At 35.2% G+C, this 72,089-nt stretch overlaps 2 protein-coding genes across 5 annotated transcripts; one reads left to right on the forward strand and one right to left on the reverse strand.

Moving 5' to 3' along the window:
• Positions 1–2,371: 2,371 nt before the first annotated feature.
• LOC145688839 (uncharacterized) lies at positions 2,372–13,849 on the forward strand. Of its 3 annotated transcripts, none has more exons than XM_081763009.1 (5): positions 2,372–2,458; positions 7,634–8,074; positions 9,820–9,979; positions 11,335–11,442; positions 13,193–13,849. In XM_081763009.1, the coding sequence occupies exons 3-5, from the start codon at positions 9,877–9,879 to the stop codon at positions 13,231–13,233; spliced, it is 252 nt and encodes an 83-aa protein (XP_081619135.1). In that variant the 5' UTR covers positions 2,372–2,458; positions 7,634–8,074; positions 9,820–9,876; the 3' UTR covers positions 13,234–13,849. The 3 variants fall into 2 exon arrangements, 2 of the variants coding, with proteins under 2 accessions (XP_081619135.1, XP_081619134.1); XM_081763008.1 differs by lacking the exons at positions 9,820–9,979; positions 11,335–11,442; positions 13,193–13,849 and having other exon boundaries at positions 7,634–8,736.
• Positions 13,850–32,416: 18,567 nt separating this feature from the next.
• Positions 32,417–59,074, reverse strand: LOC145689951 (uncharacterized). 2 transcript variants are annotated; one of them, XM_081764328.1, is made up of 2 exons: positions 58,382–59,074; positions 32,417–32,936 (listed from the first exon to the last, which is right to left on the reverse strand). In XM_081764328.1, exons 1-2 carry the CDS (start codon positions 58,741–58,743, stop codon positions 32,876–32,878), a joined length of 423 nt encoding a protein of 140 aa, XP_081620454.1. In that variant the 5' UTR covers positions 58,744–59,074; the 3' UTR covers positions 32,417–32,875. The 2 variants fall into 2 exon arrangements, with proteins under 2 accessions (XP_081620454.1, XP_081620453.1); XM_081764327.1 differs by lacking the exon at positions 32,417–32,936 and adding an exon at positions 34,721–44,746.
• Between the last annotated feature and the right edge of the window lie 13,015 nt (positions 59,075–72,089).

The raw sequence follows: 72,089 nt of genomic DNA on the forward strand, positions 1-72,089 counted from the left end.
TCCATCATAAACCACAAGTGGCAAAGCTCAATTCTTCATACGTAAGTATATATATATGGTAAGTATTATAGGTTAATTAATTCTATAAGTTAATTAGTTTTAAAATTCAATAACAATAATGCGCGTTTGCAATTATATAAATATATCATGTAAAGCAATACGTAATTCCCGCATATATATGCGCCACGTCGTGTAATTCCAAGTCCATAAAGCCATCCAAAACGGGTATGGCTATAAGTAATCACGTAATCATACAAAACAATTACTAATGTATAAAAAAAAAATCTATAACAAAACCACGCAGTAATGGCGCCAGCGGAAACATCTTACACGCGTCATAAGGTAAATAAAAAACAAACAGTGCTTTCTGAGCACTGTTAAAATAAACAGAGCTTTCTAATGCGCAATAAAAATAAACATTGGTCGCGGATAAAAATAACAGGGCTTTCTGTGGACTAATAAAAAATAAACATAGCCTTCTAAGGGTTGCTAAAAAATGAACAGGGCTTTCTGAGAACTAATAAAAAATGAACAAAGCCTTCTAAGGTTGCTAAAAAACAAACAGTGCTTCTGAGCACTGTTAAAAAATGAACAGGGCTTTCTAAGGTTGCTAAAAAACAAACAGTGCTTCTGAGCACTGTTAAAAAATGAACAGGGCCTTCTAAGGGTTGCTAAAAAATGAACAGGGCCTTCTAAGGGTTGCTAAAAAAATGAATAGGGGTTTCTGTGGCCTAATAAAAAATAAATAGGGGTTTCTAATGCCTAATAAAAAATGTATTGTGTTTGTTTAATGGAAAATCAGGTAAATTATGGGTAAAATTACGTCATTAACGGTCCACAAACAGGTAAAAAGTCCCTCTAGCCATATAAAAAACTATCGTAAGCCCGTATATACCTGTATACCTATCCTAAGGATTAAACGTCCGCCATCTTGTTTTCGTGACGGAAGGACATGTTGCTACTAAGTCCCTCTAGCCATATAAAAAACTATCGTAAGCCCGTATATACCTGTATACCTATCCTAAGGATTAAACGTCCGCCATCTTGTTTTCGTGACGGAAGGACATGTTGCTACTATACTCTTCCGTTACTGGAGAAAACATATTCCTTGTTATATCTTAGAAGTATCCCAAATATATGCCGGAACTATTTTTTAAAATGTGTTTGGAGAACATTTAATGAACTACCGGAAGCAGTGGCGTTAAATAAGCTTTCCGGGCTTAAGCCTCCCCCCGAAATTGTTTTACTATATTAAAGTAAATGAAATATCCTGCACAATTTTCACATTTTCAGGAATAAAGTTAGCAAAGATTCCCTCCACGAAACAATCGTAAATATGCCATTGAACAGGATGTGCATTTTTAGGACGTTAGTAGGAAAATGATGTATGGAAAATTTTCACAAATTGTAATAGAAATATTGTGTTGAATGTAATGTAATATGTTTTCAATGTTGAGTGCAGGGGTAAAAGTGGATCTGAAAAGGTTGTGGGACGGTAGGTAGCGGATGACGTCACGCCGTTCCCCCTGCCTATCTTTGCCCATTGTAATTTTTTTTAGGAACTGGGTAGAGTTTTTAGGAACGGTATATATTTTCTCGAGGTGGAGGCGGCGTCCCCCCGTACTTTTACCCCTAGTTGAGAGAGAAAATGTTTTCGAAGTAACACAAAAAATGTTTTACATACATGATAAAGAAAACAGAATAGGCCTATAAACAGAATAAAATGTTTTCCAACATGTCATTTACATTTTTTCTATTGTTACAAGAAAACATATGAAATATAATTTTAAAAATATTTCGAATATTTTAAAAATAAATTCGTTTGTAATATAAGAAATATTTTTAAAACTATTAATTTTGTATGGATTTTTCTTTTTTGTTATCTTGTCCCGTAACTTAAATGAAATATTTTCATGCAATATTTTAGAATTATTTCCAGAATATTTTATCGAATGTTGAATAAATTCTTTCACGAGAGTATCGTAGTAGCGTTATTACCAATCATTATATTAATTCCCTAATAGCACAAGTAGTCCACGGGACGTCCCATTATGATCCCGTACGACCCACAACGATCCTAAAAAATCCAGGATATAAATAGGTAATCCCAGGGAAGTCCCGCTTGGGACAGGCATGGGTCTATATGCATGGGAATCCCACGGTTGTCCCGCAGGATGGCCACTAGCAACGGGAAATAGAAAATCATAAAATTATACGTATTTCTCTCATAATAAAAGAATATGTTTAAAAATCTGCAGAAAAGAAAATATAAACCATAAAATTTCGCCTGGTCCTCAGTGCTGTGCTGCGCGTTCGGAACCGTCATTTGTTTATCACAATTGCATTGTGGTTTGTGGTATTGGAGGGAATACGTGAGGTTCAGCGGTGACGCAGTGGTAGATGTTAGTGAAATATTTTGTGTTCCAACAGATTTTAGTCTGCAGCATAATTGATTTCGGTAAGTGTGTGAAATGAAAATTTTAGTGATTTAAAAAAAAAAGAGTTGTTATTATTCTAGTTGTAAAAAAAAAAAAATGATGAAATGGTGATCGTACAGCCGTAGTACTCAATGTTTAAAGTTCAACAGAGCAGGAATGCTATGAACAATGGATTAATATGGGCAGATTTACAATAGGTCGGAATCTTTTAAAATATTTTTCACTTTTTATGTTTCAAATAATTATCTAAAACCTTCTTACTCTTATTTCACACTGTTATTTCATGCTGAAATTATGGCGTTCAGTTTAAGAATAAGCACGCAAACTGATTTACCATAAAACCTGCATTGTACCTGATGTACCTAACTGATAAGCAGCCATTCAGTGTCCAGCACCAGCCTCTGGGATTTTGTTAAGATATGTGTGGTAAAGCGAAGATGAGCAGATATTGTCTAGTTATTTTTTACTAGATTTGGAGCACTAGTGTTACAAAACGCTCCTCAAAACTTATAGCTGATCGACTGAAGGGGCTTAGAAGCCCCGCAGGGCAAGTTGTTTTCTACCTTTGAAGTGACACATGATTCGCATGGGGAAGGTTCTAGATTACTGGTCCCCGATGTGGATTAGTAGATGGGTAGATTTCTTTCTGTACTAAAGTTTATACATTTAACTTATACAGTATTGCGGAGCGAGCGTTAGCGAGTGAAGGAGGGTTTCTATATTTGTTGGAGGGTTTCTAAATACACTGCAAGTAATAATTGCTAAGTTTATTTTTAACAATGATGTCATGTAAAATGTATAGTGTAATAAGATGTAAGAAGTAAGGCTTAATTACTAACCTAGTGTGTGTAATTTTCAATATTATTGTTTCTTTTACTTTTGTATTCATATATAAATGACGTGTCCGCTTCATATGCATTGTATTACAGTGCTAAATGTATGAAAAAAGGACGAAATAAATACAATACAATACAAGGCGGGTTAGAGCCCCGCAGGGCACGTTGTTTTCTGTCTATTACTGCTCAATGGGAAGGGGGACCAGTAATCTAGAACCTTGCCTTTGCACTACAACCATTGTTTCTAACCATTTCCCAAATCTTCAGATACAACACTTACCATCTCGTTCCTAACTTGTATTCAGCCGCCTTCTGCCTTAGCAAATAGTTCCACCATAACATACTTTCCTATGTTACTTACTCCCATATATGGTTTATGAAATTGAATGAAATTAAATATCTAGTTTAACGTCTCACGATTGTGCACCGAGGCTAAGGGAAAAGGTGATGATCAGAAATGAATGAAATGGTGGAATGGAAGAAAGTGGGAGGAGACGGGAGAACCCGAGAAAACCCACGCACACGGTGTTTGTCCACCACAGAGTTCACTTGGCGCGAGCTGGGATCGAACCTGGGACCCCAAGCACCAGAGATAAACGCTCTACCTCTGAGCCAACGCGGCCCCATATGGTTTATGAGTTTAAACAATTATATTACCGTTTCACTATTTTACTACTAATATTTTTCGACCTATAAATTTTTCTTTTGGTAGAGCCGTCTGCTAAAGTTAACCCGCCAAGGTGTTAGTTAGCGAAATTGATGAACATTGATTATTTTCAATTAAAACTGCTTTCATCATATGTTTTGTGTTTCTTTTCTGTTGTGAAGTGACTTAAGCAAACACAACAGTGTTGCACTTAAAAGCAGCGCAGCAGAATCTGCCTTTTTACAAATTTTAACCTGACGTATCTCATGCAAATTTCATCATAGTGTTGAAACTTGCAAAGACGATGCAATGAAACCGTTTAAAGGGTACGGTGGAGGCTTTTTTTTTTTTTTTACGTAGCTTGAGTTACATCTCTCCACTATATTAATGTTTCAATTAAAAGTGGTTTATTTACTTTACGAAATGTAGGTCTACCTGAGCGAGCGAACGGTGTTAGAAGCCCCCCGAACATATTTACGAATTACAACTACAAATAATAGTCGAACCCCTTCAAAACGTAACGGAGGTTGAAAGGTTGGAATTTCCAAATATCGAGACTGTGAAGCGTGATACGGGTTATCAGGCACCAGTGACGAAAGATTTTATGCGAAGAACTAAAGTCTTAATGAAATTCAATTAGGGGGTTGCTTTTTGTTTCTCCTCCAGTCTTTTACGGTAGTGATATTGATTTTTAAAAAAAAGCAGGGTTGGCTGGTTTAAACCAGCTGTTTTTTTCATTCATTACTCAAAAAGATTATACTACAAAAGCAACTCTTTTTATGTAAGTTTATAAATGTTTGTTTTGTGATTTTTTGTTTGTAGTTATTATTGTTATGTAATTGCAATCAAAGAAACATTATAAATCTTGTTTTGTTTCAATGTTTACTATTGATAAAATGCATCAAAATTCCGTACTTTGTGTTTGGGGGGGGGAGGGTCATACAGACCCCACGAGAGGCATTTAGTGAAATGAGAAGTATCTTCGATATCTATTTATGTATAAATGAGTCTGAGCCAAAGTGGACCCAAAAATTCGTATCTTTGTGATATGCAAATTAAGTCGTTGTATTTCTTTAATTTGGACCAATATAAGTCGTTGTTAACTAACTTGAATTAAATTAGTTCTTCTGTACTCCGTAGTACTTAGAAATTGTCCATATGTAATTCAGTATAATGTTTTCACTTGTGCAACTGTTTATCTTTTTGTCCTTCTGAAATGACTCTTGAGAGCTATATTAAGAAGCATGTAAAGATCAGTACAACGTATTTTTATCAGGATTCCTTCGTGAGTGACTCGGCAGACGTATCGCATTTGTGGCCAATTAGTCCTGGTTCCGAGTTCAAATGGAGGACAATTTCTCTCGGATGTAACTCGAGAAGCAGTTTTTATTCCGCTTTAAGCTTATGTGACCTTTTCCAGCAAAACCCGACTGTTGCATAATAACATCAAGGCGAAACAAACTTATTTCTGTCCTTATATGATATGAATATATAGAGCAAATAATTTTAACCAAATAAACCTGGTTTAAACCCCAAAAAAACGGTTTTTATAGTTTTTTCAATAAAAACCATGGTTTTTGCCTACCCTGAAAAACAGTGACTTAGTTGCGTTACGAAATATAGCTGAAAGAGCGAAAGGGGTGAGAAACCCCGCAGTTTTTTTCTTTCATTAGCACAATAGTTCACTGAGCTGCAGTACCAGTTTGGAAGTCATGGATCGAGTTGGGGGAGATATTAAATGCCATCCCAGTTAGGCAACTGCACTCTTCACGCACTTTATTGTATTTTATTCGCAAAATACGCAAACCTAATTTAATGCTAATATATTAAAATATACTAGTTTAGATTTTTTTATGACAACGATTTGTAATATAAGAAAAGATAAAAGTACTGCAGTAACTCAAATTGTAAAAGCTGAGCGAGGGTTGTATTCTGAAAAGAGGAGGAAAATAGAAAAACAATATTTGTGAAGGGTAATATTGGATGGAACAGGTTACCTTATTCTTAATCTGCACGGTGTGATTTACGTAAAAGTGGTAATTCGCAAATATAATCGAAAAATATGGATGACTATCCCAGTCATATGTTTCTTTTATTTATATGTTTAGGCATCTTAGACAAAAAGTCTAGTGAGCTTTTGTCCTTCACCGGCCAGTGAGTGATGGAAGGCGGTGTTGGATGTAAAAGTAATGGAAAGCTACAACGTATTGTGCTTACTGTTCATAAATCCTTCTTATTGCCAGGGTTGGCAGAAACCATGTTTTGTCGAAAGAAAAGGATTTGATTAAACCATATTTTTTTTACATTGTTACTTTTTGTTCAAATTAATTTCTTTATTCATTTAAGTTACATATAACTAAGTTTGTGTAGCGTTAATATCCTTATGCAACAGGAGGTTAATGAGCCCTTTCACAACATAAAAGGCTGTTCCGAAAGTAGACATCGATAAAAATGGCGTAATGAAGATAAGTCATGCGCTTAAAATACAAGTTTTCGTAAAAAGCACCTTGTTCGGTTTGGTGCAATCAGTACATTAGCATAATTACAATCTGATTTTTTACTAGGGAACAACAGAATTTGGGCTTCGCCCACTTCACTTTATTCTAATGCGGATAGTATTCTGTGAATCGGGATTGTGCAGTTTCAGTACAGAGCTGAGCGGTATATATACATTTTACATCGTAAAGCTCCCGCTTTAATCGTGCCGGTGTGATTTTTCATAAGCAGATATTTTGCATACTAATTTTCCTACGGTTATGCCCTAGGCTAAAGGAGACTGATGATAATAATAAGTTAAATGGTGAAATGAAAGAAATGTAAGGAAATGGGAAAACCCCGAGGAAATTAACGCACATGGTGTTAAAATTTATTTTATTGTCACTGTATAATAGCCAGTTCGCTAAAAGCGACGTTTATTTCTTTAAAAAGTCTGGAACTTTAAAATTAAAACTGAAAAGTCCAATTGATAAGATGTGGATGTAGCCAATAAGGTTTCGCAACTTCTAGTTCTGAAACTTAGTCGGCTATGATCCTGCCAAGTTCGGTCACCAAATACCTGGGACTAGTTCTGTTAAAAAAAAAAAAGGCTCGCTCACCTCAATAATCTGTACAGTGATTTCACTTGTGCAGTTGTCTTTCTAAAATAACTTAAAATATTCACAAGTACGCAAGATCAATATAACACATTTCTTTCAGGTCTCCTTTGTACATGAGTCTACAGAGGGTCGAGCTAGGTCTTGGGTTCGGGGCCAGGCGGAGGACAGTTTTTCTTGGGTGAAACTGGGGAAGTGATTTGATCCCACTTTAAGCTTTAGGTTCCATCCTTCATAAGGTCTCCGCTGTTACATAAAGATGTTAAGGACAATCTGGGCTTGGAGTGTAGGGTCTCTCAGTAGCATGGCTATATGAGACGTGGAACTACAGCTTAACGTGGAATCTGAGTCACATGAGCACCCATCGTGAATCCGAGTCTCCCGCATCAAAGGCGCGTACGCTAACCATACAGCCATGAGGGAGCTTGCTAAGGTCAAACGAAATTAGTTCTATTCACATGTAATCTAAATAATTAAAGCAAATCAATTTAAACCAAAAAACCTGGTTTAAACACTAACAAAAAAAGTCTGGTTTTAAACTCAAAGCTGTTTCTGTTTTCAAACATGGCTTTTGCGAGCCTTGCTGAAATTTCAAGCTTTGATTTTTTTCACTAATTCTAGGAAATGGAAAGAAAGAGAAAATCCGCAGATTGCATATCTTCGAGGCATTTACGAAGACGGATAAAAGAAGTGACATATGAATTAATGTTAACTATCTGTAAGAAGACTGTATCATCAGATAAGGAAGTTAATATTGAATCAAACAATGGAACGTCCCCGATCACTGGTTACGTGTCAGCAAATGTTCGAGGTAATACTTTAGATGTGGAGGAACCCCTATATTCTTCACAGAGGCTAACATATGATGAAGGCATATCGGGAAGTGGATTGTCTTCAGAAGAAAAGTTAGACGCTATTGGAACGTTCAAGACGAATGATAACCAACCAGTAGAGGAATATAACGGAAGATAACCGCTGGAGAATTTTCCTCTTCAAACGCTGGACGACTTCTATGAGTGTGAGAGGAGGATTGCAAATGATCCAGCATTTAGGAGACGTTTGGTATGTTTAGCTCCGTATTTGTTGAATATATTTAGTTACGAGAAGAAAATGTATGTTTTCTTACAAACGACAAATATAGGGTTGCCACCTACCGCGAAAAGCCAGTGAATTTGAAGATTCTGGAAAAGTCAGGGATTTCTTTTTTAAAAAACGGGAAATTTGAGCTTAACTGAAAACATAAGAATCACTGCCAAACCAGTTTGTTTCTGTATGTCTTATTGTAAAGGAACCCATACTGTTCTTATGGGTGAGACAGATAGTATCCCCATTTCTGTTGGCTGAGCACTAAAAGAAGTAAACTATTACGTGATTAAAAGAAGAGCGGTAGTTCGGTTCTCCTATGTTATACATATAAATTATAGGTAACAGGACATGTGCGAGTCATGTACATTTGTCAAATCGAAGTATTTTAACTTACAATTGTGCAGTTTTTTACTACTCGTTTTTGTTATGCTGGTGATCACTTTTAAATGTATAAGGAACGTTTGTGGCGTAACTTGCTTGCAGTTTTAGGTCCCATGCTGTGAAATTTTAAATTTAAATTAGAGTAGTAACAATCAGTTTTTCAGTTCTTGTTGTTGATCATCATCTTGAAATTTACGTTTTCCTTTTAGTTTAGGTTTCTTGTAATGTAAACGTGCATACAGAGGTAGACTACTGTATTTTTGTGGTGCACTAATGGTAATGTAAATTATGCTAAGCTTCAGACTGAAAGTTGCCAAATAGAGATACATATTTATAACTTCTGTAACATTTAAAATATTCTTATGCTTCTACAATTCCTTACTTAGCTCTTCTTATCCACTATAGTATAGCTGAAGTGTGTTATTTATTTTCAAAATTCGAAAGTACCCATTTGAGTAACTTAGTGTAAAATTTTGTGAGAAAACTTGGAGTAAGGGAGTTTTGAAATCCCAAAAGAGTAGCCAGCCTCAAATATGTTTCTAATTCAGTTTTATTAACGATATGTGTATGTTTAAGATGTAGCAGGCCCGTTGCCACAGGAGACTACGAAGAGCTAAGACCCTTCTAGAACATTTTTAAAAACGTTGATCATGGTTACATATGTGCTCAGCCAATATGTTCTTAAAAAAAAACCTACATACGGAAAAAAATCATCAATAAAAGAGGCATTTACCATACCTACAACAGACAAATCAATCAACATTTTTCAAAAAACAAACCACAAGAGACACCAAATTAAACTAATAAATCTACACAACCAGACAACCGGCTTGAATATGTCAGATACACCTTGAGTGTCTAAAAAATTTGCTTTATTTCTTTCTTTTTTATCTTGATTTAATTTCTTTTTTTTTTCTTGTCCACACCGTCGGAGACAAGCATTTAGCCGAAGCCCAGTCTTCGAAAATTTTTTGTTGTGCGATAAAGCTTAGTATGTATCGTGAATATAATGGTATATGTTCTCGCTATGTGTACAATATATTGAGTATTTTTTGGTGTTTCTTAATGTCCGAGAAATATTTTTAACTGAAACATTGAAAACAACCAACTTCGATAAGAATGAAGTATACTTTAATGTGTTAGTATCGCTATTGTAATTTAAATACTTTTTTCAAAAATAATTACAAAGAATACCTCTAAAAAAATTTTATGAAGTTCATAACGTTTAAAGTGCTAAGACCTGATAATTCCTGAAATTACCAAGTTTGCAATCAATAGAATTTTATATTTGTACTCTGATAAATTTGGTGCGTAATTTAATGTTAAATGTTATATTTCAGATTGCAGAGCTCCGTAAGATAGGGGGTACTAATATTGACAGTATTATTACGAATATAATGAAGCGAATTATAACCAACATGTTAGCAGCGGAAATAAGTTGGACAGGCGGAAAGACGAAGACATCATTCTCAGCCCTTGCAGTTTGTGATGTTCTTACAGGTAATATATTATGATTTATTATATATTTTCTTTTATTATTATTTAATACGATTAACTAGAATTTGTATGGTTTCCACTCGATTCGACCATCCACCACAAAAATTATCCAGAGGTTAGTATTGTAAGACAATTCTCCGAAGTAATTTGTTCACAGAGCTCAGTTTTTCCAAAGAATTTGTATGAGAAAATAAATGTCGATATGTTTCGAGAATTTAAATTGAGGATTGTGAATTTAGTATTTTATACCAGCTTACATAAAATTGTTCTCTTAGTTTCTTGATACTCACTACTTGTTTAATATCATAATTGACTTTTCTTAAAATTTAATGATCGTGTACTGTTGTTTCATTCTATTTTAAAATTTATTTTTGAGAAAGAAGAATGGATGGTAGATTTTTTTATAATGTTGAGCAGATTGCGTTATCCAGGAGATTTTTTTTTAATCATGGTATAGTACACAAATATTTCTCATGTTTTGAAAAACCTCTAAACTTAGTTATAAGGTAGAATTACAAGCTACCACGTGTCTGAAATGCTTCGTGATTTTAAATAAAATTAGGATGTTGTTTTTGAAATACACTAAAGTCCTACAAGTTATGGGATAGCGGTACAGAACCACTTCATGTGTTGCGGAAAACAAATATAAATGCACATAGCACTCGACTTCTGTTACTTGAACTTCTGTAAAAGGTCATTGACCGTGATGTTGCTTCTACGACGAAAACTATCAATGTGTGTGTTGCTCTTGATAACTGCCAATATGCCGGATAGCCATACTGATCATGATCCCAGTTGATACGAACTGATGGTAGAGTGTGTATGTGGCGGAGACTCTAGACGCCGTAGACTCAAGTTGTCAACAAGGCAGTTACAAGCTTGTGGCCTGTAATTATGTGGTGCGTGTTTATATGGCATTATTGGATCCTCGAGTCCGATTGACCTAGAAAATATCAGGAAGCCAAAATTATTTGCGATTGATTTGCAGAGCATTCTAAACAATGAATCGGCCAAATATACTGCTAGACATAAAGTTAATAGAAACATGTACGATATCATCGTACGAACCATTTGTGCACACGTTTTACTTGCAACAATCACGTCATAATAGCCAACAACCAAGACTTTATGAAGGATTTCCACCGACTTGTCGAGTCCATGCCATTCCAAGTTGCTACACTCGCCATGCTCGAGAAGGCATAGCACGATAGACCTATTATCTTTGTATCCCATAACTTTTGGAACCTCATTTCACCTATTGAAATGCATGTCGAATATTTCATATTCCTTCTTGTTATCACACATATCTATTGCAGAAATTTGCCAGTTTTTCTCATTCAGAAATATTATATTTCCAGAGACAGTGAGGCAACACGCGTCCAGCAAATTTGCTACAGATGCTGAGATCAAAAGACCAGTTCAAAGCTGGTTTCGTCACGCAACGGAAAGAATGAAAAGAGAGAAACGTAAGTAACATTTTGACACTTTTAGGTTTGTAAATTGCTTGCTCTTGCTTAGTCGACGTGGTGAACGGAAGCTTCAAGCAATCAATTATAATACAGAAAATTATTCTGTATTATAATGTATTGTTGATGTCGCACCAAAGACACCATTGTGCGACCCTACTTAATAGTTCAGAAAAGTCGTTGTAAAATTAATAATACACTCTCTTTGCATGTGTAACGCACCCGCGATAGGCATGGAAACCCATTTACGAAGTGGGATGTGTCTACTAAATACGTTTTATGACTTTTAACGCGCGCCAGTGTAGATGGCTATTGTAATTATTATAGTTCTGTATTTTTATATCCATACAGGTCAGGCAGTCTTCGTTTTTAATGTTGTTTTGCCATGTCCCAAGAAATCCTACACGATATACTTTCACATAAACTATAAACATGCCAAAAGACTGCTTGGGGGCGATCGTCCTTCGGGATTCTACAGGGTGTTTACTGGAGTTGACGTCTAGACTTACAAATTTTCAAAACACCAACCTGGATTAAAAAAAAAAAGAGGTCATACTATGATATTCAAGAAGCTCTAAAATGTGTTGATAAAGCTAGTTCTTCAATATTCTGATGGAAAGAATGCATAGAAACTAGTGGGTAAAAAAAAAAGGAAACACTATTGATTTTCTTTCTCGACTTACCAAGTTCTTTCAATGTTTGACCAATTAATTTTATCATCACCTACACCCAGATAATGGGACTGCCATCTTGAAGGGTCTCAAAGGAAATCTTTACATTTCTCCAGTATTAGACAATAATTTCCAGTACATTCCAATATTTCCAGTAAGAAAATCAAATACCAGTAGATTACCAGTATTTCAAGTACCAGTAGACACCCTGTTCTACACCACAGTTGATTCACATTATCTTCATTGTGTGTGTGTGTGTGTGTGTGTGTATGTGTGTGTGTGTGTCCAGCGGAAATCTTGTTCTTTTTTGTACGGTTCGGGTAATTTTTGGTCATCCCATTGCAAATACTTGTATCAATATTGTATTTTGTTTATTACTTAGTTGCTCCTTTCTAACTTCTATCTCAAGGTTTGTAACAAAGTAATGCTAGTAATTTGGCTTCATATGTTCCGTTTTCCACTTTTTACATGACATCTGATACAAAAGAAAGTAAATGAATTCAATGGATAGAGTTTTTTTTTCTTTCATTGAAACAATTTTTTACTTACGTCAAGGGATAGTAATGTTCAACAATGAATAAAAGAGACAAACGTCATTATCCAAAGCTCGAACTGGAATGTGTGTGTGCCTCGATTGGCCTGGACAGTTAGCTATGTTGCTTGTCTTTGCCTTTTGGTTTGATTACTGATTTAAAGGCTAACTTTATATATTCATCGCTATGCGAACTAAATCCAAACTTGGTGTGCTTTCTCTGCTTTTTAAAGTTCGTTGTTGGTTTATAATTAATTCTTAGTATTATATTCACTTCTTGTCAGAAGCGCGACTGATTCGCAGCATCACATGTACTTACATATTTCTAGCGAAAAGATTTTTCAATTCAAGCAAAACAGGTCTCATTGTCTTATGACTGGATCATAATAATAAAGCGAGTAATTCCAACAAATGTCATCTCCCTACTACTTTCCATACATCCATACGTATTTAACGTAATTATTAGATTTTTCTGTGGCTATTTTTTTATGAATATTTGCACTCACTTCGTCTTTTAACAGAATTTTTTTCCTTTTCCATTTTGTAGGGAAAGGGGATGAACAAAGCGCGATGTTGACAGGCAAATGAACACACATAAAGTGCGATGTGACTGAAGCCGGGATGAACATGCAAATGCTCACATTATAAAACCCTAGATGTATATTTTGAAAGGGTGAAAAAATCCCTTCATGTATGATAGCAGTGTACGTATGTAACCCATTTGTTTTATTAATCATATCTTTCTTTGCTACACAGATGGTAGATAATTACGATCCAAACGTGACCTTCGGTTATTAATGATTAATTAGGTTCATGTTTCAGAAAAGGCAGTTTTTTTTTCCTAGTTGAATCATGTTCCATTCTTATTTTCTTTCTATCCCTTGAGGAGAAATTTACAGCTGAACAACACTAAGTTAGTTATTATTACAAGTAAAATGGAAAAATACTATATGCAGATAACTTATATATTGTAAATAGCTACATCTTCGCTCTTATTTCGCATAGTCCCATATATGACTATGTTGAATCGTACAGATCACTTTGTCACAAGGAAGACGTCTGAAGGATTTGATGATGATACAATGTGGCGTCAAGCATCCACTGGCTACATTTTGCAGTTTATCCCGCCAACAAGGAGATTGTCCAAAGGCACCAATTGATATATTTTCTCACGAAATTTAAATTTACCTAACCATAGCTAATATCATTGGAAATGTTACTGCGGTAATAGAGAGTGCAAGTCAACGAGTCAAACATTTGCTTTTGAAATGTTTACCTAGCCTATAAATATGTAGCTGACGGGACTCACTGGTACTTTGAAGCGGAAGTTCATGTACAGGCCACCATGTGGTATTGCACGATAGGTCTATCGGTAATTACAGAGTGAAGCTATTGGTTATTTTTAGGCTCTGGCTTTTCAAAGGCGCCTCTCAAGTAGCTACACGTGAAATAACACATATTCCGTTTGATTTGCACTGTACATTGTGTTTGCAAATCTGAAACCAGAGCCTGAAAACAGTCAATAGATTCACATCGTCTTTTCTGGTGCAATGCTACACGGTTACACATGAGCTTCCGTTTGAAGTCCCGTAGGATTCTCATCAGGATTTCACGAATGTCCCAGGAGTCCAACGGGATCGTCCCGGGATTATTCCATTCGCGTACGTGGTTCTGCCTGAGGATATACTCTGGTTTCCTACGGGATTCTTCCTGCATGACTCCCGCTGGAGTCCCACGGGTCGTCCCGTTTCCCGGGACAAACGCGGACATCTGGAATTCGCGTGTCAGTCCCATGGATGTCGCAGGAGTCCTATGGGAGCGTCCCGGGATAGTCACGTTTTCCCGGGCGGGAGGGCCATGGGACATCCTAGGGAAGATTTTGTGCTATTAGGGTTATAGCAGCACCAAAGAAATATATTTGTTAAAAATTTGAAATTTATGATATCCAGTGTGTGAGATTGCTAATTAGCATCGCTACATCAACCGTCATTTGTTTGTCAAAGGTACCAGCATTCCTTGCGCGCTATGTTGAATTCACAAGTCAAGACAAGAAGGAATATTTAAAAAATAAATAAATAAAATAAAATAAATCTAAGTATATCCAATCATGTTGAAGAAGATATCTTTATATAGAAAAAGTAATATTTAAGACGATGATTATGTATATTGTTCGCAATATTCCTTTAACTGAAGAAGATATATGGGAACTTACGGAAATAATCAGCTGAGTTTAACTACCAAACACAACACTTATAGCCTAAAAGAAGACTTTTCCGAAGTCGGAGGCACACCTCAACACTGTTAATAGTGAAGAAGAAAGAAAGAAAGACAAGAAAAGTCGGTAAGTATAACGATTACATAAAATAATTTATTGTCCGTATAAGTGATTGAGTGTCTGTATAGTATACATGAAGCTGCATCAGTTCCCGAATAAGCAGGACGCTCATACTTTTAGGGGTTATTCATTGAGTATCTACGAACTTACAAAGGGGTAACAAAGCGACTTTTATTTACTTATCGACTGATACGAAAATAAAAAAAGAACGTACCTGTACTTTATATCTGCATGTGTAGTGCCCTTGTACTTTATATAAGACTATGTGTGTGTGGAGGGGGGATTTAACGCATATCGCATGTCTTGTGCACATGGATACTTCTTACTATTGCACTACGTAGAAAATTTATGGTATTTCATGTGGAAGTGGTAATAGAACACAGAAGAAACGCAGATCAGAGAGTTCTCATGTATACTATGTATTATCGAGAAATTTATGTTTACAAATTAATAAAGGTATGGGATGCTAGATTTCTATTTTTCATCTCTATACATAAAATACCGTGAAGGTTTACTTTTGGCTCACCAGTCGAAATAATTGCTGAAAAATAGATTCTTTTAATAATTTTCTTTTTATTGTCGGGTTGAGTATAGCCCGCTCCCCCCAGTGATTTTTAACGAATCATAGTGATTCTAACGATTCATGCTAGTTCATAATGAATCAGAATCGCATGTTATAAAGATTTAAGATGTAAATCTTGCGGTAAGGATGCTTTAGTATAAGTTGTAGTAGTAGCTTTAGTAGCAGTAGTAGTAGTAGTTAGTAGCAATAGTAGTAGTAATAGTGGTAGTTAGTAGCAATAGTAGTAGGAACGGGTTAGAAGCCCCGCAGGGGTTGGTTGGGTTCTGTTCTCGATATAAGTAGTAGTAGTAGTGACTCTTCCAGTTCCGGTGACAAAGAACTGGGGGGAGCAGGCTATACACAAGCCTTATTGTCTCCTAAATGATTTTGCGCTAGGCGATTTGAAATACGTCACATGGAATAGATAAAATTCAAAAGGAGCGTCAGAAGTAATTGTCGAAAAAGTATAGTTATTCTTTTATGATTTGCGTATATATATCCGTTGCCGGATGTATGACGTAAAAACTACAGTGCAAAAAATATAAATCAGCCTGTACTACGTGGCCACTAAAAAGCACCAATAGGCAGGGTTGTAGAACACAGGTGTTCGTCTTCCCATTTATCTGTAATAAAGACAGAAATCAACGTGCCCTGCGGGGCTCTAACCCGCCTTCACTTGCTATCGCTCGCTCGGCAATACTATGTGAATTAAATATTTTACTTTGGTATAGAAAAGAAACATCTATTAACCTATATGGGGGACCTGTGTTCTAGAAGCTTCCCGCACCAATACTGTCTGAGTCAGAGCATTGCGAAGTTGGAGGTCAGCAGGAGCGAGGGGGTGCTTCCAAAGGGAAAATATGCGGGCAAGTCTTTACTTTAGGCAAGGCAGTGACAATGACCAATTGATCTGAACCGGTTTCTGCAGTTACAGTTTCCAAGAAGGAAAGAGAAAACAACGTGCCCTGCGGGGCTCTAACCCGCCTTCACTCGCTAATGCTCATTCGGCAATACTATGTACTGACATAATATCACTGCCTTGCTCAAAGTAAAGAGTTTAAAAAGATGCGTACATTACCATTTTTATGACAGGTTATAATAATTCTGCGTGCAGTTTTACTTCTGGTGTGCCACTCGAAAGCAGTGTTTCTTTCAAAAGTAATTTTCCGGGGGCATTGCTCGTGCTATTCTAGTTTTTATTATAAACGTATTATTTTGGTCTGCTCCGGGGAGCCACTGCCCTCCCAAATACAAGTCTGGAAGAAGAACTGCTCGAAATACTTAGTGAAATATAATTCTTTCGCTACTTTCCTTCTTGTTGTCTATTTCATGATTTTCGGCAAGCGACGTATAAATTTTTCACTTATAAATTCAAGGGGACCGTCAGAATTAATTGTCGAAAAATTACAATTCTTTTACGATTTGCGTATTTATACTGATTCCTGATGTGTGGATAAGAAGTCTAAAAAATACAAACCAATCTGTGTTACGGGGCTACTAAAAAGCACGAATGCCATCCAACCGAGTCAGGGAGGGTTTAGGCGGGGGGCCGAGGGGATGCTTCCGAAGGGAGTAGGGACGTACATTTCTATTTTGGTGACGGGATAATTGCGCGTATATTACCATTTTAATGACGTATTTACGATTTTTTTTCAGGGGAGAAGGGCTTGGCTAATTTTGTTCTCCAAGATAATTCATTTACTTTAATATAGTAAGTACAATTTCAAGGGGCTTAAGCCCGGAAGCTTCCCTTAAATACACCACTGGGTTATAATAATTCTGGGGTTCTCTCGAGCAGACGTTTACGCCGAGAACAAAATTTATAGATAAAATATGATGTGAAATATTTTTCGTGAAGGAATGAGAGTGTTAATGTAAGTTATTTCTGTCATTGCACAACTTATTGAAATGGATTTTGAATGCAAATAGGGTAGAAGTAAGCGGCGGGAATTTCCGGTTCATACGTCAGTTGTGAACATCTGCGATGGCCGTAATGTAAACTTTTTTTTTTTTTTAAAGAATTGTGTAATAAAGAGAGAAGGATTATAAAGTTTCTACAGAGTCATGGTATGGTGAGGCGCGCGCGTAAAATCAACTGCGCAAAGTGTGGAAAAGATTTATTCAAGAAGAAAAATTCAGAACGGAGGCAATAGCCCTACATACACTATTTTCTGTCGTAAAGGTAAGAAAGAAAGGCGGTGTAACACTCGTGTATTAGCTGTGAAAGGTATTTTTTTTTTAAGGATCGAAATTAACTGTTTTTGAAGATAAGAATAATTACAAATATTGTAAATGTTTTTGCACCATCCTCGTTTATGCGTACCCCCCTGCCTTGTCGCTGACGTGCCTGCTCGCTACTCTGTCGCTCGGGGCCCCATGCTGTGCTTCTGCCCTGACTCAGATAGCATGCGTGCTTTTTTACTGGCCACCTAACTGAAGTTGTTTCGCTTTTTCTTTTGGATCTCCTCATTTAGTGCATAGGGGGTCGCGGTTGCTCAGTGATAGAGCGTTCACCTCCGGTGCTTGGGGTCCCTGGTTCGATCCCAGCTCGCGCCGTGTGGACTTTCTCGTGGGTTTTCTCGGGGTTCTTCCGTTTCCTCCCACTTTCTTCATTTCACTCATTTCTCATTATCACCGTCTCCTTTAGCCTAACCGGCATAACCGTGGGATATTAAACTTAAGGATTTCTTTTCGTTTAGTGCATGTTCTGCCAAAAGGAACCGGGAGATGCAAGAAATGCGTCAAAATTTGGTAAAATAGTCTGCTTAAGTATTACCTAATTCTGCGTGCAGGTTTACTATTGGCGTGCCGCTCGAAATAACTGTTGAAAAATAATAATTCTTTCGCTAATTTTCTTATTGTCTCTTAAATGGTTTGCGGCAGGCGACATGTACATATTTCACCTGGCATATATAAAGGGGGCAATCAGACTAGATTTGCCGAAAGATTACAATTATTCTTTTGCGATTTGCGTATATATATATATATATATATATATATATATATATATATATATATATATATATATATATGTGTGTGTGTGTGTGTATTGTATTGTGTTCAGGGTTTGCCCAATTGGGCCCAGCCCTTAAAAACCCGCCTGGGTTTTTGAGCTTTTCGTTGGTATATTATTGGTGCAATTAAGGTGATCAAGTGATTGGAAGTGGTTCTTATTAGATTTTGGACTTTCCTTGGGCGAATTAGTTGCTTTCACGCTAAGATATACAACATTCAACGTAAGACCCGGGGGCGCGGTGGCTCAGTGGTAGAGCGTTCACCTCCGGTGCTTGGGGTCCCTGGTTCGATCCCAGCTCGCGCAGTGTGGACTTTGTAGTGGACAAACACCGTGCTCGTGGGTTTTCTCGGGGTTCTCCCGTTTCCTCCCACTTTCTTCATTCCACCATTTCACTCATTTCTCATTATCGCCATCTTCTTTAGCCTAACCGCATAACCGTGGGACGTTAAACTTAAAGATTCCATTTTTTTCAACGTAAGACATTTATAAAGTTCTGAATGCATTAAAAAAGCCGTACCTTAGATTCAGAGTGGAAAGAATCATAGAAGTTGTCATTTGAAGAGGGATACACTGTTTAAATTCTTGTAAAAAAAAACTTTCTGGCGCCCTTTTTATTTTTTCTTCGCTTTAAATACATAATATTGTGCCATGAATACTTCTCAGAATCATCTTCCTGTAAACTTTATTTCCCAAAAGCATGTACTACAAGCGCTGTTATAACATTTAAAACACTTTGAAAATCCTTGTTTTAGCAAAATGCGCAATTTTCCCATCTTCAAGTGACACGTTCCATTTAAGTGTCCGTGGAAGAGAGACCTCAACATGTATAGAGTATATTTCATCCTTTTACTGAATTGTTCTGTCATGTTGGTAGTTTTCTTGAGCATTTCATGATTCATTCCTACATTCGCGATCTTTTGTATTCTTTGCAATGCAACGTTATCAAAATTATTCATTTGTATAAGGGAAAGTAATATGTATGGCCTGCTCCGTGGGGAAAGAAATCAAGCAAGGTAGCGGTCATCAAGGCCTTAGTAACCACCTCGGCATTCACCTGGTACGACTGAGGGAAAAAGGATGATCGGGTCCAGATTTGAGATCAGAGCATTCGGAATGAGACGCTAGTTCTTCATCAACTCAAATGCTGCCACATGTTTTCAAATTATTATTATTATTATTTTTTTAAATATTTATAAGATGCTATACTTTTTAAAAATAAATGTGTGACCGCTTCAACATGTTACAACGTCCGTAATTAAGCTACAGTCTAAGGTATGTCACTTTCAGCTGTAGCTGTTGTCTTCCTTGTCATTTACATTTTTTTCAGGATGTTACTTTTGTAACACAATGTTGTCTTCACAAGCTGCTGTAGGTCCTACACAAACATTTTAAATATTTTTGTAAGTTTAAGATATAATAATTGATCTTTAATCATTCCCTGCTGTTATTATGTTATTAAACGCTGCCTATTTTTTTTTTTTTTTTTTTTATTTTCAGAAGCTGTGTAACACAAGAGAAACGTAACTAACGATGAGATCGCGTAGATTATTGGGATTTGGCTTCAACATGCCATACAGAGAAGAACAAGAAGATCAGTTAAGAATTCAGCTGCAGTTCCACAGAACTTTAACTGACAATTCGCAGCGTCGAATTTATAGTTAGTTGTGGTAATCAAAAGTGACATTATAAAGAAGCAAATATGTTTTCTGGTTATTCAACAATGTGATATTTCTTGAAAGTTGCAAAAAGTGACATTTTGTGAAAAGATCTATTCCCCATGCGCCGTAGATTTGTAGAACATATTTTCAGCAATATACATAAATATTGTTGTTGATTTTTTTTTTAAATTAGTGTCAGTGACATAATTTTTTAGAACAAGTGTTTACAAGTTAAAATGTAAATTTCTGATATTTGAGAAGATTGTCCTTAATGTATAGAAACAAATAATACGAGCAGCATGAAGATGCTGCTGAAGAGTATTTAAATAAATAAAGCCACAATAGTGTACATTTATATTTTTATTTAACTACTAACCGATATAAACTTATATAGATGTATATTTATTATAGTGTACAGTGTAAATTATAACTACACAATGTTAGCTTGCTCTCATAATTTTAAGCTGCTTTTATTATTATTATTATTAACTCAAAATCTTATTTACACACAGAATGCTTCTGGGTGTTCCACTGCTACTACTGGTATGTGGCTATGCCGTCCATGTATGTTGGGGTGTCTTATGTGATGTTGCGAGCTTCAGACTGCAAATTAGAGCCTTCACAATCATCGCGTGCCAGTTTACAAAGCGGCTATATTGGATTTATTATTTTTAAGATAGGAAAAGGTTTGCCAACAATTGTTTCTTGAAATGGATGTCTAAACTTCAATCCTTTTCGTATTAAAAAAAAATCCAATACAGCCGCTTTCAAAACTGGCAGGCGACGATTGTGAACACACTGATGTGCAGTTTGAATGTCGTAAGTCACATAAGACACCCCAACATATATGCACGGCGTGTCCACATACCAGTAGTACCAGTGAAACACCCAGAAACATTTTGTGTGTAAATAAGATTTTGAGTTAAAAAAAAATCTTAAAATTATGAGAGCAAGCTAACATTATGTAGTTATAATTTACACTGCTTTTTATTATTATTATTATTATTATTATTAATATAATTTTATTTTTATTTTGTTTTTAGTTATTTATTTATTTATTTTATTTTTTTTTGGTCTGAGTCTGTGGGCCTCAGTGGTTCCTCGTCATGAAGACAGAGTGAGGCAAAGACGTCTAAGCAGGTAAAATTGTACAGAAGAATCTTATGTTTTCTTCCAGCTGCTATGTCACAGCCTGGCCGCCTTGTTTTCAACCCACTATTTGTTCCCAGCAAGAAGCCGTTATACCGTATATGCAGAGTGACGCAAAAGTCCGGAGCCCATAGGCCAACTCGGTTACTATTGCAGGTATGGAAACACGGTAAGATATGTAAGGACTCTTTTCAATTCCAGCAACACTTTTGTTTTTGTACTAGTGTACCGCTCAATAAAGAAAATGCGTTACCATACATCATATCGGGCTACACGAATGAAAGAATGTGTGGTTTGAAATTAGCTACACCGAGAAGAATTGAAAGGAAAGACAGTGAAGGATAAACATGCAAATGCAACATTCACGCCAGAGGCGTAACAACCACGGTGTTGGGGGGGGAGCAGATACGAAGGACGCGAAATTGGGTCCTACACTATATTTTTCATTGTGTCTTTCCGTTCCCTTTGGTCCAAATAATTTCAAACCACACTTTCTTTCATTCAGTGTTGTCCAACAGTGGCAGCGTTGTACTTTTCGTTACTATTGGGCGGTATACTAATATAAAAACAAAACTTGCTGCATTTTAAAAATTTCCTTCTGTATCTTACCTTGTTTTCGTATCTGCAGTAGTAACCGAGTTGGCCTATAGGCTTTGGGTTCTATCATGTACAGAAAATATTCTGTAAATATTTTGTCATGTACAGAAAATATTCCCTAAATATTTTGTCATGCACAGAAACTATTCTTTAAATATTTTCTGTGATGTACAAAAAATATTCACTAAATATATTTTGGCATATGTAGGAAAATATTGTCTGCGTTATTGGTAAATAATTTGAAAATATTCTATGAGAAACATTTTAAAAACCATTCCGTTAACATTGTATAAAACGTTTCAAATACTTTTTCAGTAATGTTTGAAAATCGTACAGGAAACATTTTTTGGAAAACTTTCCTAACGGCATATAGAATATTTCTACAACGTTTTTGAATGTATTCAGAGAATATTTTCAGTATTATGTGGAAAATGTTTTCAACAACATATGGAATATATTTCCTTAAGGGAAGTAGGATACATTTTCTGAAGGAAAATGATGGCACGTTTTGGAAACGTTTTGAAAATATTTCCTTGCTGTGTGGGTCAATGCCAGTGTTACAATCTCCTGATTACTAACCATCAGGATACCGAGATGATACAACTTGGTCGCAGCAGCAATGCTGTTTTAAGTAAAAGTGTTAGTTAGTCCCGTGACCAAGTTGTTTCATCCCGTTTTCTAATGTTTATTAATTAGAGAGATATGAGGAGTTTGTGGGACTGGTCCACGGATATTCCATACAGTGAATTCAGTCAGTGAATACCCAATTTTATCGCAGATTTATATTTCTTCTTTGTCAAAATATGAATTTCTAAGAAAATTAAGCATTTAGCATTTCTGAGAAAATTACATTGTAGGAATTATGCAGAACAGTAAATCAGTGGTGACGAATTTTTAACAGGATATTCTAAGTAATAGCCCTCCTTCAAATCTAATCTGAAAACTAACAACATTACCGTGATTTAGTATCGACTACAGGATAATAGCGTTAAATTGCTTCATCTACATTTGGATTAATTTTAAGGCTTTGAAACATTCGATGCTCAGAGGATAGAAATGAGGGAAATGATTCGATAGGGCAATGAAAATTTCCCTACTGACGCCGAGGAAGAATTTTGGTAAACTCCTCAATCGAAATATTTACCCACGAAGGATCATCACATCATCTTAAGTTGATGTTATACCGCTGACATTTGGCCATTCGGTATGACTGTGAAGTGTTTATGTATTTGAATTCACATCAAATTCTAAAAGCTAGTGAAGCTAAACAAACGAAAGAAAGAAAAATGCCACGTATGCTTCTTTTGGTGTAAGAAGTCCCAATTGAAATGTCTGTTCTAACACCCTTTGATGTTAGGAAAAGAAAAACACATTTCCTCTTTTTGATCAAAGAGTGTTTACGGTACTTAATAACTTTCATGAAGTAAAGGGAAATTCATTACTTAGTTTTAGATGCGATATTATTATGCGGCATTAAACCAAATCTGAAACATGCGTTATTTATTTACTTCCATCATTCCATCCGGCAAATTAGTGTGACCTGCACAAGTAAGAATTTTTCGGGCTGATAAAATTTGAGAGATTCGCCTTATCTCAAGTAGATGCAGACATGTCAGAAGGTTTGATTCTTGTAGACTAACTAGTTCAAAAGCTCTCGAAGATGAAGTCTGGAGAATATGACTCTCAACGACCAACATTCGAACAAATTTATCAAGAATATTTGGAAACATGCAAAGAAAATGGTCCTGAAATTCCAGAGCCGGAAACAGATAAGGTATAGGGGTTCCTTGTGAAAACGAATTAGACATTTGCCTTCAAAATATCACAAATTCAATTTGGATGAATCTCTTCCTTCATTGGAGGCAGAAAACGAATTTTCTAAAGATAATGTAATAAAAGGCATTTTTCTGCCTACTATTGATAAGGTAATCACTGAGACGGAAAAACGCTTTGGATCATGTAGCAAAATCAGATCAATCACCGCTCCACATCCAAAAAGTGAAAACTTCCTAAATTACAACTTTGTCGAGCCTATGGACCAGTATTATGGAAGTGATCTGGAAATATTCAAATGTGAACACAAAATCCCCCCAAAACAATTAAGTTGTATGAAGACGAGAGAAACCCAAAGTTGATTTCTTGATGAATTTAGATCGTTAGATCTTGATGAAGTTGTTGGTAAGTTTACTGCTGCCCACAAGATTAGAAAGATCCTCTTTTAAGTAGAGGCATGAACCTATAAGTTATTTTCTTTACTTGTAAAAGTGTATTTCTCTGTTTCCACTTAAATCAACAAGCCACACTTGTTTTAAACGCCGTGATTAAATAACTACTCACTTATATTAGAAATCAATTGTATTAATGTACTCTAGTTGTTTGAGGTAGGAAACTCTTACATTTTCACTGTAAAAGAGTAAAATCATGAACAACAAAGATGAAAACATCACACACACACGCATATATATATATATTAATGTGAATACAATTTATCATTCATTGGAGATGGCTCCCTCAAAATTTTCTTGGATCCTTCATTGACCCCTCCTGGAAAAAATTCAAGGAACTTATTATTGCATATTTAGCACTACTTGCCAGATATTCAACTTTTCAGGATTTAGAACGTGTTTGAAAGAACCAATGAGATTGCTCTCAAATCAAAAAAGTGCAGTGACTTCTGTTAAAATAACCGGTTAGGTGGAACGTGACTTCATCAGAGAACACATTGCTGGTAGGAAAAGTGGGATCATCATTGATTTTTTTTATCACATCTTCATAAAACTCTACACGACGATCAAAGACATATTTATTCAGCTGGTATATCAGATAAACTTTGTATTGGTGGAACTTCATTTTCTTCATTCTTTCCACAGAAATGTGACTGTCATGTTGTTCAGCAGCTTTACGAATGCTAACTTAAATATGTTCAACAAATGACTACAACATCAAGCTGTTTGTCACTGATTTTGGTCGACCAGGAATGTTACAATCCTTTATAGTTACCGTTTCCTCGAAGCGTCTTACGATGCATTCAACAGTAGATCTCGAAATGGGATTGTGAGGAACGGGATTTCTTTCGTTAAATATTACTCTTACTTCAGCACATGACCTTTGGTGTTTACCACATCCTCGTATCATCGTGCGCGTTAGAACTTTAATTTGAGAGCTCTAATACTAAGCAGTTGAAATACAGCTTGAGTGTTCAGAGGTTCTCTGTAATAATGCTTACTGCAGTCTTGGGAAGTAACGTAACGCAAGTAACGCGTTACTTTTTAAGTAACGTTTCCTAGTAACGCGTTACATTTTTTCTAACGCGTTACAAATTTTTAAGTAACGTACATAGTTTGCGTTACTTTTTTCGCGTTACATTTCGGATGAGTAACTACAATATATGTATTTTTTTTTTCGGAAAACAAATGTTTCTTTCCTGTAAGTGAATTTCTCAGAATGGAACAATGGAGCATGAACGATGTCAGTGACCGACGATTCCTGCACTGTTCGCCTTTTCCCGTTTCGCCTTCTGACCTCTAACAATGAAATTTGCATGTAAAACCTGTTATCACTTTTTACTTTAATGTAAGGCGGAACGGGAAATCTCGAAGTGCATTTTCCCGTTTCGCCTTACGAACTTTATGTTGGTAGGCTTACAAATACAGTCATAAATACAATTTGATTTGTTTATTTATATAACAAAATTTAGTGCCGCTTGCTGTTTTTGTAAGATGAGGACAGCAGGAGTGTCATTTCAGATTTTGCTTGGGGGGGACAAAACCCCTTGATATAAGCAAAATTTCGCGTTTTTCACTGATTTATTGCTATTCTATTGATAACATCTATATACATCTCAAACTCAGGGGGGGCAAATGCCCCTCCCTGCCCCCCCCTGAATGACGCCCCTGGAGGACAGCCTTAGAGAAATAACGTGTACTGATTGCAAGCACCTGGAAGATTTTGTCTTAGATTTTGACAGTTCCAAATCAATACATTCAGTGAGTGAACTAACGAGTGCAATGATACTGGTAGTCTGTTTTACTTTGATTGGTGTTGTTTTTATAAAGATGGAGAACGAAAATATTTTATCGTTTGAACATTTGAAAGAATACTTTTTCTTAAAAGCTGAAGATGATGGTGAACAGAATTAAAAAGTAAAGTGTTGCCCCGGCGGGAAATATTTAACAACAACTATACATTGTTCAGCGTAAGGTCTAAACTCCGATAAACAAAATATTTGTATCCTTCCGCTTGTCACAAATACGATTGGCTAGTGATGTATCACTCCCACTCCCCACAGGGAGGAGCAAATTATACACGTGCATTTTGACAATACTGTCTCGTGCTGTCCAGATACTTACAGCAGCAGCAGAAAAGAAAGAAAAGAAACTCGAAAGATTAAAAAAAGTACCTATTTTAATTTCGCTCGTAAACGATTGTTGCTTAGTGAGTAAAGGTTTACCTTGTTGGTGTTTCACCACAACACTCGCGGAACCAGGATTCATGCCAGTCATCTTTCAGACTTTAAAAGAAGAACACCCGTCCACAGTTGAGTTGGCGCCATAATTACTGCGCATGCTTAGTCTTTATTTCTATTGTTTCATTACCCACACTCGATTGCAGTATTATTAGATAATCCGTAGTATATTTTTGTCATTTATAATAATATAGCAGTTCTATATGAAGCTTCATAGTAAAAGTAATAATGCAATCACATGAACTATTTTGCGGAGGAGTACAAGCGTCGGTAGGACAATAGCAAATCAGCGAGATTTAGTTTCACGTGGCTTTGTTTATCGCAGTTTAGAGCTTACGCCGAACAATGTATAGGGTACCATAATTAACGACATATAGTAAAGGGTTAATATGAATAAACTGTGTTCTGATGAGCAGGCCTACTTTATTGATGTAATGTTGATGGTATGTAATGTTAGAGTTCTTTTAGATCAGTTTGTTTATCCTAAATTCCCGTTGATTATAGAGTTTGGAACAATTAGCTTTAAAAAACATGTAGGCCTATCGATTTTTAGAGTTATTGGCAAGTTTTGATTCACCCCCGGTTCATGTGTTCTCATTTTGTCAGTTGTAGTGTAATGTTTCTCTATATTCTGTATTTTTAATTTTACATAGCAACATTCTTATTATTATATAATTAGTTTAGCAGAATAATAATAAGCAACCATTTTTTCTTAACGCATAGGGATGGGCACGAGTCAAGCTAAAACTCGACTCGAATCCAAGTCGAGTTTCGAGTCGAGTCAAAAGTAATATTCTCGAGTCGAGTTCCGAGCCGATTCACTGTTTTTGGCGTCGAGCTTCGAGTGGAGTCGAGTTTGATAAATTGCTCGCTCGTTTTAACTCGTTTTGAAATCATGGCCTGATTACACTGGAAAGCGAAAGCCATGAGAAATGTAAGCTAACCATTAATATAGAATACTTTTAGTGTTGCTCACGAGAGGGGACACTGTGCGCATCTCGTCTCGTCTCGACAGCGAGGCTACAAGAGCTTTTTTTTATAACAAGCTTAGCTTAGCTCGGCTTAACTTAGCCGATGGCTCGAGCTGTCTCGCTTGGGATGAGCCATCTGCTCGGTTCGACTCAACTGAGCGAAGGGCTTTAGCCGACTTGGTTGGATGAGCTGTTGGCTCGGCTCACTTCTCGGTTTGGGTCGAAAGTGAATGAGCTTTGAGCCGATCTGCTCGAGTCGTTGACAATTCTAAACCTGGCTCGGTTCACTTCTCGGTTTGGGTCGAAAGTGAATGAGCTGTGTGCCGATCTGCTCGAGTCGTTAACAATTCTAAACCCGGGCCGAGCAGTTTTGAAGATATTTGGCCAGTGCCCTATAACTTTTAACAATGTTTGGCTCGAACCCGAATACTCAACCTAGACCCTCAACCCAAATTCAGAAGCTCGTGAACAATGTCCTTGACTCCTAGACTTGACGACTACCGAGGTTGGCAACCAACTACTTTTTTAATATCCAGATATAAACCGCCTATCTTTCATGTTTATACACAGTGTTGCTATAATAATTCTTAAAAACAAAATTATGGCAGACTACAGTCTTCGTTACATGAATATTTATTAACACAGGAAACCTCAGCGTGAGGTATTTTACACTAGAAATAACCACAAAAAAATATATATGAGCAGTTCTGATGCAACAAGCACACACACTTCTGTATTATGCGAACACAACAGTTTTTTTAATAGAGAGCAGCACTAACAAAAAACAATTGAGATGCGAAACGCATTTATGCAGTGTTTTACTTCCAATAATAATAATAATAATTTGTAGTTGTAGTAGTACCATTGATAATAATTATATTGTCTATGTAAGATACTTGAAGAGAGTACTCGAAACTATACCCCAGATTTTGCTCGACTCGACTCGAAACTCGACCCGAATTCGAGTCGAGTTGGAGGAAATTTTTCAAGCCGAGTTCTCGGATCGAGCTCAAAGATATCTGTTTCTAGTCGAATCGAGTTTCAAAGAAAACTTGCTCGAAATCACTCGTGCCCGTCCCTACGAGTAACGCAGTATGACATTTTAGTCAATGTTACATTACATTAAAATGATCATATAGCTGTCAAGTAAAAATTTGTCCTTGCATTTACATAAATCGATTCAGAACGTGCAATAATAATAATAATAATAATAATAATAATAATTGCGGGGTAGTAATAGTAGTACGGAAAACTAACCAAATAAGATTTTTTCTCATGTTTAAAGTTTCGGACCTAAAAGTAACGCGTTACATTTTAAGAGAAAGTAAAGTAACTTGTAACGCGCTACATTTTTACAAGTAACTTACCCAACACTGGCTTACTGCTACCAATATCTAATGGCTTCTACGTTGCTGGACCGTAATTTACAATCAACCATAAGAATTTAGAGAACATGTCATATTGGTGACACATATGTGTCTTCTTGTCAAATGTTATTTCTTACACTAAATTTATAAGAGCAGACTTGCTCTCTTAGATCTACGGATCAACTCACATGTTCATATTTACTTTCAGTTCTCAGTTGGAATTAGATGCAGTTTCAAATCAAATCAAAATTATACACATCTACATCACCATAACAACAAAATGATGATGAGCTTTTAAACTTTAATAGATCAACCGATCAACCTTACGTGTTCACTTTCACTTTTACTTCTCATGTTTATACATATCTATATAAACACGACAAAAATTAATAACTTAATTCTCTTTTGACACTATGTTCGATTATCAATTGAAACTTCACGTCCCAACGGAGAACTAGAGTTTGTCAACTTTCATAGTGTCTACAAGCTCACAGAAAAATCATAGTTCTTGAAGAATATTATTACAAACATGTTCATAACTTTATTTGTTTGCAAGTCTTAGCACCAACATCACACAGCATGTCCAGTTCCTGAACCGTGTTTTATTAACCTCAGATGACACAATGATATTATTATTATTTTTGCGAATTATGTTTTATCTAGGAGGACAACGAAAAAATACATAAACTAAAAGTTGCGTATTTTCGGTCGCAGTATCCGAGCCTGCGTTAATGTAAAGGGTTCCTATTTGGAATTTTGGGAAGATGAAGGCTACTTTATGTTAATTGAATAAATGTTTTAAAATGATTGGACACGTACTTAAATTGGAAGTGTATTTCTCGAGGTATTTAGTTTATCGTCAGCCTAAAGCGGGTAACGTGATATCCAATTCTTTAGTTATTACAGCTCCATGTAGTAGAAGAACGAAAAAGTGTTTCAAGTAAAAGTTGTTTACTTTCGATCATAGAATCAGAATTTGCAATAACAATACGATGTTTCAATTAAAGACTTTCAAGTTTTCTGCCGGTGCCCTATGATAGACCCCTGAGAGCACTTGCAATTAACAGAATATTTTAGGCCCCTGACATCGGTACATTCTTAAGTAACTTGATTTGTCACATTTTTTGTCTTTTCGGAAATATTTGAGGTCGCAAAGTTAGTACACGTACGTACCATGATATTCATTTTTTGCGATTACAGCGCCATCTACTTAGTTTTCATCGCATAATCAGAATCTACATTAAAAATAGAGAGTTTCTATTTGAAATTTTCAAGTTGGACGCTGGGGCCTTACTATGGGACGCCTGGGGGCACTTGCTGTTTACAGAATTTTATAAGCCTCTGATATGGGTATATTCTTACGTAACTATATTTGTCATATTTTTTGTGATTTCGGAAATATTTGAGGTCGTAAAGTTAGGATACGTACGTACGGTGCTATTCATTTTTTTGCGATTACAGCGGCATCTATTAGAACAACGAAAAAGTACTTCAAGTAATAGTTGCTTAGTTTGGATCTCAGAATTAGAATCTGCGTTAGAAATAGGGTATCTTCGTTTGAAATTTTCAAGTTGGGCCCTGGCGCATCTTCGTTTGAAATTTTCAAGTTGGGCCCTGGCGCCTTATGATGGGACCCCAGTAGGAACTTGTTCTTTACAGAATTTTATATGCCCCTGAAATTATACATTCTTACGTAACTAGATTGGTCACATTCTTTTGTCATTTTATAAATATTTCAGGTCGAAATGACAGGTGAGACACCCTATATATATATATATATATATATATATATATATATATATATATATATATATATATATATATAAAGTTTCTTTACGCAATTTCAGGCAAAATTTTATTCTTGAACTTTCAAATGCAAAAGGAATCATTGATCAGCTAGAATCACAACATAAGCAAAACACTTCTTGTAAACTTTATATCTTTTTCTTGCAAAAAGCTCTTGACCTTTTATTATATATTTATCCACTAAGACTTAGACCTAAAATGTTCACATATCATAAGTTTAAAACTTCTATCAATGCCCTTTAAAACAAAAGAGCTTTTGTTGATAATGACCTTAATATAATTATTAAAATTAAAACCTCAAAAACTGTACGCGTGGCTCCCAGGGCCGGATTTCCCAATAGGCCCAGTAGGCCCGAGCCTATGGGCGCAAGCTCCCAGGGGGTGCACGGCCGAGAAAAAAAAATTAAAAAATATCTAGAAAAAAATGAATATCCATAACTTAACATATTTTTTGAATTGATTAAAAAAATCAGGCTAATAAAACATTCTGATTTTGAAGCTCATTGGAACAAACAATTGTTGGTAAAGTTAAACTAATTTTCAACATTATGCATCAACTTCGTTATAACATTGATCTCAAAAATGTCATTTTTTATATTAGTACAATTTACTATTTGTACATACAAAATATCTAGTTTTAGTTTAAAACACAGTTTTTGTGTCACGTTATCAAAATACCTCATGTAAGTTTTGTTTCTGAAATTAAAACTATTTTATAATGTATTACAGAGTTTTTTTATTTATTTATTTGCCCAAATGGCTAAATTGAACAAAACCAAAGTTATTCACCAATCTTTCGTTAGTACATTACCGGTTTTTTGTTAAGCCCAAAACCACCATTAAATTCCTCAAAAAACTTGCAATGATAAAATTGCATCGTGGAGTGGTGTTTAAGCAATTAACATATAATTTTAATTTGATATAATTTTTTAATAATGGTTTTTAGGAAAATAAACTTAACCAGACTAGGGGGCGGAAAAAAATATTGGGTCTAAGGGCGCCAAAATGCTAAATCCGGCCCTGGTGGCCCCACCTATTTAAATTCGCATAGGCAGAAAAATTGAACGATTTCAATAATTATTATTTACGTTCTTTTCATATTTTAATAATGGAATTTTGTTCACATGATCCACATGTTATCGAAGAACAAGAAATAATTTTATTTCTTGTATTTTCAAGTTTTATTTTTTCGATTTTTGTCCGGGTTTTAGGGTCAGATACTTCAATGTGCGCCGAGTCGTTTTTTTTTTTTTTTTTTGGCTGTACGCCATCCTACTAATAACATGTTCACATTTCATAAATAGCCCTATCATGTGGAATTTGTCACCGCACCAGAATAGGGATAAACTATAAATAGGGTTTTTCTCAGACAATATTCGTAGAAACTGGTCGTATAATTTTCATCATATTTCATAAATACATAACCGTACAGAATTTTATAACTCATTTCTCATTAGAACTCCAGAAGGAGTAGCATATTCTTCGTGGTAAGCATTGTTCAAAAATTCCTATTAAAATTTTGTTCGTATTAGAAATATTATACAATAAGTTAAAAAGATTTTCTTACCAGAAGATCACCTTCGACTCTGCATAAGGTTTCAGCAAATAAGTTTTTCGTAATAATTTTCTTCCACCACATAAAGAGCATCAAAATCTGAAGTTGCTTCTACAAATTTCCGTGCGAATACACATCAGTAAGGAGGTGTACATTGAACATTTTCATTAATATATATATATATATATATATATATATATATATATATATATATATATATATATATATATATATATATATATATATATATATACTTTGCTTCGGCTAAGCCGAACTGTTAGCGTGGCAACTTCGCTAATAAAATTTTTCCCGTTTTATCCGAGCATCATGCGGCAATTGAGAATTTAACTGAATTAGAAAGGTATTGAACTTAAGTCCTGAAAAAATAACGACTAGAACGTTGTTGACAACTTATAACCCAGTTGAACATCTGCCAGCTGGTAGCCCGTAGTAATTCGTGAGAGTGTACTGCTATCTTCTGTTAGTTTCACTAGTATATTAATAACGAGTAACTAAAGGAAACCGAAAAGAATGTTAACCTCTTTCTTAGCTGTCCTACGATTTGCCTCATCTCCGTGTCCTGAAATAAAAAAATACTGAATTCCATATCGCAAGAGCAAATTAAAAACATTCATTTTTTGGTTATCTCTGTCAACTGAGAACAATTTCTCACTAAACCGAACACTTATTTTCAATGCTTGTGGTATAGTTTGAGCTACATACCATAATCCATTTCATTTGCATAGGTACTAATACAGGCAATGATACACTATGGAAAGTTCATTGATGGAAATTCTAAAACAGCACACTCTGAAAAAAAAAGGCAAACCAAGTTATCACGTTACTATAGTTAGAAGTGAAATAAATTATTAACAGATATTCTTACTTTCTAATTAAGCCTGTTGTCCGTAAAAATCACGGTAAATATTATATTCTTTCCTGGAAAATGAGAAAAATCGTAACAATAACTACAACAATGTTATTCCACACATATATCTAGCATTGGTTTAGCCAGAAATGTTATCATTTAATACAAATATTCCTAAGCATTAATACTTTTTGTAATGAATATCATGATTCTAGTTATCAGCCTTAATATTTTCATTTTTAGGCTCGCCTTTAGAATCATTTTCACTGTTTACTTACATAATGCCAGGATCAGTATAGAAATCAATATGAACAAGTTGTTCGAAGAAGATTCAAATTATCTGAAGTCGAGATCTTAAATTTTACGCAAATATTAAATATTTTAGTGATATGGTAAATAACTCGATCCTCAACCATTTTAGAATCTTTAATCACCATGATTCAAGGTTTGTTGTTTGATTGGATTCTAATTATGCATCACTTTTGGCACCAACGTTATGTGAGATGCGAATCTACAGCCTCGAGTGAGATATGAATCACATGAGTTTTTGCTGTTACTCGAATCCGCGAGTACCACTTGGAAGGCGTGTACATGAACCTAGAACTTCGAAGGACTTATATGATCCAAACAAGATCTTTGTCTAAAGGAGAGCTCGTTCCTAATTATTTCAGGTTTATAAGTTGTTTATAGTGATATGGTAAATATCTCGATTTTCAACCATTTTAGAATCTTTAATCAACATGATTCAAAATTTGTTGTTTGATTGGATTCTAATTTTGCATCACTTTTAGCACCAACGTTATGTGAGATGCAAATGTACAGCCTCGAGTGAGATATGAATCACATGTGTTTCTGCTGAGACTCGAATCCGCGAGTACCACTAGGAAGACGTGTGCGTGAACCTAGAACTTTGATCGACTTATATGATGCAAACAAGACCTTTTCTGAGGAAGAGCTCGTTCCTAATTATTTCAGGTATATAAGTTGTTTAATGACAGTCATAAAATGTTTAATGACAAAAACACGATCTGACACTTCTTAGGGCAATAAATAAATAAATAAACAGGGAATGCATGGTATTCATAAAGAAAACGAACACATAATAAGAAATAATAAAATTTTTCTCTGTTGGGTGGACACTAGGAAATTAGATAATCGGCCCAATAGCGATCAATCATGTTCATAAGATATACTTTCGTGCTAAGTTAGTACCGTATTTTTGGAAGTTTGATAAGTCATAATAAATATTGAATTACATAAACGTTAAGACAAGTTCATATTTTAACTTATATTTCTAGTGTACAGGTTAGCCTTATGCAGACCATTGAATAATAAGGTGCAAGCGATCAAATCGTAGGAGAAAGCAGTGATGAAAGAGTTTATGTTTAGTTTTAAAACACATTAGTTACGTGTATTACAATCAAAAACTCTAGATAGTGGGAAATGGACTAATGGGAACTTATGTACAGAATTACATCATTAGGACTCTATATTATTTCTATAAATAGTGTTTCCTTGTGGAGCTGTTAATATCTGAAAGTCTGGTTTCCTATTAACACGTTTTGATTGACCCAGTCATCATTTCACACATCACACTTGTACTTTATTCACTACCTTTCGCTTTATCAAATCTTGAGCAATATCTACGTCAATAAACTCGCTTAATATCAATAGTTCTTCGAGAGACTTATAGAAAAGAATAAAATCAATTAGTTTATTGCTGCAGTCTTCCCAAAAATACAGAAAGCACAAATATTTTATAAGCACTTACAATTATTCAAAACATTAATACCTTAGATGGATGAATGCAATAAAAGGTTTGAAATCTCTGTAAACTTTTTAATGTTAACTTCTGAATAATTCAATTACAAAAACGTTAAAAAACAGATTAAAATTAACTTGTTAATTTTTTTGAAAAAAAAAGGTACCAAGTTTGTAGAAAAAAAAAGTGTGTGGTTTGAACAATTCAGTTATAATAATTTTAAATGATTTCTATTTAAGCTTATTGTCTATTTGCAGTCTCGTTCATTAAATTCAATTCCCCAAAGTTTAACAGCAAACAAACCAATAAGCCTTTAACTCAACACACCCTCATTTCATTAAATTTACATTTAAATAAATGTCAGGTGATTTCGGTTCCAGTTTACTTCAAATAGTTATTTCATTCTCTGCATTATATCAATGGAATAATCTTTAATTGCATTTTTCGACCATTACTAACTAATATATGACATACAAAAAGATTTGACATTTGCGACAGAAAGTAAAAAATACAAAAGAAGGGCTGCTGTTACCAATAACAGGTCATCAGATTTCCTCCGTTTGTTCAGTCCTTCTTACACTACTAATACATGTGCAAAGAATGTGCAGACGAAGAAATAGTATTCAATTCTAACTTTGAATTTCGATTTTCCTTTAAGGCTTCTACTAAATCTCTAATCTATTAGACTGTAATAATAATTTAGAAAAATTCAGCACTTAATACTGATTTAATACTCCAAATTATCAAATATCCATTTACCAAATTCTAAAATAACGATTGCGCATCAAGATCCAACTCTGACGAACAAACCTGATTCGACCTCAGCAGTTACGAGGAACAAAGATTTTAAATATATTTGTTTAGTGTGTTATACCAAACATGTTAAGTCAAAGAGGGTCTAAAACTTCCACGCTAGTAACGTTATACTTGTAAACGTAAAACACAGTCCTTTTAGGCTATGCAGATATAATACACCAGCAGAATATAGTATCTAATGTAGCCGTTTTTTACATGTATTCTCAGTTGTGAAACACTTCTGATTTTACACCAGCAATCCTTAGCTTGTAAAAAAAGAAAACAAATGCTTTGCTACTTACAGTTAAATTCTCCTGCATGTAGAATTCTTTTTTTTTTTTTTTAACTTTTCTTAGACATACTTAGACACATACTCATTCCATGAAGAGTGTTGAACTTTACCTCTAAATTTTGCTCAATATTGTGTGCTTACACATGACAAACACCAATTAACACTGGCTGCTCACATTATTAAAAAAAAAAAAAAAGTTCTTTGCCAATAGAATTTAACATATACAAATCCTCTCTCATTTTAATTGCGTAATTACTGTTTTCATTACGCATTGATTTCATCCCAATCTTATGCCATACATTTGTAAAATTTACGTTAGTAATGTGTTTCCTTACGTTGGAACAAAAATTTGTATGTTGTTAAAACATATCGAAATTTTAAAATAACGACTATAGTAACATAGAATTACGTAATGCAAATCGAAAAGCGTTTTCATGCAGTACATTATGTTTTCAACTAACCTTGTTTATATGTATTCTCACTGTCGGTGACAAACCTGCTTGGTATGTATGCAATTTTCTTAATATCACTTCGGCTCATGTGCTGTGTTCCTGCTCTTGCTCTGTGAGACACATTCTTGCTTTTTAGTGGCCACCTAACCCACATTGTGAAGTGTTTTTCCCCAATAGTTCTCTTTGTATTGGAACCAAAGTGTATCTGAACATAGGAATGCAGGTCTGCACCCCAAGAAGTGATTGTTTAAATAGAAAGTGTAGATTCAGTAAAAAAGAATTAAATATGCAATCAAGTTAGGTATGGGTCCGTACACCATTCCCGCATAATAATTTTATAAAATGGCACCCACATTACATCTGATCGACTGTAAGTTAATGTAAAAATATATATTGAAAAATTTACACTAAATAGGGTTTAACTACTGCATCACCTGACAAATTTAGAAAATTTACCAGATGAATTGGGAGATTTATTTTGGATTGTAAGGAAGAGTGAAAGAGAGTCAGATGAGGGGAACAGTTGAAGTGAAGTGTGTTAGTTTTTGATGTTATATGTGGTGCTATATGTAGAGGTGGAAGGGGCTATTTGACGAAGAAGTACACTTGTTAAGATTTGTAGGAAAGGTTGTGTGGAAATGGTGAGTAAATGACAAGGTATCTTTTTGGAGTTTTGTTGAGTTCTACAAAAATAAGCAGTGTCAGCTGTTGAAATTGCGTGAAAGCCTTACAGTGTACTAAACAGTACTTCCCCGCAAGCTGTCCAACACATAAGCCATGCATTTTATGACATATAAAGTGTTTTTCCTCTATTTTCGGTTATAAGCATGCCCACTGAAACTGACACGCCTGTTACCTATAGACACAGCTCTCCTTTACCGCGCACCCTTGATACCCCACACTGGCTCGGTTAAATAGTATATATGCTTTTTAGTGGCCATCTAGTAGAAGTTGGTTTGTATTTCTGCACAAGCTTTTATGATATACATGCACACGATATCAAACAATAATCATTACCAAGACAGCCAGGAGGCATTTATGCCGAAGTTTCACTTCCACCTGGTTCTCCACCGAAACCGTAAAAAAAGCAATAAAACTTTAACATTTTCCATTTTCACTTTGTCTATTGATGTTCTGTTCGCTTTCGTTAATTTACGAGATGGGAAAAAGGTTAGATTCTATTTGATAAGGTTGAGAAGCTTGTAGAAGATTAGTATCCCATATAGATTAGTAGCTACGTTGGATCCTCTCTGTACCAAACTGTAATATTTAAATTATATTGGTTTGGCGAGCCAATGTCAACGAGTGTAGGCGGGATAAAGCCACGCAGGGTACGTAGTTTTCTATCTTTATTACAGATAAATGGGAAGGGGATCCATTACACTGAAAAATATAACTTTACCCCGCGGTTCCTCGCACTTACTTCCTAACCACATTTCCATTTTGGGTCTTACAATATGTTTACAGTTTCACTAATCTATGATTTTCACAAAGTTTTAAAAGAATTTCCTCATTATCAAATCATTGCTTTACCAATTCACATCAAGCGCAACATTTTTGTATAATTGCAGCCACGTTGACAACAAAAATGCTCGATAATATCCTATTAGTGACGGGCAGTGGGAAAAAAAATTAAAATGGGAATATTCCCGTGTCCTTTCCCTGGCCTATAAATTCCCGGGAAGAAATTTATTTCCATTTTTTTACTTTATCTTCCAAATTATAATAACCGTAGACTAATTATATTATTTTAATATATTATGATTTACTTATAGGTTTTAAAGAATTTGGATATTAAAAGATTTAAATTCTTTAACTGTAGTGTATATAACTATAATATGAGTTTTTAGTTCCATTTTCATTTGCTCTATAAAGTAGAATAATTGTTTACTATTGGGGGCCAAATTTGAATGCGAAACAAAATTCTTGTACGACAAAAGTTTTCCAACTGTGTAGTTATATGTCTTGCCAACCTTGAATGCAAACTAAATCCCTTCTCACAGTTTCGACTTCTATGAAAATTTTCAAATCTCTGTATCAAGATGTGTAGTCAAACTTGAACGCCGATTAAATCACATTTCAAATTCATTGTACCTGTGAGGTTTTTCTGCTGTGTGGATTAACTTCTGATCAGCCAAAGCTGAAGATACTATAAATCCCTTTTCAAACCACTGACATTTGTGACGTTTATCTCCTGTATGGTTTAACCTGTCTTCCCAAACTTGAACGTTGAATTAATCCCTTTGCACACTCTTAGCACGTTAGCATCTTGTCCTGTGTGGATCATTATATGGCTTCACAAGCCTGAACGTCGACTGAATGCCTTTCCACACTCATGACATTTGTGAGTTTTTTCTCCTGTGTGGATTAACATGTGCCTTGACAATTGTGAATGTTTTTTAAATCCCTTACCACACTTTTCGCATGTGTAAGACCTTTCGCGAGTGTGTATCAACATATGTTTAGCCAAATTTGATCGTACACTAAACCTTTTCTCACACCATTCACATTTAAGAGGTTTTTCTCCCGTGTGAATTAACATGTGCCTAGCCAAATTTGAACGAACTCTAAATCCCTTTCCACAGTTTTCGCATATGTGATGCTTTTCTTCTGTATGGATGAATATGTCTAGCCAGACTTGAACGTTCAGCAAATCCCTTACCACACTCATGGCACGTGTAAGCATCTCCTGTGTGGATTATCATGTGGCTTGACAGGCCTGAACGTAGACTAAATGCCTTTCCACACTCATGACATTTGTAAGGTTTTTCTACTGTGTGGATTAGCATGTGTCGTCAGATTTGAATGTACATTAAATCCCTTACCACACACTTGGCACGTGTGAGATCTTTCTCCTGTGTGGATTATCATATGGCTTGACAAGCCTGAACGTCGACTAAATGCCATTCCACACTCATGACATTTGTGAGGTTTTTCTCCTGTGTGGATTAACATGTGCCTAGCCAAATTTGAACGTACTGTAAATTCCCGACCACACTCTTGGCACGTGTGAGGATTTTCTCCTGTGTGGATTATCATGTGATTTGATAATTGTGAACGTAGAGTAAATCCTCTTCCACATACTTTGCATATATGATGTTTTTCTTTTTCGTGGATTAACATGTGTGTAGTCAACTTTTTCGCACTCCAAATCCCTTTCCACACTTCTCGCATGTGTAACGCCTTTCTCCTGTGTGGATTAACATGTGTGCAGCCAGACTTGACCGTGCAGTAAATCCCTTACCACACTCTTGGCAAATATGAGATTTTTCACCTGTGTGGATTACCATGTGACTTGACAAGGTTGAACGTTGTCTAAATGCCTTTCCACACTCATGACATTTGTGAGGTTTTTCTCCTGTGTGGATTAACATGTGTACAGCCAGATTTGACCGTACAGTAAATCCCTTACCACACTTGTGGCAAATATGAGATTTTTCTCCTGTGTGGATTACCATGTGATTTGACAAGGTTGAACGTTCTCTAAATGCCTTTCCACACTCATGACATTTGTGAGGTTTTTCTCCTGTGTGGATTAATATGTGTCTAGTCTAGTGTTGTAAAAAAACGGTTTTTTTTCTGTGAAGTTTTTTTTCAATAAAAAACATCGTTCTTTTTCACGTTTTTTTTCAAATGTCTGTTTTTTTTCTGGCAACTATTATTTATTGATTTATGTTGCAGATTATTGAAATAATCAACAGAACTTGAGTCGAAGCCCTCGTAACTTACAAATCGTTTGTTTCTTTGTACCTATATACTAGCAAAATTGTGTGATTATTCCTTTCGGACCCAGGTCATTTTTGGCGTTTTCCTACATTTTCAGTTAGTGACTTATTGCTCAAAAACCGTTTATTCAATTGATATGGTTAAGGCCTTGTTTTTAAGAAAATGGATGTGGCTATATTTTGGTGTAAGTTACATTGCAGTCTTGCCAACGGGTGAGAAATTATTGAGGAAAATGTAGGGGTAAAAATTTACAAAAAATTCCCTAAACGAAGTTCAAAGTTCTTTGTATCTAACACCACTGCTGCCATATGGGTTCAAGTCACCTAAAAAAATTCTTTGGTGTGTTCACAAGGAACAGTGAAATCCTGAAGTCACTGGCTTCTATTCAAAGAGGGAAACAAAAAATTCTCTTTCATCATACACATGAAATTTTGACACTTTTTACGTCTCAGAAGCAAAAATCAACAGACATGCCGGGGCTACAGCTTCTCTAATTATCTCATTGAAACTTCTTATGCTGCGTTCTGTAGGCCAAAGAGGAAGCTTTCAGGTAGTGGTACGTTTGCTTCAATGTAGCCAGCAAGAGGGAAATAATAGAGGGAAAAGAGAAATTTTCCAAAATTTTCACCAAAAATTGGGAATTAATTGTTTTGGCTGGAAACACTGACATCAGACAAACGAAAACTATCTGAAAATAAACCTTGATACCCCAAGAATATATTTTACAAGTATCATGGCGATATCTAACAAAGTAAGCATGAAATTAAAAAAAAATCTCATTCTACCTCAGAAATTCACCATTATCTTGCCATTTACAGAACATGGTTTATTGTAAACCTCAACTGTACTTTCTCTAATTACTCAAGTAAAACTTTTTATGTGCGCTGTGTAGGCTAAGAATGAGGCTTTTAGGAACTGGTACGTTTGTTCGAATCTAGCCTACATGAGGGAAATAATAGTGACAAAAATGGAATTTTTTAAAATTTCCACTTAAAATCTGGAATTAAAAATTTTCTATAGCTGGCAACACTGCTATCAGATACACAAACAAACTATCTTAAAATAAGCTTTGGTATCCCTCTAATATATCCTACAAGTATTGTGACGATATCTAATAAAGTAAGCATGTCAATAAAAAAATCATTCTACCTAAAAAAAAAAGTTATCTTTCCACTTAGAGAACAAGGTCTACTGTAAACCTCAACTGTACTTCTCCTAATTATCCTATTAAAACTTTCTATAGTGCGTTGTGTAGAGCAAAGACGAGAATTTCAGATAGTGATATGTTTGTTCCGATGTAGCGAACAAGTGGGAAATAATAGACAAAAAACAAATAATTTTTTCAAAATTTCCCCCTAAAATCTGGAATTACATTTTTTGTAGCTGGCAACGCTGCTACCAGACAGACGTAAACTATCTTAAATTAAACACTGGTACACCACTAATATATCCTACAAGTATCGTGCCGATATTTAAGGAACAAAGCTTCTAATTACCAAAAAAAAATATTACGGTAAACAGAAAAGTAGGGAAAAACTAGAAGAATCAAGGGTTAGAACCTAAATACGAATTTTCCGTGTGTCCCCTAATTATCCCATTGTAACGATCTGTATCCGCGTTTGTTCAGTAAGGACAAATGTTCGACCGGCGTAAACTGACTTGCACTCGGACGTATAGATACGGATTTATAAACAAAAATTTCGAATTTTTTGTCCAAATTTAGGGAAATTTTAATTTACCTAATAATTGATGCCAACAATTAGGTGTCCATCCGAGGTATCTACCTGGCAAGTCTTAAGGAGGTCTCTACAATGAAGGAACCTACAGGGAAAAAAGAAGTAATGGAAATTCGAAAATTTTCGAATTTTTGACTGGGCTGAAATTTGAGAAGGAAATTCGACCCCGAGAAGAAAAATAAATTAATATGATAAACTATGATCCAACCATATTTGGCAAAAATAATATCTCGATATCTTAATTAGTGTCCACACAGGAGCGTATTAAAAAAGTGATATACCTGTACGTGCCACTTTGGCCACCTGGGTCCGAAAGGGTTACGAGTGTACATTTGATTACATTTTTTTTGACTACTAACCCGTGTTGTTGTTGTAGTTATAGACTCGACTAATAATAATACGTTGTTGTAAACAATCACTTTCTAAGGAAAATTTTCTCTCCTTTTTACATATTAGTTCCAATGTTGTTGTTGAGAAATACATGGTATTTCAAAATGAATATCGGGGTTTTAAGTCTTCGTAGTACTTATTACATGTTACGTACAATTATATACAATACATCAAGTAAAAGAGTACCTCAAACAGTCTTTGCTACAAGTGTTCGATGTGAGCTTCTTTCGTCACACGGGACACGTCTAGTCGATAGGCGAGAAAGGCCCATAAACTTTCCGCCATATAGCACAAAACACATTCAATTCAGTGGAGTTTTGTTGCAACTGTACCATCTCCTGAGGATTTGCTGACCGCCAGATGCGAACATTATGAGTATTCACATTAGCTGTTAGGTAAAATATCGATTTATCTCTGAAGACGACACGATCTAGAAAATCTTCATTGTTATGCAGCAATATTTCATCTGTGAAATTGGCACGTAAACCGTAGTCTGTAGGCTTTAGACCTTTAGCAACTGCAAACGATAAGGACGTAGTTGCAAGCGTCTCCTTAATATTCTTCACACAGACAGTTGCACTGTAACTACAGATTCAGTTTATTAAAACACAAACAGCTTTCTGCTCTCTAGTCCCATCTTTGCTACTAGCTCTTTCTAACGGCAGACAGAGGAAACAATGCATGTGCATGTGTGTGTGTGTGTACAAAACTGTTTGAGTTGCTCTTTTATTTGATATTATTTATAATTGAAGCGCTTGGAGGATAAAGGTGGTATGTAACAAATTGAATATGATGGGAAAATTGACTTTCACAACTTTGTCCGTTAACATACCAACTTCATCGTTTCTAAATATCTGCACTAGGACGAGGACTCACCAAATAATGTGTTAGGTAGCATGAGTAGCATATAACACGTGCATGAACACCCAGAATGCAACATTTCGAAAAATGTAACATAACACCTTTATCTTCCAAGCGCTTCAATTGTGAGTTAATTGTAATAGATACTACAAAGTTTCAAAGCCCTAATATTCATTTTGAAACACCTTGCATTACTTCAAATTGAGTCATTCTATATTCATGTCTTGTATATACATATCATCAGGGCAATTTGATGATTTGTCGCCCCGTGCAATGGCATAATTTGTCGCCTCCCCCTTTCTCCAGAAAGAACAAATCTTAAAAGTCACGATTTTAAGCATGCTACTTCAGCATGAACAACGAAGGGGAGGCTAAGTGCAGTCCCACTCAGAAAAGCTTGTACTAAAAATACAATTTCCTTGTGTGCTTTTTTCTTTAAATATTAATCTGTAATGTTAGTGAGAGATAAAGGAAACACACCTGCAGAGGAAAGATGGTAATCCTTTTTACAGAATTCAATATCGAGCTTCAATCTCAATGTATCAGTTTGCAATTCCAGTGCAACTAGCTTTTTTACCTTTATTTCTAGATTTTTCTTCCACATCTGTTATTTTTTTTTAAAAAAAACTTGTTTCTATCTTCAATGATAAGGAACTTGTTTGTGACGAAAAAAAGAAGACTAGTTGTCATATCAAAACTGTTATAACTAACTAAATGGAAGATATTCACTACTATTCGAGAATTGAGTTCTTGCATTTGACAATAATCAAGCGATATGTGCTGAGATTTATTTGACCATTTGCTTTAGCATTGTCCATGTGACCTTAAACTAATGTGACCTAAACACAATTTATGAATATAGTATTCGAATATTAGGTCAGCTTAGTAAATGTAACTACCATAATCAGGAAGTCTGTTTCCAACAAGAAATATTTAATTTAAATAATATACTTATGACAGATTTTGCCGGACTCTCCATACTTGTCACTCCATGCAAATGCACGTGTTGCACATATGGTAGAGCCGGCTCTGCATATCATATATATCTAGTCGGCAAATTATTTATATATTATATTTAGAAAAATACTAGTAGGCAAATTAGTATTAGCTTTTACCTTTAGACAAGCTATTTGAATTTTATACTGTTCGTGACATTATTTTTATACTTATTAAACACCTGCTTTCACGAAAAAACAAAATTTCATTTCCACTTTTATTTCTAACTTGATATTGATGAAAACTGCTGAAATCCGAATTGTTAGTAGGTATGCTATTCATATAAATTGTAAAATATTTGTAGCGTATCAATATCTAGCGTTTAATTTATGTTGCATTTTACGGTAATTACACCCACATAAAAATATTTCATACTTAAATAGACGTAAGATGCATTACAAATGACTATCTGAAAAAAAACGAAATTTAGAAAAAAAACGAGAGGCAATGTTTTTTTTCTAAAAAAAACGTAAATTTCTGAAAAAATACGAACGGTTTTTTTTCTATTTACAACACTAGTCTAGTCAGACTTGAACGTACACTAAATCCCTTACCACACTCTCGGCATGTGTGAGGATTTTCTCCTGTGTGGATTATCATGTGTTTAGCCAAACTTGAACGGGAACTAAATCCCTTTCCACACTGCTTCGTAAGATCAGATTTCTCATCTGAATGAGAAATTGCTTCCTTTAATATAACAAACGTATTGTCTTCTCTGCGAAGGTCATATTCATTGCATCGCCTGTAACACGTTCAATAAACAAGGAAACGTGAATTGAGTTAATTAATAAGTAACAAACAAAAATGAAACCATTCGTAATATTTCAAGATAAAATAACGATTATTTTTCTGCTGTTACGTGAAATATGGATCCGAGAACTATCGACGAGTTTCCAGATCTGTCTATTCTCGAAACAAAATTGTGTAATTTCCTTTAAATGTTGTACAACTATTTACATATACGATATCAAGAGTTAAGTACATATGAACGTACGTATATGTTTTGCCTGTTGTGCTATGGAATAAATATTTCATTATTATCATTGAAAATAGAAATCTATCATCACTCAAATATATATATATAATTAATTTTAGTGTCACAAAATAATACAACCGCAAGAACTTGTTGCAATTACAGCTACAAAAGAAAGTTGATGTTGAGAAAGAAATAAACGTAAGATATAAAAATTTTCAAATATTGGACAAATTATATCATTTGAATAAGTATACAAATCTCTATGTGTGTTTCTAATATTTTATAGCCTGATACTTTGAGATAGTAAACTTTAATATGAAATACAATCTTTGCGTCTATTGATATATAGCTACGCGGTTACATACATACTTAAGCCGTCTTATTAAGTAAATAGTTTTTAGAGGCGGCGAGTATTTAATTTCTTGTAATTTTTATCTGTTTATTTGAAATACCATTATGGTTGCAGAAGTCCACGTTAAGATAATGTGGACAAACATTAGCACCTTCCTCACCCTTAGATTATTATTAGTGCAATTGTACGTTTCTGCTCAAAAAAAAAAAAAAAAATTAAAATTTTTAATAACCTGGTGTAATTCCATTCGGAGATATCAACATTGTATACTCGGTTTGGAAACCTGCTATTACCTTTTTTTTAAACAATGCCCGCGAGTGTTATCAGCATCTTGAAACACTTTAGTCATTATTGTTTACTATATGGAAAGGTAAAATGGCGTTTAAAGATAAATGATACACGGTGAATAGCATAAAATGCAAGAAATGTGTTATGCATCACATTACATAAGACAGGAAGCTGAACTGTGTGAAATAAAATATTTAATAAGTTGAGTGTCTACACTTAAGTGGCATTTTATCATGTAACGTTCATTCAAACGGTTATCATAAGGACGGGAAGAGGATTAAATTTTTACGTGAAAAATTATATTTTGACGGGACTCTTTCTTTAGTTTCACACAAGCTTATTTACTTTTGAAAAACTGTCGCGTACACCAGTGTTTTGGGAAATAACATTCAAAAGGGAGAAGATAAACAATCTGCATATCATCGCATAAGAATCAGAGGATTGTAACTCTATTTTCGTAGGTTTAAAAGCCAGGAGGCAAAATATTGCTTTCTTAGAAAGATGTGAATTGAATACGATGGTAACTGAGCTACATTACAACAGACAATCGACAAGAAGAACAGATGGTATTACGTTCCGTTTACAGCAAGTGGAGATTTCAAATTGTGTCCAAACATGAAAAAAATGAAAACCGCATTTTTGAAGTCACGTTCCTCTGGTTTTCATGCGACAATATTATATCTCAGTAATGTTAAATAATATTAATATTATATCTCAGTATTTATGTGGCATTAGCTACGGAATTGAGTAAATCGATTAAAATTAGATTTTACACTGCTGTTAGCCAGACATGTACCTTAGCTAGAAAACTTCTTCCTTCTTTTTCTGTTACTGCCATTAGAATGAAGATCCTATGAGTAAGAGAACAGATTTAAATCTTAGGCGAAAAGCAATGTATGTGACGAGTGGATTAAGGTAGGGAGGTAAAATTTTTCATGAAGTCTCTACTGAATACCAGTGAGCAAGTGATCAACGCCTTACGACATGAAAACGGGAAATTTCCGTAGATTTCTTTATATATAAATTTAACACGTGATATAAAATAATTATGTAATGTATAGAACTCCATTATATATTCTCTGATGCAGTTAAGTGATCACAGTCTTGCTAGCATACAAGAAATTTTAAGAAAACTATGTTTTCAAGCGGATGTTGTGAAATTATCCTGTACATCTATGTAATTTCAAATTAACTTATAGACTTGTATATCTGTTTTAACACATGCAACGTCAAAAACAATAAAAAAGCTTGTAGCATACGACTTAAGAATTAACTAATGGGAAGCAAACCATGTTTATCATTTCTTTTTCAAATAAGTCCTTTATAGTTATCGAACGTGCTTCTTTACTTATATAGAGCATTCTACTTCATGGGAAAAACATCGAGGAATCACTATTTCTTTCTCCGGAATTCACATTAATATTATATTTTTCATTCCCGCGTTACTACAATACAATACTCAAAGGAGAAGACAATGGGCACTCTTCACTAAGTATGTCCACTTAGTTTTAGGAGCTTTATACATATCTTCTTTAAACACAAACTTGACGGAATAAAAATTATATAATACTATATGACTAATATTATCATGAACACTGGACATTTATAAACCATTACAGCATAAAAACTACAAAAGTAATTTATACTTAACCAGACAAACCCCATGCTAATTTTAACCTTAAAAGGCGCAAGAAATGTTTCTGAGGCTCCATGCTGCATATACAAGCTACCTGAACTCACCGCGACCATTTGTATTTTCTGTCATTAATATGAAAGGCTAGTCACTTCTTTGCTATGAAGCACTTGTGAATGGTAATAAACAATGAACAGTATGAAATAATTAGAAAAGTGCATACTTGAATAGAAGCCCCAGAGGCACCCCTTGGTCCTTTACGTTAGTATAAAATATAGCGCTATTCTTTCTGAGGTAAAGTAAAAAAAATGCTTAGGGAACGCAATCAGAGGGTGTATTTCAAAGGGATAGAAGAATTCTAGAGCACAGGACACGGGACGAATTATCTATTAAGAATAATGGCATCAAAATTGACCAGTGTGCCCCTGAGGCACTCCTTGGGTATTAATGGGCAGTGGGAATAGTTTTTCTTAAAGCAGTTTACATCTTTTCTCTCATAAAACTTTCGATTCATGGCCATCGTGGTGCTTTTGTAATTAAACCTACACTAAAGAATGAAATGCCGCTTAGAAGGTGTATTTTTCTATGCTACTTTGAAACTTTTGTTCGAAAGGCGAGATGTACTTATTAATTTCGTATTTATGATTATATTCTTAATCTGGACTGAAGAGGGCTTATTTAGAAGTAAATAAACCAAAAAATAACGCTTTCCAGGCATTTTGTGAGTACAACAGTACACCGCAATGAAAACTGACTTAACATCGCTCTGAAATCAATCTAAATAATAATGATTATATCAGCCTAAAGGGGTTCTAAATAGAAAAAAGAAAAGCCGTTAATAAAATACCCTTTTCAAGTGTACTAGGAGGATATTGTCTGAAAAAATGCTGCTGTCCTTAATAAAAATTGAGACTAACCTTGGTTTGAAATCGATTTGTAGTCATAATGACAATCTCCTTTTAAAGGAAATACACAGAGGGAGAGAGAAAAAACAAACATCGTCGGGCACCCTTTTTAAAGGTATTAAGATTCTACTTCGTAACAAAAATACCTTGCGTAGTTATTTTGTACTGATAAATATCTTCTTAATCTTCTATTCCAAAGCAATTTTTAAACGAAAAATAAAAATTTCTGCGGGACTTGTATCTAGGGTCATTCTCAGGTCTTTCTAAAATCTAAAAGCAAAGTAACAAAATTTATATCACTCACTTAGTAACAAAGACCTGATCTCAGATTACATCCTCTGCAGTTAGAAGCAAAATAGCTGCCATTAGCTATTAAAGTTCGAAACATGTTTCAAATAGAATGATTGGGATTTTATTATTTTTTGTACCTGGGATATTCTTAAATTCCTTTATATTCTCAAATAAGATCTCAATTCATTCCATTCGCCTAAAATGAATGAATGATCTCAAAATTATACCATCTGCAGTTAGTATCAGAGTAGGACCCTTTCTGATCAAAATATTTGAAACAAGTTTAATGCTGCAATCAATATTTATTTCATTGTTTGTCAGTACGGACATTTACACTTCTTCCATCATTCCAAAAAATAAAAAAGTCACGATTTACTTTTCTTTTCTACTAGGGGTAGCACGATATCAAAAACATACTTCTACGATACGCTCAGAGCAACGCAAACAAATTTCGAATCCGAAAGCGCTTGAAATAGAACGAAATACAACTTTCTTTGTATTTTCTGGCTAGGGATATTCTTAAAAATTTCTAAATTCTAGAAAGCACAAACTCTTAATTTGTTACACTTGTCTACTAAAAATGAAAAAAATAAATAATTCATTCTGCAAAATTGGTTATAGAGTGGTTGTAATTAAAAGGTACAAATCCAAAACATGATATGAAAATGTTTGTAATTCTTGTTCATGAAATATTATCGAACTTGTGGTTGATAATAATTTTTCCACTTGTCAACGTAAAGGATATAATTTGAAATTATCGTATCCGTATTAACTGAGGGAAACATATTATTTGTTGTTATCTGATACAATATAAAGGATACAAGTATGTTCGCAGATAACAGAAAATACGATTATCAATTTCTTATATTTTTTACCTATTGAAAATTTTGATCTCTCAGCTACGCGCTTTGAGGAGCTAACTTTTCACTTCAAATAACGTTATCGGTATTAATGAGTGAAATAATTAGCTATTATTTTCTACAAACTAAGAAAGATAACAATATCTTAGGTATGAGCTATAAAAAATTCCCAATCGTTATATCTGTAACATGTTTTGAATCTGTATTTATTAATGGCGACCGTTCGTCGGATCTTAAAAAAGAACGGGCCTAGATATGAGTCATAAATTATTTCCTACTTTTGTATTTATTTGAGAAGTGTTTCGACGTTTCGACAATGTAGGGGGCACTGATGCCTAAAAATTGTTATAAATAATTTTATAAATCAGTGGAATAACTGTGTATTGTCCTGGATTACTCAATACGTTATTACTAATAATGTATATTTTGCAGTTTAATTTTTTGTTTTATGTTCAAAAAGTGGCATATATATATACACACACACACACATATATATATATATATATATATATATATATATATATATATATATATATATATATATATATATGTAAGTTTAGGTAAAAATTAATTTTATAATACTGTACAAGCTTGTATTTTTCCATGTATCAATCGAAATACCACTGACTTGAGGAACAAAGAATGCCTGTGGAAAATATTTTGAAATAAGAAACTGATGAGAATAAATATGAAGAGCAGCGTTCTTGCAATTTGCATGTCCATTGCCGATACAATTGCCATTTCTCATCATAATTATAATAATAACTATGGATTCGATACTGATAACGGCTCTATTTGATTAACTCCTCATCTCTTCTTTTCATAAAATTTTAGGCTCTTTCACCTCTATAATTCCCTTTTCCATATTGTTAGTCATAGGTCCATGTTAACTTGCTGTTATAAATTACGAGGCTTGTTTTTAAATAAGGTCCGTTTTCTTGTAGGCACTAGTAGTTCGCGTGCTTACCGCAACGAGCGTGTGCGTCATGTACCGACATGCCTAAGGAACAACTCTGCTCAGTTTCAGCTCCGTACCTCACCTGGACGTTTGTGTTCTGTGGTTTCACAACTTTTAAGACTATCAAGTCGCCCGCCGTGTGTGAGGTTCGCTCAATGATATGGTTTTTGTCAGCAAGAATCCTGTCTGCTGCAGAAATTCATCGACAAATTTGCGAAGTGTACTGTGATACTGTCATGAATGGATACTAGAATTCAAAAATAGCCGTGACAACGTCCATGATGAGGACCGCTCCGGTCGCCCTTGTACGATTACAGACGATTTGGTGGCTTCTGTTACAGCAAGGGTTCGTGAGAACAGGCGCTTCAAAATAAAAGTTCTCTGAAACGAATTTCCTGTCGTATCGAGATCAGTGCTTTACAAAATTGTTTCTGAACACCTAAAGTATAGGAAACTGTGCTTCCGTTGGGTCCCGAAACTCCTAACAGAGGACTACAAAAACCAAAGATTTGAGTGTGCGATGAAGATCTTGACTCGTTATCACGAAGAAGGAGACGGCTTCTTGAGTCAGATGGTAACCGGAGACCAAACATGGGTTTCGCATATCACCCCCGACTCGAATCAACAGAGCATGGAATGGAGAGAGACACACTCGCCTGCAAAGGTGAAGGCCAAACAGACTCTGTCCCAGCGCAAAATTATGGCGTCGGTGTTTTGGGATAGGCATGGTGTTTTGTTGGTCGACTTCATGCAACCACTATCAATGCAGAAACATACTGCCAAACCCTGAGAAATCTCCGCAGAGCGATTCAAAACAAAAGACGCGAGATGCTGACAAAGGGCATTGTCTTTCTCCATGACAATACAAGACCTCACTCTGCAGGTCAGACCCGCGATTTGTTGGACAGTCTTTGCTGGGAAGCTTTAAACCACCCACCCTACAGTCGTGATCTTGCACCGAGCGATTACAATCTCTTCCTCCACCTCAAACAACACCTCAATGGCAATCGTTACAATGATGACGACGATGTCAAAACGGCAGTAAACTCTTGGTTATCGGAGCAGGCGGCAAGTTTTTGTGAAGAGGGTATTTTGAAATTGGTTGAGAGGTATGATAACACTAGTTAACAAATTTAAACTTTTTGTTTGTTACATGAGAAAAATGACCTGATCTGAAAGGAACTTTTTGCGCTGAATTCGAATATGCACTCGGTTTCTCTCCATCACGTACAGTTTTCCCGTAACAGAGGGATTTTCGGGAAATTCCCTCAAAAATTTTCCTTTTTCAGATATTTTATTTCCCTAGCTCCTGTCCCCTTACATATAGTAACATAGAAATTATACCTAAGTATACCTTGATTTATATTTAATAAACCCTAAAAGTTTCGTAAAAATCGCTTTGTTCTTTCTAGAGAAATAAATATATTTGTATGTATACTGTGTGCACTGTTTATTGCACCTGATAGTAATGATTTCAGATCTCCTGAGTTGGGGTAAAAACGATTTGCTTTATTACTACAAACACAGACATAAAAATGAATATTTACAATAGTCAACAACACACTTGTATTGCTCTCTGTAAATACTTCCAACGTATATTTTTTTTAAACGTAAGTATATGTATATCTTAATACATATATATACAATTCTCCAAGTTTTTTCGTTTTGTTCATGAAATGGTTATCAATATTTGTTATCAAATGTAACAGAATGCAAAAGAAAGAAAGAATGGAATACAGACTCATTATTGACAACAATGAACTAATGCAGTCTGAATTTTCCACTACGGTATCGTTTCCCCCCTCCCCCCGCGCATTTTTTTCTTTTTTGTGTTCTTGACACCTGGTGAGGGAGTTTTGTACATTTTTATATTGACGTGTGGTTTAACACTACTTCACTTTCAAAGTTGTCTTTGCTGCTAAGAGTGCTTTCATGTTTGATCTTAAGGGCATTATACCCAACTAAGACCAGAAGTTTAGTTTGTGATCAGTACAATGGCGTCAAGAGGACGGCGTTCGTGTGTTAACTCACCAAAGTTTTTGTTATGTGTGTGGCCAGTTTGTAGTTAAAGGACAGTGTAGATCCATTACGCCATCGGTGAAACTAGCATATTATAAATATTTCGGATGTCGTGTGGGAGATCAGGACAAAACTTGGGCACCCAACATAATTTGTGCGTCGTGCTACGTCACTTTACTTGCATGGGCCAAAGGGAAACGGAGGTTCATGAAATTTGCTGCACCAATGGTGTGGAGAGAACCCACCAACCATCTGGATGATTGTTATTTTCATCTCACAGTAGTTAAGGGACATTCTAAAAAAAGCAAATACACAATAAGTTATCCCAACGTTAAATCCGCAATTAGACCTATTCCGCACGGGGATGAACTTCCGCTTCCCGAGCCCCCTACAAACTGGGAAGAGACATGGCCAAAAGACTCTGATGATGATCATGACCTTGATGAACCATCGACATCAATATGTACACCCAAGGATCCAACGTTCATCCCTGACTGTGTTCGCGAGCCACATTTCATCCGGCAATGTGAACTTAATGACCTAGTCCGTGATTTGCACCTGACAAAACAAGAAGCGGAACTTCTGGGATCAAGGCTCCAGCAGTGAAACTTATTGGATGCAGAAACGAACATATCAGTGTACAGGAAAAGGCATGTTCAATTTTCGAGCTATTTCTCAATGCAAGATAATGTGTGCGTATGTACGGATATAAATGGGTTGATGGCGGAGCTAGGAATTCCTTACGTTCCAGAAGAATGGAGGTTATTTATCGACGCGTCAAAGGTCAGCCTTAAAGCTGCCCTTTTACATAATGGAAATAAAAAACCTTCTATACCACTTGCGCACTCAGTGAAGATTAAGGAATCCTATGACACCATGTCAACTTTGCTAAATCTTATAAATTACAAGGACCATTGTTGGCAAATATGTTGTGATCTCAAGGTAGTTGGTATTTTATTAGGACTGCAGTGCGGTTACACGAAGTACCAAAGTTTTTTATGCTTATGGGATAGCCGAGCTGATGACAAACATTATGAAGTGAAGGAATGGGAACCTAGAGTGAATTACGTACCTGGAGAATGCAACGTCAAATACGATCCTTTGGTAGATCCTAATAAGATATTACTACCGCCACTTCATATCAAGTTAGGACTTATGAAAAACTTTGTCAAAGCCATGGACACATCTGGTGAAGGTTTCAAGTATTTGCGAGATAAGTTCCCTAACCTGAGTGATGCTAAGATTTCAGCGGGAGTGTTTATTGGTCCCCAAATTAGGAAAGTAATGCTTGATGATAGCTTTGACAGCAAGTTAAACAGTGCTGAGCTAGCTGCCTGGACAGCATTTAAGTGTGTTGTGCGCAACTTTCTAGCAATAACAAAGCTGAGAGTTACACAGAAATCGTACAGGACATGATACAGAAATACAAAGAGTTGGGCTGTAGGATGTCTTTAAAAATCCACTTTTTGCACTCCCACCTCAGCTTCTTTCCTGCTAACCTAGGTGCTCTCAACGACGAACAGGGGGAAAGATTCCACCAAGATATAATGGCAATGGAGAAAATGTACCAGGGACGAAGGGATCCTTCAATGATGGGGGACTATTGTTGGGGTCTTGTTAGAGAATGCAACATTTCTTACAAAAGAAGGAAGCAGTGTACGTTTTTGTAACCCAATGGAAGTTTCATATATTGTGATAGTTTTGATTGTCTTTTCATGACCTTTTGGTACATTTGTATTATTGTTTATTGTAAATTGTCACACTTGTAAATTATATTGTATTATATTTTATATATGTGTTTGTGGTAATAAAGCAAAACGTTTTACCTCAACTTAAGAGATCTGAAAGCATTACTATAAGGTGCAATAAACAGTACACACAGTATACATACAAACATATTTATTTCTCTAGAAAGAATAAAGCGATTATTACGAAACTTGGAGGGTTTGTTAAATATGAATCAAAGTATACTTAGGTATAATTTCTATGTTAGTATATGCAAGGGGACAAGATCTTGGGGTGTAAAATAAACGAAAAGGGAAATTTTTGAGGGATTTTTCCGAAAATCCCTCTGTTACGGGAAAATCGTACGTGATGGAGAAAAACCGAGTGCATATTCGAATTCAGCGCAAAAAGTTCCTTTAAGAACAGTTATTTCCTTTTATGTAACAAAACCTTTGTTAACTAGTGTAAGTGTTTGAACAAACTTGGCAACTATGTCGAAAAATAGAGTAAAGTATGTACTTTCTGGAAATACATTCAGTTCTTCAAAACTCTGATGTCTTGCATTAAAGCACTTCGAAGTATACAAACTCTACGGTGTGAATTTGTATCCAAGACCAACCAATATGAAAACATAAACTGATCGAGGTTTACTATAAAACTTAGAAAACTAATTTGTAATAACATTTTAAATAATACCGTATTGTGCATGTTATACATAAATTCGTTCACAAAGTAGCTAGCAACCACTAGATGCGACATGAATAACAAAATTCATTGTGCTAAATTATAACACGGAAAAAAATATTTTGGAGTTAAGGAATCCATATAGGTAAGAAATTTACGTTCTTAATGTATTGTGTTACTTTGGAACACAAATATGCGAGCAATGAAAGCATTTCAGGATGTTATTCATAATATCTTTAGGAACGTAGAAATACATATTCAGCACGTATATGATGTGTAGGCTTAACAGAGGTGGTTTGTCTGTAAGTGCTGCAGAACTACCAGCTATTTTAGTGAAATAAATAAATTTTCAATTGAGTTGAATTGTGTTTATTTTAATCAAGGTAATAACATGTAATGATGATATTTGATCTAATAATGTCCTGAAAATATACTGCTGGATATGCTACATAGCGTAGAATTGTTGGAAGTACCTTCTGAAGCTTAATAATATTGCAGGAGCTGAGCACTAATTGCCCTGCACTTTAGCATTAATACTAAAATCTTCACCAGATGCACTGTATTACGTTTTTCTGGTTTGTTAGATAGAATTTACTGGAGCTGCACTTCTAGCAGCTCAGAACACACGAATACTTCCGAAGAAGTCGAAGACACACGACGTGATGTAAATGACGCGCCGTTCTCTTGTTTTTGATAAAGGAGTTTAGTGTTGTGCGCTTTAAAAGTATTAGTATTCCATGTTCGAATTTGTGCGAAGTTTCTGAGCAAACACAATTTGTGTGACAATTTAAAGCGAACCGTAAAATTTTAGAAATTCTTCAACTACCCAAATGACAATAGCAAAAGCAGAACGTTACTTCTCTAATTTTAAAATAGTTAAAACATTTCTGAAAAGCACAATAAACTGCGCTTTGGCTGCCGTATCAACCGACTGTGATTTCATATTCACCATGTCTAATTTTAATGATAGAGTATTAGGACATTTTTATAGCACAAGGCACATCGAATGGATCATTTACATACGATAAATTATTTATAATTCACTAGTGTTAATAACATTTCTGGCTGTAAACATTACGGGAATTTGAAATTTTTATGGCATATGAAACAGATGTTTCTTCCGATATTGTATTTTTAAAGTTCGTTCCACGCAACAGTGGCGTATTAATGGGAGAGCTATCGGGCTCAAACTCTCCCGCAATTCATTAAAACTTGTAGGCATTCAAAAGGAAAAATTAAATGATTATCCAAATGTTATGTATAGTTCCTCCTGAAACAAAATCTTAAATACGCCACTGACAACCAATAATAAAAACAATAGCGTTTTGGTTGCATGATACAGTCAAATTCTATTTATATATTTGTGAATTTCAATTATTATTGTCATTTATAAGGATTAGAACGCTAAAAAGTTATGCTGGTTGGTGTACATTTTATAAGTAATTACTGCAATGGGGAAATTTAATGTAGAAAACAAAAACTGTGCAGAACTACCTCAGAATATATAATCGAGGCGCAACTGAGGCTTATGCTATATAGTGTGTTTTGCGCTATCCTCTTTTTTGTGTATACTTATGTGTGTTGACCCAATTGATCCTAACTGACGCATCCCTTTGCTTCCAGTCGCACCAACACCTTTCGCCTTGCCCTAATTTACATAGCAATCCTTTTGTTTTCCCGACCATCTAGCACATATTGGTTAGATTTGTTTGTACAATAATTCTTGTATCGCCTACGTGCGATAGGACCCTAAATGATCCTGTATGGAGAAATAGATGGCAATATCCTAGAAATGATTGCTGAATATATTAAAAGTCGACTTTCTTGAAAGAAATGAATACCGGTATGAAATGAATTTATGTATGTGTGTATGGTTATCTACAATTTAATGAACATCCATTGTTGGTTAGAATACTCTTTTGTCTTGTATTTTGTTAACGTCTTTCAAAGCCATCCGGAAAGGTGAGGCTAGACTCATTCGAGCTAAATCCTGAATAGAATAACAAACGTCCATAGTTTTTGTTCCAGTATCACCATTTCACGTTTAAATTTCGAAAACTTTGGGATAAATTTCATTCTCACGATCTGTTATTTTACCTAAGTCTCTATATAAATAAAACACTATCGTCGAACACCCATATATAAATATATACAAGAATAAAGAATTTGGTGAGAAATGCGTACTTAATAACAAAGAATCATTATTTTATCAAGATACAAACTACATAAGGCTAGTTTTGGACGGAAGCATTTATCGTAGCAAAAATCGTTTCATCGATATCCTACCGTGTAAATTAGCAAATTCTATAGAATTTCCCATGCCATGGCATATCTTATGGCAATTCTTGTCGATAGAACCTGCTCTAATTCGTAGCATTTTCCCCAGCATGTCTGCTCTGATTGCAGCGCCGTGGTGTGTTAAAAGGAAGCGAAAGATTTTGCGTCAAAAATCCATTCTCTTTGTTTTGTGTGGGAAATTGAATTGTAGTAAAGAAAAATGAGTTGGAGTAGGTATACTATTATTATGTTGATTAAAAAATATGAGGAACATCCTTGTTTGTACAAAGTTAAAAGCGTGCAGTTTCACTATACGGATCCACAAACTTTCTCTTTTCATTTATTCAGCAATCCTTTCTGAGGTGTGCTCTTGCATTATCCTGTGCAGGTTCAGTTTAACAGGTGGCAACGTATAGTTTTACTATACGGATCCATATTATAAGTAGTAGTAGGAGGACGAGTAAGTAGCAGTAGTAGTAGGAGTAGTAGTAGAAGTAGTAGTAGTAGTAGAGGAGTAAATAGTAGTAAGGGTAGGAGTACTTAGTAATAGTAACAGTAGCAGTAGGTGTAGTAATAGTAAGAGTAGTTGTAGTAGGAATAGGAATAGGAACGGGTAGTAGTAGTTTGAATAGTAGTAGTAGTAGTAGTAGTAGTAGTAGTAGTAGTGGCAACGGGTTAGAAGCCCCAATGTGGTTGGTGGGTTCTGTTCTCGATACGAAACGGGGAAATTACACACTTGCCAAAATGTTATGGCAGCTTATTGAAGATTACGTGCATTTCAGGTTCGACTTTAATTTCTATATTTCCACGTAAATACGAATTACAGATGTAAGTGCACACCATATTTCCATTACTTATACACTACTCTATTAAAATATTAGAAATTTCTTCTGTAAATTTTAAAATCTATGGATCTGTATAGTATAACTGCACCGTTAGAAGTCCTTTGTATAATAATAAGCATATGCGAAAAAGGGTTTTAGAAGAAATAGTGATTGAAATATCTGTTATTACTTTTGGAGCCATAACGACGCTCTTCTCCAGTGATTTGTTTGCTACGTCACGACAAAATGCTTATCAAAATGCTACCGTTTAAAAACACAATATACTTTTGATGCCATAGAATATTATACGAGATTTTTGGCAGCACATCTGCTACGAGAAACGCTTTCGTCTAAAACTAGCCTAAGATTAGTAACGATGGTATCGAGCTCATTATTATAATTTTGTATACAGTTAGTCTATGTGTGCCATGTCATTTCCAAATTGCAGATTAGTAATTTACGTTCGAGATATTTCCAATATCTAAATAAGTCTATGAGGTATTGCTTTTAACCTACAAACTTCCCGAACCCATGTATCCGTATTATTAATCTGAGTCAATTACTTCATGAAAAATTGAACGTTACCTTTCTGGCCGAACTGAATTTAAACTTTTTGTTGTTAATTGTTGGGACTCCTTAGAGTACGACGCGCAATTCTCTTGAACCACTAGTTTTCTTAGCGTTTCTATATCACTTTCAAATGCAAGATGTTCTATGGCAAATTCTGATTTCACCCTATCAACGTTTAGTTTCTCATCCAAAGAATACATAGCTGTATCCTTCTCCATTGTTTGCTCTCCTTCCGTTGTAGATAATACTAATTCTTTGTTGTCAGTCATCAGTTCGTATGTCCACCCTTTCCATTCGAATGGATCTTCCTGAGGTAAGTCATAATCGATTTCTTCTTTGCACATCAATTCCAAATTAACAGATGCCTCACCAGCCATTATGACTTCAAATTTAATAATGATTTGACACTGCTCTTATGCTTCCCTTGTCTTTTAAGCTGCCAGTGTTAATGAAATGATTTGACAAGATCGTTCACAGGAACTTTACACTTGCCCAATCAAACATACGATCAGATTTTAATGAAATACAAAATAAATGCAGTTTGAAAACAGTAAGTTCTTCTTCACAATTTTAATTCACAAAGACCATTCGGCAGTTATTACGTGTATTAAGCATGTAATAAATTATCAAAGCGAATTACTTAACAGATTTAAAGTATAAATTAGATAAGTATGAGAAGAGAGGTGTTACCAGCTCCCACGCCGCGCCAAGAATAGTGACGGGCTTTCCCAGCGTTGCCACATTACACAAACAAATTTATTATCACAATAACTAAAAATTATCGAATAACAGAATAAATTATCCTACTTTTCGAGCATATATATATATATATATATATATATATATATATATATAGATATATATATATGTGTGTGTGTGTGTGTGTGTGTGTGTGTGTGGTTATGTATGTATGCAGTGGCTTATTTATGATTTTGTTTCGGGGGGGACTTTGCCTGAAAAAGTGAAAACTCTGCAAGATATTTCATATACTTTACTATAGTAAGTAAGATTTCGGGGAGGGGGCTCGAGCCCGGAAGCACCCCTAAATACACCACTGTATGTATGTATATATAGTGATGGGTAAATTCCCGGGAAGATATTTTTCTGGAATATTCGCTGGGAATATTCCCAGGAAGATTCCCCAAAATGGGAATTTATCTACAATCACAAATAAAATTGCATTCTATTACTGTATTATGATTTCAATATTAAATTCGTTTTTATATCACAGTATATTATTACTCTTGTCCCTAAAGGAGTCTTTAAAATGTATATTCTGAACGATGTTATGTTGTTTCATTAATATTTTATTATATTTAGAGAGTAGGCATAAATCTATATTTATTTACAATATGTTCTACGAAAGTAAATATGTTGCAAAAATGGTATAGTAAGTCCACATACTTTTAAACCGCTAAAAAGTTTACATTTACATGTAAGTGGATTATCTGAACTTGACGGTGCTGTCTAAAACACTGACCAGAATTTGACCACCCCTCACGCAAATAATAATTGACCAACTGAAACCAAACTCGACACAAGTAATTTTGATAACCGTCTCTAACAACACCTAAAGAATGGAACTGCTTGAAACAAAAGTAACGGTACATTACCTATAATACCCGTTACTGACCAGATTTTGACCACTCCTCACACAAATACAAATACACCAACTCAAATGAAACTTGACACAAATAATATTGATAACAGTCTCTAACAACACCGAAAGAATGGAACTAGTCGAAAGTAAAATAAAAGTACAATACCAGTTACTGACCAGATTTTGACCAGTCCTCACACAAATTTCAAGAGACCAACTCAAACCAAATTCCACACAAACAATTTTGATAACAGTTTCTAAAATTACCCAAACAATCTAACTAGTCGGGTCAAATGTAACGGTACATGGCCTAAAATACCCGCTACTGAGCAAAAAGTGACCAGCCTTCACACAAATATTAAATACACCAACAAAAATGAAATTCGTTACAAATAATATAGATAACAGACTTTAACAATACCGAAGGAATGGAACTGGTCGAATCAAAATTAATAGTACATTACCAAAAATATCCCTAAGTGACCAGGTTTCTAGCAGTTCCATTCTTTAGGTGTCATTAGAGACGGTTATCAAAATTACTTGTGTTGAGTTTGGTTTCAGTTGGTCATTTAGTATTTGTGTGAGGAGTGGTCAAATTCTGGTCAGTGTTTTAGACAGCACCAACTTGACTCTACTACTGATATGAACATATTAAATTTTTAAGTGTTATAAACACATTTGGTTGGGTAACTGCCAGAAGACACATGTCCCACCATTTTGTCAGCATTTGCGCTTGCAAGATACTTTCTTATCTATATAATTCTCCATGTAATATTCCCATAAACGACCTTTTTTCCTGCCCATTTCTCAAAATTTCATGCTTTAATTCACATGTAAGAGAAGTCCGAATACCTCTTCAGAAATTCGAGTCAGAGAGACAGCAGACAGACCTACGTCTATTACTAACTGTGGTTCAGTTTTTATTAATAGTACTTCAGCTCTATTTCTACATAATTCTACATTACTTTACAAAATGGATTCTTTTCGTCATTTGTAAATTAGTACTTTGCTACTTTTGGCTTTTGTTTAGTTTGGTGGGTCCAGATTTTGCACCTACTTTTTTGCGATATTCTATTCCTATGCGGTTGTTTTATGGTTTCATACGTTAAATTACGTTACCAAAATTAAATTCAGACAGCATTGCTGAACGAGAGTAAGCGAGTGAAGGCGGGGTAGAGCCCCGCAGGGCACGTTGTTTTCTATCTTCGTCACCAACAATTCACTTTCTTTTCTCCAATAAATCGCATCCACTTGCCTTTACGGTTTGTACAAATCCCCTACTGTCCTAAACAAAATTGCGTTCAATACTTTCTTGACTACTTGAACACCACTATCAACTCATTTGTTCCATAAACCGTCCTACTTTTTGGCCCCCAATACTAAACAATTACCGTACCTTTTAGTGAAAATGGGAATAGTACTTAAAATCTCATATTATTAGTTATGTCAAGTACAGTCAAAAAATTAATTTTTTTAACCTCCAAATTCTATAAAATCTAGAAGTAAATCATAATATATTAAAATAATATAATTAGTCATACGGTTCTTATAATTTGGAAGTTAAAGTAATGAAATGGGAAAAAATCTTTCCCGGGAATTTGTAGGCCAGGGAAAAACCCGAGAATATTCCCATTTTTAAAATTCCTTCCCACCGGGAATATTCCCACTGCCCATCACTATGTATGTATGTATATATGTTCCATACATAACTTATAAAGCTGTGTAATGGTGGGGAAAGGTGAGAAAGCAGTTAGGATCATCAATACCCTTGTTCTTCTTGCTCACCAAAAAGAAAACCGATTTTCACTGTGTTTTTATGGTCATCTTGCTGACCTGAGATTTGTCCGCTTAAGCGGTTGGGGATTCAAAATGGATAATCTCATTTTGTTTGCTCTTTCGTTTTACAGTCGATATTTTTGTTCCTGTCCATCTACGCACAAACAGCTGTTTTTTCTTAAGCACAAAGAAAATACCAGTGGGAAATGTTCATTCTATTCAACTTTAAAATTATCGTACGTTCTATAATTATTATTTTCTATCAAACGAAGCTGAAAATTATCGTATGTTTTGATAATTATCGTAAGTCTCGCAACGCTGGGCAGTGGGAATATTCCCAGTGAGAAGGAAAATAGAAAATGAGAATATTCCTCGTTCTTTCCCCTGACATATATATTCCCGGGAAGGAATTTATTTCCGTTCCTTTACTTTATCTTCCAAATTATAAGAACCATATGACTAATTACTTTATTTTTATTTATTATGATTTACTCTAAGGTTTTATATAATTTGGAAGTTAAGAAAGTTAGAATTTCTTGACTGTACTTTATATAACTAATAATATGACTTTTTAAATTACATTTCAATTTGCACTAAAATGTAGCAAACAACTAATTTACAAATGATTGAAAGGGACACTTTTGTAAAGTAAGAATTTCTGTAGAAATAGAGGTGTAATAGCATCAATATACCCCGAACTTCCGTTAATAATAGGCATTGGTCTGTCTTCTGTCTCTGACTCGAATTTCTCAATAGGAACTCGGACTTCTCTTATAGGCTATGTGAATTAACGCATGAGATTTCGGGAAATAAGTAGGAAGAAAAGTCGTAAGGTTGGGTGGCAATGCAACTTGCAAATTTATAAAGATAAGTCAGTATCTCGCAAATATTGTGAACAGAAAAATGTATGCGAAAATATTGATAAAATGCTGAGATATGTGTCTTCTGGTAGTTACTTAAACTAATTTGTTTGTATCATTTTAAAATGTAATATGTTTATAATATCAGTAGTAGAATCGAGTTTAGAAAATCCACTTACATATAAATTTAAACTTTTTAGCGGTGCAAAAGTATGTGGACTAACTATACCATGTTTCCCACATATTTACTTGCGTAGAACATATTGTAAGTAAATATACATTGATGCGTACTCTTTAAATATAAAAAAAATATTAATAAAATAGCATAATATCTTTCAGAATATTCACTTTCAAGAATCCTCTGGAGACAACAGTAATAATACACTGTGATAAAGAAACAAATTTAACTTAGAAATCGTAATATAGTAATAGAATGCACTTTTTGTGATTGCAAAAAAATTCTCGGAATATTTCCATTTTGGGGAATTTTCCCGAGAATATTCCTGAAAAATATCTTCCCGGAAATTTACCTATCACTATTCCCCACAATGGAACCATTCAGTAACCACGCACAATGTAGTACCCTCCGCTTGCCAAATAGTTCCATGTTTACAACCGCTTATATAAAACAAACAAAATTTTCGATCTCCTAATATATTATCAAGCATACAAATGAAGAAATTTGGAATTTCTTCACGGTAAATTTTCCAAATTTTCCTGCAAACGGATGACCAACTTCGGAACCCAACCCACGGTCACAAACTTGTACTTTGGGTGAGAAACTGAAAAACTTTCTCTTCTTTCGTTTTAGTGTGGTCGCGCTATCCAGCACTAATGCGCTAATTACCAATAGAGAACTGATTAACGAATTATGACGGAACAAATAATAGCAACGGGGACATGATTGTTAGAACTTGAAAAGAAATGTATGTGAACCATAAACTATGATGGGACCACGCCAAGGTTGGACGACGACAAGCCTGGACAGTTTTTGTGTCCAGGCTTGTCGTTGGCCAACCTTGTCGTCAGCGACTCAAAATGAGATATGTCAAAGCATCTCAGGGTCGATCCCGACAAGCCTGGACACCTTCAGGAATGTGTCCAGGCTTGTTGTTGGCCAACCTTGTCGTCAGCGACCCAAAATGAGATGTGTCCAGGCTTGTCCGGATCGACCACGACAAGCTTGGACACCCCAGGAATGTGTCCAGGCTTGTCGTCGTCCAACCTTGTCGTCAACGACCCAAAATGAGATGTGTCCAGGCTTGTCGGGATCGACCGCGACAAACCTGGACACCCCAGGAATGTGTCCAGGCTTGTCGTCAACGACCCAATTTGAAATGTCTCTTCCAACAAACTCTACCAGTTAAGGCGTTTCCAGTTAATACATACATGCACTTCAATATAGAGTTGCATGGCTCGCATCTATATCGCTATTGGCTGATTCTCGCCAGTCAGCTACTGCCCTCTACTAGAGGATTTTGGAATTATTTTAAATTTATTTATCTTTTATTAAAGGGATTATTATTATTTCCAAATTTTCGTTTGACTTAAATAATTATTAAATGGATTGTGTGCCCTTGTACATAAAATTTTCGCCGAACTGAGCTGGCGCCGAAACGGTGTCGTCGAAACGTAGCGGCCCCAAAGCTTGATGGCTTGAATAGGTTTGAACCCTAGGCATTTTTGGGTTTTAATCCTCTTTTTTTTTAATTTTAAACCGGGATTTTATTTTTCAGTATTGATATATGATATTGTAATTGAATAATCATGTCTCTGGTACTTCTTACGATTTTCATGAATATCACGATGGTATAAAAATAACACTGCAGTATAATCAGAGAGAACAGTTGCCATTGTACATTGATAACACTAACTGCCTTTGTACACCCGTACAAGTGAATAAACAGTTGTATTTGTCAGATCTACGTGCTTTGAATGCACCAAATCGGCCCATTGGAATGTATCCAGGCTTGTCGTTGGCCAACCTTGTCGTCAGCGACCCAAAATTAGATGTGTCCAGGTTTGTCGGGATCGACGACAAGCTTGGACACCCCAGGAATGTGTCCAGGCTTGTCGTCGTCCAACCTTGTCGTCAGCGACCCAAAATGAGATGTATCCAGGCTTGTCGGGATCGACCACGACAAGCTTGGACACCTCAGGAATTCGTTCGAGTCTGGCGCAAGAGGATAAATTGAGAAGTGTCCAAGCTTGTCGTCGTTCAACCTTGTTGTCCAACCTTGTCGGGAGCGACCAAAATTAAGTGTCCAGGCTTGTCGTCGTCCAACCTTGTCTGCGTCCCAACTATGACACTTGACTGATAGGCAAAACATTGGAAATGTACGTATTTTTTTCACTACTGGTATGGCATTTAGTATCCCCCTCAAATCCATCGACGGCTCTGGAGCCGGCCCGGCCCTGTGACTTGGCATGTCTTGTCTCTTGTAATTTACCTTGTTTATCGGTAGATTGACCTCTGCTGCGGCTCCTCCCTGTGACAGGACACGCTGCCCCATCAGCATTTGTGTATCTGATGTTTTCGGTAGTTTTGCGTTTCGCTCACTTCGAGCGGTGTGTCTGAGCGCTCCGCTCAGTAACTTTCTGAACTCCACCAATGTTGTCTACACTTCACTGGCAACATTGTCAACACATGACCAGCGCAGCAGTGTGAGTAGACAGCAGGTGGGAAGGCATAAAGAGAAGAATAACATAAAGATGCATGTAAGGGGCGATGAAAAATTATTTTTAAGTGAATTAATAATATAATAAGAAGCGTTTAAGGACTTTTATTTATTTATTTATTTCATTTTCCGCCGTAAGAACTTAGCGTTCGTGGATTCGTCAAGAGATACAGTTACTATTGCAATTAATAATAATAATAATTACAAGAGAAGCGCTACAATTAATAATACAGTTATTTAAAAATAATATATAATAATACAATATAAATAATAATAATACAAAATATATACTTAACAATAAAACTGAAAGTGTATTTTTAGAGAAAATATAAATTGTACCTTATTTTATATATTTCAAAATTCAAATAAATCGTAATATTTATATTACAAAGAAAGATCACACTGAAGATGTTCATCTAAACCATAGAAAAGATATTTAAGTAACAGTAACTTGAGATGTCTTTTAAACTGCGAGCTTGGCATTCGTTTGATACGATCTGGTTATTTATTATAAAGCTTTATTCCTATGTGGTGTAACGAATTTTGAGTTCTTGTTAGACGGAAATTTTGTATATGAATATGATTGGTTGTTTTTGTGTTGTATTGGTATAGGTCCGAATTGACTTGAAAGTTTCTTTTATTCATATGTATGAATGATTTTGTTTCGAGAATGTATATACAAGGCAATGGTAATATTTTAAGTTTCTGAAACAGTGGTCTACTTGGTGTATGAAACGGAACTGATAACATTATTCGTAACATTTTCTTCTGCATTGTAAATACTTTCTTCGCATAACAGGTATTTCCCCAGAAAATGATTCCATACGATAGTATTGACTGGATCAATCCGAAATAAATTGTTTTCAATGTTTCTGTAGTTAGAATCTTACTAACTTTACGTATAAGATATATTTTCGCGCTTAGTTTTCTCAACAATCATTCACGTGTTCATCCCATGTTAACTTAGAGACTAAGTTTAACCCTAAAAATTTACAAGTGTCAGATATCTGCATGAGTTCCCCGTCTATACGTATTTGATGTATATTTAGAGTTCAGTTTTCCTTCATTGAAACTCATTATAGTTGTTTTCGCTGTATTTAAGTTAAGTTGGTTTGCTTTTATCCATTCTGCTATTTTATCTGTTGTGTTCTTAAATATGAATTCCTCGTGCCAAATGTTATTTGGAATTTCAACTAAAATGTTTGGATCATACGCAAAAAATACGCTTTTGTTTGGAACTATATAATCGGGAAGATCGTTAATGTTTTGACCTGTTTTGTTTTGTTTTAACCTGCCGGTGAAGGTAAGAAAACTGAATGTGCTCGAAAATAACAAGTAAGCCGTATTCGTGAAGAACCAAGACACTGCAAGTAAACTTGTCATATTACTATTGGAAATTGTCGTACTTCAAACACTTGGATTCTATACTTAATTTGCATGCGTCATAGTGAAATAAAAGAAATATTTGGGCAATTGAATTTAACGTGAATTCACGTACTAACGTCAACGAAAAGGATTAAAACAAGTGATATGTGTATGCGGTATACGACACACTAAAGCATGCTTTGCACTCGTAACCTTATGGAATTCTTTTGATATAATCGTTGAAACATATGCGCATATAAAAAGTAAATCTGAAATATGGATACACTATTTATGTAAAGCGATATAATAATATTCATTTCAAATACTACTCATATCCTAATCTACTTTATCGGATACTGCATATCAGTGCTACAAAAATTATTATAAAGTTTCTTGCGCCGGTCAATATTAATGGAAGTTAATAACTTGTATACACTCTAAAGGATCAGTGAATATAGAACGTCATGTATATAATTAACGCACAATATGAACTCATTCCTTTGTATTGAATTCTTTTAGTCCTAGGCTCAAGTTTGAAACATATATACATGAAAAGCGCTTAAAATAAAATCAATCTATATTTGATATAAGTCTATATAATAGCGGAATATAACTTCAAATTATAGCTATAAAAATATCTAACAACCACAGTAGTAATATAACATCGTTACATAATTGCATTATTTCTGAAAACTGTGCAAACTAACATATTTATCTGTGAAGAATGTTTGAAGTATCAGTAATAAGTTGAATTCAACCTAAATAAAAGTTTGCCAGTCGCGACCATCAAGTGTCAATTAGTTAGTCACTTTGCATTAAAATTAGTATTTTACTAGTGAATCATCTGTTCGGGTAAGGACAGAACTGAAGATAGAAACAATTATACCAAAGTGGCCAGTACAATATAATAGTTCAGTGCATCAGTAAAAAGGAAATAATTAAAAATAATAAATATATAATAAATAAAAGATTAAGCTTCTCCAAAACAATTCTTTCTAGACATATGAAATAATATAATTTGCTACTGTCGGCTGGACTTTCATTTATTCTGAAAAGACTTTTAGAAGTATAGTAGAGAAACCTTATTGCATGTATTATTGTTATTTTTGTTGTATATAGTATTTTATACGTTTGCTTGTTTTATATATCTTGTTTCTTTTGAATACTTGTCAATCTCAGTTTTATGTTGAACACTATCAATAATTCAAATCAGTGACGTTATCAAATCATTATTGAAGCGACTGTTTACGTCAAAATATTGTTCATTTGTGGTGAGGATTATCCGTTGTGTATATGAATACTGTTTTGTGATAGAATGTGGTATTGTAGAAACAAATATAGTAAATAAATACATGTGAGTTTTAATAGCAAGTTTACGCAAGTGCATTCTGAAAATTCTGAGTCTAGGTTGTATCATCTCTCCACGTCCACGCTACGTCTGACAACTTCGTGAATCACAACAGTGTGGAGATTTATATTGAAGGCTTAAATGGTAAGTTGTCGATTACGACCCAAGAGTGTTGTAGTATTTATATTGGCATTTTTATTTGAGTTCATTATTTCTTGATGCACTTTGTTTTCGAAGCGTGCGCTCCTGCTACCGAGATTCCGGATAACGGGAGGTTATTAAAAATTTGTCTCATATTTTAACCATTAATGTTCTCCACCATTACCTTCACCGTTACATTTTAGATTATGAGACTCAGGCGCTTGTGAAAAATAGTTGCAATCAAGAGTGTGAATTTCCCGGACTGCTAGTTATGTAGTTTACTTCGTCGTAAAAAAACTGAACATGGGTGGAAATCGGCGTAATGGACAAGGAGACAGTGCAAATGCAAGGTATCTGGTGGTGCGTCCATGTCAGACTCAGATAAAGTAGTGCGCTGTGAGGACCCAGCTATAGATGAGTATCATGTACAATGTTGTCTTTGTGATCGCTGGTATCACCGCGTGTTTAGCCAAATGAGGGAGGAAGAATGGAATGCTCAAAATGAACTCGAGGGTGATGAACCTATTGAAGCATTATGGAAGTGCGGACAGTGCGAACCACGTAAAGTGATGGAGAAGGGAGAACGAAGTCTGTCTTTGGATGCGATGGAGCAGATGCTTATCCGTATGTTTGAGAAGTAAAATGAAAAGGGACAATGTGAGTTGAGATCGAAAATCAAGGAAGATTTTCAGATTGAGATGAAGGTCATTGAAGAGGATTTACGGGATAGTAGGGAGCAATTGGAGAACAAGATTGAAGAAGTTAGCAAGAAGTGTGACAGGACGGGCGCCTCGTTAACTCAACAGGTTAATAAATTGTCACGAAAGATGGAAGGAACTCAGCAGGAAATTCAAGATTTGAAGAATACCGTTTTTAAACTTGAGGAAGTGGCAATACTAACAGAGAAAACGGTGAGTCAGCAATTTGAAAAGTAAATAAAAGAATCGACCAGATATCGAAGAGCTATGTAGCAGGTATGTCACAATGTCAGTACAGGATGCAGGATGAGATTGCAGATGTGAAGCATGAGGTGTTACAGATGACTACCGCACAGATAGAAGATCGTTTGGCCAAAGAAGAGTTAACAGTCATGCAGAAGACTGATGAATGTAGAAAGGTGATAGAAGAGGTTTCTGGAAATATGATTAGAGCCAACACGGTGATAAATAATCAACTGCAAGAGTGTCGCGCGGAAGTGAGTCAGTCGAAGGCTGTCATGTGCCAAAACACTTCGGAACTGTGGAAAGTACAAGAAAAGTTGGCTTGTCAGGAGGCAGCAATCGCGTCACTTCACCAAAGGATCGAGAAGGAAGGATGAAGACATAGTTCAGGCGTAGAAGAGGAAACAGAAGTGAAGCGGTCATACAATCCTGCTCAATCTCCAAGCTTAGATGGAAGGCGCAATAGAAGTGATTCCAGTGGTACCTGCTGTAGAAGAAGTGCCCTCAATAGTACGGCGGCTTCTCGGAGCAAGGAACCTGAGGTGCACCCAAGTTATCGGAGAAGACGAAGGAGACCGATCAAGACAGTTCGTATGATGAGAGCGGGTATTAAGAAGATGGATGGCCCCCGAAGGCGGAAAGAAGAAGGAACGGACAAAGAAGACAGCTTCATTGCAATGACAACGAGAATGGAAACGCCAGAAGACTAACGAACCGTCGCGGAGCCTATTCGGAAGCAGCTCAGGACTATAGGGAGAAAATGGAAAAGGAAGAAGACGAAGAGGAATTGAAATTGCGATTAACGGATATAAAATCGTTCACGCATTATCCACCTGAGAGAGGTGATTTGTCAGCTCAAACATTTATCGTACAATTTAAACGAGAGTGTGCGACCTAGTCAGGCGCTTAAGGTATTACCGTTCGTACTAAGAGACGCAGTGCTCTCATGGTATTCAAATATGAACAAATTCCTCACGTATGACGACTTCAAGCAAATGTTTTTAAGACATTATCATTCAGAAGACGTGACATGTGCTAGGCTTACGCGCCTGAAGACTGTACCATTCAACCCTAAGGTTGATGGGAGTGTTGCACGTTTTGTTACGAATCGATTTTGTCAGATTAGGGACTTGGATTCACAGAGCAGTGAAGTCCAGATTTGCAACACTACCATAAATTTGCTACCAGTTCACTATCAGAGACAGTTGATTTGAACACGAGCCCAGGAGTTAGCGGAAATTCTTGAAACAGTCCGACGACTTGAACTGATTCACGACCCATGGGAAGCAAGACGGAAAATAGGAAGAGATTGTGATAGAAGATGGGAAGACGGTGAAGAGGTGATTACTCGTAAAGCTAAAGTAGGAGTTTACTTTAGCCAGGATAATACTTTACTATTAATCTATAATACTAAGGAAAATAGCTATTACTTATACCTTTAACTTTAGTTGATAAGAATTAGCATTAAATGAATTCTATTCTCCCCCTTGTAAGGATACAATTTTGTTTTTCCCCCTCCAAACAAAATTGTATCCTTTACAAGTATATTTATTTTCTCTCTACACATATGCGGTAAAAACTAGCATTTAATGAATACGTTAAGCCTATTAATATACCTTTAGCCGGTTTCTCAGGCTAATTAGGAAGATTTAATAGATTTTCAAGTTTTAATTATTATTAACATATAATGCTCCTAAATTTAGTCATTATAATATAATACTAATCTATTTAAAATACCATATACCACTATAAATAATAATTAAATAATAAGATGCCTGATTAAAGTATTATCGTGATAGGATAAATCAAGTATTTCAATATACTCTTATTACATCTAAAAGAATTAAACTTTCACTTTTGATATCAAAAATCAACGTGCATCGTACACTAAGATATAGAAAGATAAGCTAAGGTAAGCTAGTGGGCTCATACCCCGCATATGAAGATTTACCCTCCTTTTTCTAATGCTCACTAATCCTAAGACTCTACTATTCTCGACAACGCTCATCCTAGGGACCCTTATCTCTTCATCATGATTTGGTACCTGAATTGGTTTTTAATTTAATCTCCTGTCATTTATCCCTTTAATTTCAAAGACCAACAATCAATGTCATACGGAATCTGCTCTAAAATACTTTTTAGTTCAAGCTATTGCAAGATCCTTGCTTCTTATAGCAATTATTTTAATTTACATGGGACTGCAAACTGCATATTATCTGATCTCCACCTCCCTATTTAAAATAGGAGCTGCCTCCTTCACTTTTGAATACCAGAAGTAATAGAGGCCATACTCTGAATAGACTGCATTATTTTAAGAACATGACAAAAATTAGCGCCCTTTGGCCTACTTTCTTATAGTTTAACTCCTACAAATTTAATATGCCTGACTCTAATTTTATCCTTAATTGTGGGATCGATTGGAGGTCTAAACCAAACATCACTACGTAAAATCATAGCATTCTCATCAATCAACCATACCGGCTGAATACTCATAGCTTTATTATTAAGTGATAGAACACGATCTTTCTACTTCTTATATTATGTCTTACTTTCAACAATAGCAGTCACTCTTTTCGCAATAAACAAAATATTTCATATTAATCAAACTTTCTCTAATAAAATCATCGTAACAACAAAACTGCCCATTTTTACTAGCCTCCTGTCCTTAGGAGGCCTTCCCCCATTCTTAGGCTTTTTACCCAAGTGAATTATTATTATAAAAACCGCTGAGCAAATATCATTTATTATTCTTACCTTAATAGTAATAACAGCACTAATTACTCTCTTTTACTATATGCGAATTGCCTATGCTGCTTTCATTATTAATCATCATAACCAAACATGAACATCTTTACCAAAAAAAAAAAAAAACAAGAAACCTTAATTAGATCAGCATTCATTATGACTTCGCTAAGAGGTATAATTGTCCTGCCACTAACAGTCAACATATTTTAAACAAAGACTTTAAGTTAAGAAAACTAGTGGAATTCAAAGCCGTAAATAAAAGGCAACCT

The sequence above is a fragment of the Thermobia domestica genome, chromosome 7, assembly GCF_964235325.1.
Source record: "Thermobia domestica chromosome 7, izTheDome1.hap1.1, whole genome shotgun sequence".
Taxonomy (NCBI): domain Eukaryota; kingdom Metazoa; phylum Arthropoda; class Insecta; order Zygentoma; family Lepismatidae; genus Thermobia; species Thermobia domestica.

What these genes read in the sequence shown, in the direction of transcription:
- LOC145688839 (XM_081763008.1), top strand. Translation starts at nt 7,637, where the DNA reads ATGGAAAGAAAGAGAAAATCCGCAGATTGCATATCTTCGAGGCATTTA.
- LOC145689951 (XM_081764327.1), bottom strand. Translation starts at nt 58,743, where the DNA reads ATGGCTGGTGAGGCATCTGTTAATTTGGAATTGATGTGCAAAGAAGAA. An exon ending in AATTCAGTTCGGCCAGAAAG is followed by an intron (nt 44,747 to 58,381) that starts GTAACGTTCAAT and finishes AACGTGTTACAG; the next exon opens with GCGATGCAATGAATATGACC.